Raw genomic sequence first — 72,089 nt, forward strand, 5'->3', positions numbered from 1 at the left:
TGACAATTTTTGTAGCACGACATTACATCACCGCCCGGCCATTATTTGAATCGTTTTCTAGCCCGCCACTCCATGTTTTGAGAGGCGGTTTCATTGGCACGTCTTGTCAAAGGAGAGATCGTGTCCCCTTATTACGAGATTTTCATCAACACGGGCGTGGGTAACCCAACCGTTCTGTTGGCATGATTCCTTGGGAATAGGCATGTCTTAAGGCCGTGGAGGGGACGTTTGATATTCGTCGTCTTTATAAAGGGGCTAAGACCTGTCCCTTCCCTTACACGCTAATCCTTTCCTCCAGCTCCCACCTCTCAAGTCCCAACACTCAAGGGTCAATCAGTTGCTTCGAGCTTCCAGCCATGTCCGGACCCAGCCTTCAAGGCTGGTGGATGGCCTCTTCTGTCACAAAGGTGGATATCACGAAGCTTGGGGAGGCAAGATACTTGACTGCGGAAATCCTCCACAGGCTTCCTGCTCAAGGGCAGGTTATTCCTACTCCTAGATCCAATGAGAGGGTCGTGTTCATCTCTCACTTCCTCCGAGGGCTAGGGTTTTCTCTTCATCCCTTCATTCGAGGGCTCATGTTTTATTATGGGCTAGATTTTCATATCTAGCTCCAGACTCCTTCCTTCACATCTCGGCGTTTATGATCACGTGCGAGGCCTTCCTCCATATTACCCCACACGTGAAACCGAAGGTAATCAATAGGAAACAAGTGGAGTGCTGAGGTGCTTCAATAAGGAAACTTACCAATTCTCCTTGGCCAAAGGGCTCCTTCACAGAATCTTCTGATCTATGGCAATGGGAGTGGTTTTACATCACTAAACCCCATGGTAAAAAGTGGGTAGCTACACATGCGTTTCGATCTGGCCCTCCGTTACAGCTTGTATCATGGATTAACAATGGGCTGGACTGGGGATCTATTGATGAAGTGCACATGTTGCAAAGTTGTATTCGGAGCCTCATTGAAAAGGTCACCGATATTATGAATGTAATCCAAGTAATGCTTATCTGCCGGATCCTACTGTGTCAACGATGTCCTCTCCGTATGTGGGAGTTCAATCCAGAAGGTCCACGGACTCTTCAGCACTTCTCTGGCACGATGCTCAGAGGGATGTGGAAATTATTCTTCGGCACACGAAAACAGTGGCCGGATACTATAGAAGACATCAGTCTTGACTGCAATCATCCAGATACCTCGATAAGCACTTAACTCCCAAAAACGGTTTAGTCAAATTCCTCATAACAATGCACTGATAAAACTCTATCCGGCCAGGGCTGGATAAAGAAGGCGGAGAGAATTAGGTATTCGGCTCCACTTCCCAAAGACTTTGCCGATCCGGTGTTAACAAGGATGCTGGCTTCGGCACCATATCAAGTGCCGACGAGGAAAGATAAGGAGGAGAGCAGGAGGGCCCAGAGCGGCCCCCATTCCAGAGGTGCATCGGACAACATGTCCAGGGAGATTAAAACTCCCTCTTTTGAAGACGAAAGGGAAAGGGAAACTAACATCTCTTCTTCCCATGGGGAGAAGAGGATCGCTTTCAAATACTTGAATACAAAGGCTTCTAAGCGAGGGCAGACATCCCTGTCTGGGGGCTCTGATCCAGGAGGTGATGTTGACACGCAATTTCTCCGTAAAGACGGGCCCTCAGCTGAATCTTAAGTGAACAAGGGTGTGTTAAACATATCCAATTCTTTCTTGGTTGCCCGAGTAATATTTAAAATGTATGTTTGCAGTCCGGTATGCACCCTTCCTCAACAGTCCTCCTCCTCGGGGGATCTCCTTCCAGAGATGATGGAGAGTGAAACTCCTCCACAGATCTTCCTGCCTGATAAGGCAGACGACACCGAGGTGTCTTCCCATAGGATCTCTCCCGATCAACAGATGGTGCGAGGGACAGCGAAGACCGTGCCCGAAGATGACACTCCGGCCACGTAGAATTTGGGGTATGCAGCCCCTACGAGGAACTATAACAAAGGCCCCGGACTATCCGGGTTCTGAGGGACGGTGCATTATGCTCCAGATCTGGAGGCGCTGGAGAATGTGATGGACATGTTGCAGCACGCGTCCGTCTCAGAGGAACATCGTACCTTGATGGGTACGGTGGTTGAAAGGGTTAGGTCCACAAAAAGCGGATTGAATGAAGCCTTTATGAGCCTGCTCAGAGGCTTCGAGGTATGTAATGTAATTTTTTTGTGTGTTATAAATGCAAAATGCACTTGTGTATAGATAGTAGCCCCTGAGACTCTGGTTGACGTCCAAAGGGGGGATCAGAGGATCAAGAAAATATATGCCCAGGAAATGATCTGACTAACTGAAACATAGGCTGTTACATCTGTGGCAACTGCCCAAGCTACAGAGGTAGCACATCTGAAGCAGAAAGTTGATGTAGTAGATAATGACCTCACTCTTATTAACAGGCGGCTCGACGAGGCACAAGGTATGTCTTTGGGGCACTTAGTACATGCCAGTATTATGAAATGAGTGTGACACTGAGAATTTTATATGTATCGCTGCAGATAGTGCCGCCGCAGTTGAGACCCTTCGGGCTGAACTTGCCCGTGCCAAGGAGAAAGCCAGGATGAGTAATGTGGCTGCCGAAAAGGCGGCTGCTGAATTGAAGGCTGAATAGGCTGCCCGGCGCGAGTGCGAGGAGAGAATATCCACTATGGCGCTGGAGCTAAAGGATGCCACTGGCCGATACGAATTGCTCGAAAAAGATAACCAAAACAAAGCGGCTAATCTTAACAAGGCCTTACAAGAGGCGAGAGAAGCACGGTCTAATTCGAGAGCGGCTCGGGAGGAGATCCAACAAGCTGGGGAGATCGCGGCTGGTAAGCCCTTCTTATTGCAAACTAAATTTGGCGCTCCAAAGTATGCCCCGCTTAATTAGGTGTGGAGTTCTCTAGACGCATTTTTGGACTTGCCGAAGAGTGTCTTCAATGCGACACAATTTTTCCAAGTGCAAGAAGGACACGTGATGGAAAAGCTTTTCTAGTCACAATTTAGCATGACAAAGCATATGTTGTTGTTGAACGAACAAATGACCCCGTGGGCCGAGCTCCACAAGCTATCCGGATCTTCCATGAGGGACGTTGTAGTCCGGTTGTGGCCGACTGAGCCAATTTTGAATAGTTATTTCGGTTTGGTGCGGCGACTTGTTGATGCGGTACCACGTATCGGTGATGTAAAGCGATCAACGTGCATAGAAGGTTCACGAATGGCCCTTGCCCGTGTCAAGACATACCGAGCGAAGATGAAGGCCATCGATATTGCAGCAAAAAATCCACCCAAGGGCAAGGACTATCACGCACTAGAACATTATTTTGAAGATGTCCTAGAGGATGCCCGCTTAATAGAGGGTCAGTGCTCGAAAGATATTATGTTCGAGTGAAGTTTGTATTGAAATTGTAAAAACAATATTATGATATATTTAAGGCTATGTTTTTGTACTTTTGCCTAAAAAAATTTTGGAGCCTCATGCGCGGCCGTTTTTATATAATCTGAAAGTTTACCAGTCGTCGGCTTCAGCCCCTCTTGCATATAACGCTGGGGTGTTCGGAAAAGCATTTGATCACTCTTGACCCAACGTCTTGGTCCATTAAGGAGGTGTCAATGCGGCGAACCAGGCAATTGGACTATAGGGCTTTAACACTTTCACTTAGCCATAGGAGTTTGACGGTGGGTCTATGATGTAGCCCCTGGTATGTACGCAGTTATCCGAATACAGTGCCTTTACATACATGACCGGAAAAATGGTCCTTCGTTAATGCGGAAGGAATCGCGAAGATTCCGCTGAGTCATCAAGTGGTTGACCAGCTCTTGCCGCATCATGACAGTCAGTTTTCGGCTTTCTCTATTGAGGTGCTCATCCGGATGAATAGGGACACAATCACAGTAGTTCTCCCTTTACTACCCTAGCCGATAGAGCGGAACATAAGATAGTAAGCACAGGAGTCAGGCAACCCAACTATTGACCAAAGACATGCTTTGGAGATTATGCATATAAGGCCAAACTCGCGACGTCGAATACTCCCTATAGGTGTTTGGACTTTTCAATATATACCGGGCTGAATACAGCCCCTAGTAATAGACCCTGGTATCAAGGCACATGTGGCAATCTGACGTGGGGAAAGAATGCAGGTGGTGAGAGAATAAATCTCCAAACACAATACGAGCAAGCTTCTTCTATAATATCCACTTTTAGTACGGCAAGCCATATATTTACAGATAATGCCGATATCTTCCTTGGACAATTTACATGCCAGGAAAGTATAAAACAAAAAGAGATAAAAAGGTTTACACAAGGTCTTATCTAACAACGAAACCTTAATGCGGGGCCCTGCTGCACGTCTGCGCTGTTTTCTCCGTTGTGAAGTGTCCTTGAAGGGTATAGTGTGGTGGCCATCTGTAAAAAAGGGGGGAAACCAGGTAAAAGAATCCGGTGTGGCCGTAAGTAAAGTTGGTTCCTTTTAATGAACCGTGAAAGATAACTTCTAGAGTTCGAATAAGGTCGAGCCGGACTATGGACTTTTTGTGTGCAGTGTGCCCCCGGCGCCAACCAAGGAATTTTGAGGGTATATTTGTGTACATGTGGCACATGTGCTATCTTCTTATGGGGCAGTCGATGGGGGCGTAACTGCTAATCGAGCTCGGGTTTATCTGAGCTGCCGCACTGAGGTGTGCACCGGACATGTTTAGTTGTGTCTACGGTCTTAATGACCTATGAGCTGCTCGGCTTGAATAGGCCATTTTGTGCTTTGACTGCTAGGGCCACCGTGTACTCTTCTGTACAAAGAGATCACTTCGTATTTCCGCTGACCGTAACGACACCACGTGGTCCAGGCATTTTGAGTTTTAGATAAGCATAATGCGGGACTGCATTGAAATGGGTGAAGGCCGTTCTTCCGATAGTGCATGATAGCCACTTCGGGACGGAGCTATGTCGAAGATTAGTTCTTCGCTTCAAAAGTTATCGGGAGAGCCGAATACAACCTCCAATGTTAAGGAGCCCGTGCAGCGGGTTTCTACGCCCGGTATAACTCCTTTAAAGGTCGTGCTGCTTGGCCTGATTCTTGACGGGTCTATCCCCATTTTGTGGACAGTGTCCTGATATATCAGATTGAGACTGATGCCGCCGTCCATAAGGACTCGAGTGAGGTGGTATCCGTCGATTATTGGATCGAGCACTAGGGTAGCCGAACCCCCGTGACAGATACTAGTCGGATGATCCCTGCGATCAAAGGTGATCGGACAGGCCGACCATGGGTTGAATTTGGGGGCAACGGTCTCGACGGCATAGACATCTTGGAGTGCGCATTTGCACTCCCTCTTTGGGATATGAGTGACATAGATCATGTTCACTGTTTTGATCTCCGGTGGAAATTTCTTCTGTCCCCCCGTGTTCGGCTGGCGAGATTCGTCCTCGTCTTCGCTCTGAGGTCCATTCCCCTTGTGTTCGGCATTGAGTTTGCCGGCTGCTTGAAGACTCAACAACTATGGTTGGTATGGTTTGCAGGTTTAGCGGGGGTGCCGTGGATCTGGCAGGGCCTGTCTAGAATTTTGTCCAGGCTGGATGGACTGTCTTTATTGCCTTTAAATGGCTTCTTTCATTGACCGGGTCTAGGGCCACTGTATCCGGCATTTACGGCTGTATTTTCTGGGCTTTCTTCATTGTTTTGATGTTTGTTTTTGTTGCGTCGTGGCTTTCCATTGCCATTCGTGACCTCAGATGTGCCAGGATCACTGGTGCTGCTACGGGCTAACCAGTTGTCGTCACCCGTGCAAAGACGGGTCATGAGTGTAGTTAAGGTTGCCATTGTCCTTGGCTTTTCCTGGCCGAGGTGTCTGGCTAGCCGTTCGTCCTGGATACTGTGTTTGAAGGCCGCTAAGGCTTCGGTGTCCGGACAATCGACGGTTTGGTTCTTCTTAGTGAGAAACTGGTTCCAAAGCTTTTGGGCTGATTCTCCGGGTTGTTGGATTGTGTGACTTAGATCGTCTGCATCCGGGGGGCGGACATAGGTCCCTTGGAAATTGGCCCGAAAAGCGTCCTCAAGTTCTTCCCAGCTTCCAATGGAGTTTTCAGGGAGGCTTTTCAGCCAGTGCAGAGCTGGTCCTTCTAGCTTGAGGGGTAAGTATTTGATGGTGTGGAGATAATCTCCGCGAGCCATGTGGATGTGAAGAATAAAGTCTTCTATCCAAACCGCAGGGTCCATCGTTCCATCATATGCCTCGATGTTTACGGGTTTAAACCCTTCTGGAAATTCGTGTTCCAGCACTTCATCGGTGAAGCACAGGGGGTGTGCGGCACCCCTGTATTTGGCTCTGTCATGGCGTGGGTCCGACGGTTGTAATGTTTGTTATTGGTTCCGAACTGGTAGATGACCGGCATATTTGGTTTGATAACCATGGTCCCGTGTAGTAGCATGTTCCCTGGATCCATTGATGGACCCGGTTTTGCCGGCCTTTTTGTCCAGGTCCTCACGTAGATCATGTTCCTGGTCCTGAGCCGCGGCCTCCTTTCCTTTACAGGGAAGGGGTGCAGATTTGTGTGCGCCATTGCTGGCCACTCTGTCTCTTCCGCGAGGTGGTCTGTCCGGCTTGTCGGCAGTATTGTTTTTCGGCGGTATAGGTGGAATAACCTCGTCGTCGAATTCGGGCAGTAATTTACCCTTAGGATAGCCCTTTGTTTCGCAATTGCAACCATATTTTTCCTCAGCATCTAGCACTTCGTTCCATCTATCATTGAGTGTATCCTATGCGGCTTTTAGCCGCTGTGTAACATCCCAATTTTCAATTTGGATGTTATATATAGATCATCTTATGCATGTCATATTCATTCTTGCATTTTGGTTGAGATCCTGGAAATCTCAAGCAACTCAAGGACCCACGGAGAGAGTTGGAGGTTTCACAAAATTCATATTTGAATTTATTTCAAATTTGAAGAAAGGATCAATTTGGTTTTATAATTTTTCTCTCCAATTATTTTCAATATTAAAAATAAACGAGAGAAGATAATATGACTTCTTCAAATTCAGAGAAATATTGGAGAAAGAATTTTAAAATCAAATTACGATTTTTCTAGTATTTTATTTGCTATTTTATTTGAATTATAAAAATATGCATTTTTCCAAAATTGCATCTTAGGCCAGAAAAATGTTCACTTTGTTCTAAATATTTCATTTAGACAGTAAAAATTATTTTTGGCATTTTTAGAAAAAAAATATATTTTATTAGGATTTTTCTGTTTATGTGAAATTATTTTAAAAAAATGTTTCCCGGACCGAACTAGGCCAGCGGCCGAGCCGGCCCACAGCGCCGCCGCCCTCCCGCGCGTGGCCGAGTCAGACTCCTGCCGGAGTCCGAGCCGCCGCCGGCCGCCTTGGCCCCTCCGCCAAGTTGGGCAACCCCCCCCCCCTTTATAATGTGCCCCCCACCCCCACCCCCGAAGACCCGTCTTGCCCGCCGCCGCCGCTCGTGCTGCTCCACTGCTGCCGCGCCGCCTGCGCCATCCACCGTCGTCGCGCCGATGCCTCGCGCCCTTGCGGCCGTCGCCCGCCGCCGCCCATGCCGCCTCACCTCGCCGGAATCTCGCCAGAAGCCGCCGCCGTCGCCGCCGGTCTTTTCTTTTCGGTTTAGTTAAAAACCGTCGGTTTTTTAGAAAACCCTAGATCTGTTTTTAATAGATCGGTTCGATTTTTGTCGGTTTAATTATTTAGCGGATGTTCGTCCGTTCATTCGTTTTAGCGAACGTTGTTCGCCGGTTAGGTCGAGACAGTGAACGTTCGTTCGTTAGTCTTTTCTTTTTTTTCCAGGGTTTTATCTGCGATTATTTTTTTATCGCGATTCTGCCCTGATCTTTAATCTAGTATAACTTTTTACCCATTTATCCAAATTAGATGAAACCAGCGCCTAAATCTTTGATTCGGAGCCCTCTTTCCAATTAATCAACTTGAACATGATTTTGGTACTGTAAAATTTGACTTTAGTCCAGATTAGTAAATGATCTTGTTTCTTTCGTTTGTTGAGTTTCGTTGCTCCGTTTGAGTTGAATCTTTTTGCAAATCATTGCTAATCACATGTACTTTCTGCTAAGATCTAATCCACATGTTAATAATGCTGTTAGGTTTTGACTCTTATTACTTTAAGCCGTTGCTTGTTTTGTGTTTGATTTGGATCTTTTCTCGAGTTTTCTCGTGTTCCGTTTGAATGATTGCTTATGTATGCTATTGTTTGTCTACACTAGATTACCCGGAGTGCGAAGCCTGTTACTACGAATCATAGAGTTTGCAGATCTTTAGCCAGGCAAGTTACACTTTGACCATACTCTTTATTACCCGGTTTTACTATGCATTAGTTCTGCCCCACAAATCTTTGCATTGGTAGGATTGGGAACATGTGGTTTTGGTTGTAGTGATTGAGGTAGGAACCTAATACCTTTTGATCACCCCAGGAATATATGTTATGCTTATTATTGCTTAGCCATGCTCGTAGACGGGGATTGTATCGTGATTCACACATGGAAGTTTGGGAGTTATTTAATTATTGGATAACATTAATTTGGCAACTTTAATACAAATCTGGGTGCATTGGTTGAGGCACCTCGAGTACCCAGTGTCGTCTGTTTTGGAAATCCTGGAGTACTCGTGTGATTATCCTATGGAATGCCACCCAGGCTCAAAGGGATCATAAGATTATTCATGCTAGAAACTTCCGTGTGCAGCCATAAGCCATTATGGGCTCTGGCATAGTTGAGTAAGTTGCCTGAGCTCTTGAAGAGGTAGACTAGCAGATGTAGAGGGTTGTAGGTGGTACTGTCTACCCGGAGTAGAGAGTTAATGCTTCAGAAAGGCTATATCTCAATCATCCGATCATGGATGCGGTCGAGTCTTGTGGGGAAAAGTGCGCAAACCTCTGCAGAGTGTATAAACTAATCATGGTTAGTCGTGTCTCTGGTTATGGACGTCTTGAGTATCTAGTACTTGAATCTATTGATGTGATCTCAACATGTTACTTTAATTAATTATGATGATGGGTTAATGATGATACTTTTAATTGGGATTTGAGTTCGAGGAACCTTCTCAAATAATGGGCAACATGGAAGTAGTTAAATAAATTTATTCCATTGCTGTAGGGGAAAACTAGCTTTATGCAAAACCATGAAATTTATAGCCTCCACTAGCCAAATATTGCATGTAGATATAGTTCTTGCATTATCATTGCTTTACAGTGTAACTATGCCAGCATATTCCATGTGCTGACCCATTTTGGGTTGCCACGTCTTATGTTGCAAACTACTCAGGCCACGAATAAGGTGCGATAGGTCGTTGTTTTGCACTCAGCTATGCCATTGGAGTTGATGGACTCATTTACCTTCGAAGCCTTCCACTGTTATCTAGTTTAGATGGCCTTCAGCCATGATTTATTTATGTAATAATACTCTTTATGAGGACTTGATGTAATAAGTGTGTGATTGAAACTCTGTTATAATTCCTTGAATACTGTGTGTGTTAGCATTATCGATCCAGGGATGACATTGATGCACAGAGACTTAACCATTTGAGGTCTGGTTGCTACACGCTGCTTCTGCTTCTTCAGGATCCTCGCGGTGGTGATAAGCCACTGGTGGAGGCGCTCTTATTCTAAAGGTTCTTCCGGGATGATGAATTCGTCATCGTCTAGACTAACCTCCTCTTTAGAGATAGGTTGATAATTGGTATCTTCGGCATCGCTGTGGTCAGACAGCGGCCCCAGACTATGTTTACCGTCCTCTCGTTTGTCCTGCTCCATCGTTGGATCTGCGGGATCCTCAGCTTGGTCCGGATTATCACCGTTGTTAGTGACAATGTTGCTATATTTTCCTTTACCGGATCGAGATCGGCGCTTCTGACGCTGACGCTTGGGAGGTTCATCGACATGCTTATAATTATTGTCGCCGGTCTCCTTTTCTTTAAGTGCGTTCGCCATATATACCTCGTATGAGGATGTAGCCGTCCACCGCCCTGTGAGCGGTGGTTTTTGTGCATGTTCCTCTCCGATATCGTCGTCCATACCGTCGATGTCTTCGGAGTCGTAGTCAAACATGTCGGTTAAGTCTTCGACAGTGGCTACGTAGTGGGTGGTGGGTGGGACGCGAAATTCTTTGTCATCAGCTTCCCATTCAAACCGGATATAGTTCGGCTGAGAGTCTTCTGATAAGGAGAGGGCTTCTAACGAGCTTAGCACATCACAAAAAGGCGGGTGCCGAAAGATGTCCGCAGAGCTGAACTCGAAGACTAGCGTCCGATCAGTTTCAATGGGCGCGGATGTATGTGGTTCAGAACCTATGTCCGGTGGCAAATCCGAGGTTCCGATGACACATGCTCTGCTTGAGGTCGGATCTGTGTTCGGCTCCAACGCCGCTGAATCTGTGGCTTCTATGGTGGGGTTAAGCTTCCCGTCCTCGGACAGCGCAATCTGCTCCGGATCTAGGGTCAGGGTAATTATAGGCGCTATCTCTTGAGCACGGTCCGATGGCAGATTTAAGTCATGTTCATCGTGGTGGCAGGGAGCGACTGTCGCGGGCTTGAACCTATCGAAGATCAAGTCTCCGCGGATATCGGCAACGTAATTCAGGCTTCCAAATCTGACCCGATGGCCAGGGGCGTAGCTATCGATCTGCTCTAGATGGCCAAGCGAGTTGGCCCGTGGTGCGAAGCTGCCGAATACGAAGATCTGTCCAGGGAGGAAGATCTCCCCCTGGACTGCATTGTTGTAGATGATTGATGGAGCCATCAAGCCTTATAGTGACGACGCAGCGGGACTCTCAATGAAAGCACCAATGTCGGTGTCAAAACCGGTGGATCTTGGGTAGGGGGTCCCGAACTATGCGTCTAAGGCTGATGGTAACAGGAGGCAGGGGACACAATGTTTACCCAGGTTCGGGCCCTCTCTATGGAGGCAATACCCTACTTCCTGCTTGATTGATCTTAATGAATATGAGTATTACAAGAGTTGATCTACCACGAGATCGTAATGGCTAAAACCCTAGAAGTCTAGCCTATGATTATGATTGTAGTTGTCTCCACAGACTAAACCCTCCAGTTTATATAGACACCAGAGGGGCCTAGGGTTACACAAAGTCAGTTACAGAGAAAGGAATCTACGTATCTGAATCACCAATCTTGCCATCCACGCAAAGGAGAGTCCCATCCGGACACGGGAAGAAGTCTTCTGTCTCGTATCTTCATAGACCAACAGTCCGACCCGTGCTAATAGTCCGGCTGTCCGAGGACCCCATAATCCAGGACTCCCTCAATAGGATCCTGTTTCGACCGTGGTCGGTCGAACACAAGGCCGTTTCCTCCGTTCTGCGGTACGCCAGGCCTCGTTTCCATCTACTCTTTCATCCAAGCTGATTGGCTCCTGATGAACAGCATGTGTTCCGTTGCCTCCCGATGAACACGACGCATTCTGTTGCCTCCCCATGAACACGACGCCGACACAGTTTCTCTGTTCCGACCCAGCCATGTACACAAGCCCTAGCCGTACGTATGTGCGAGTAGGTGTTTGAGACCCCGCCCGTATGTATGTACGTGGCCGTATTTACTTTCTTGCACCCTGGTCGCTGTACGTACGTGTACATGCTACGTGCGCACCTCTACTACGACACATGCGCGCCTCTACTACGACATGTGCACGCCTCTACATCGATCAGTATGTACGTACACGTTCGCGACCAGAATGAAAATGCTACATACGCTTCAACCACGTGGGTCCCGACTGGTAGGCACTTCCTTGCGTGCGAAGATGTAGCGGTGGGTCCCAGCAGTCAGGGGGCGAATCATTTTTTTGCCCGTAATATGGCTGCACCTCCTTGCGTGCGAAAATGTAGCTGGTGGGTCCCAGCAGTCAGGAGGAGAAAATATTATTTTTCATGGTAAAAAGGATGCAGTTGCATGCATGTGTCCATGGGCGTGGTGCGTCCCCATTGTCAGCCTCTCATGTACAATCATCTTCCGATGACTCTCGGTTGTTGACCACGTTGACCACACCGTGTCGAGCGCACCAAGGCCGGTGGACGACGGCGAGGCCCCTGACTGGAACAATCCGGAGATGGGGAAGACGCGGCAGTGGATTCGCAGATGGAGAGGAGTGGGAAACTTGATTGGTTCAGGTGCGCGGCAGCACTGCCGCGGTGCCGCCCACGGGAGACAGGAGCAAGAATAGAGGTTGAAGAAGGAGCACGGTTGTTGGATTAACATCCAACGGTCCAGCTGCTAGAATCATTTGTTGATTAAGCTGACAAAACCATGCGTACACATCCGCTTAGTAGGCCCACAAGTCAGCCACCAAATCTGACGGGTCCCAGCTGTCAATAGGAGGAATAAATTTTTTTGCCTAACAAGGAGGCACTTCCTTCTGTGCGAAGATACAGCCGGTGGGTCCCAGCTGTCAGGGGGAGGAAACATTTTTTTCAGCTTAATAAGGAGGAACTTTCCTTGCGTGCAATCATGGACCTCGTGGGTCCCAGCCGTCAGGCTCTCCACGTACAGTCCTCTTCCAATGACTCTCGTTTGTTGACCATGCCGCATCGAGCGCAGCGAGGTGGTGGATGACGGTGAGGCCCAGGATGGGAACGACCCAGAGATGGGAAGACGCAGCAGTGGAGTCGCAGATTGAGAGGAGGAGAAGGGTTATAACTGGTTCTAGTGCGGCGTGGGGCTGCAGTCGGTGGAGAATAACTGGAGGTGTGGACAGGTGGAGGGATAGCCTGGCCGGCTGTGGGGTAGCGCTTTGCAGTGATGCATGCTAAGCAGAGCCGCTAGCCGCTGGAGGCCGGACCAGGCGGTCCCGACGACGCTGGAGGAAGAAGACGAGAGATTGAAGGTGCATGTCAGCAGTTGTATATAAATCCAATGGTTGTGGATGTCATAATCATTTGATGACCAAGTTGACAACGCCCTGCGTAGGCCTCGACCTTTTGGCCCACATGTCATCCTGCAAAAATGTGGCATATATTTAACCCATGTTTTGTAGAATGTATAGTCCATTTGCTGGGCTAGGTAAACAAATATCAATGCGGCCCATTTATATTTTCTAAGAGATCCCAGCCCATTTGCACTTTCTTGAAATACACGAATTAGCTGGGCTCGTTCTATATATAATGCTAGGTTAGAAGGAGCAATTAATATCAAAAAATAAACCGGAGAGACACATTTTTTATATATAAAAATAACAAATTAGCGAGTTATTGCTCAAAATAAAAATGAGCGCGTTATTATTACATTGGTCCTTAAAATCTTCGCAAGCTTTTGTACGCAATCACCAGGATTTTCCTTGCCTGTGAGTCAAAGACAACCAGGATTTTCCTTGCCAACTTCTGTTAAACATTTACTTTTATAAGTTAATAACACGTGGGATGTTTTTATAATGTATATATAAGTCTCTATAAATATACAATAATAGTAATAATATAAATATTATAATGTGGTTAGAAGGGAAAACATAAATTGGACACAACATTATTATTCTTATATATAGATAAATAGAGATCTGCGTTCTATTAAAAAAATGCATTGGGCTGTCAATCTTTAACAAAAAGCCCATAGGCCGGTATGGACCTCAAAAAATAAGTTGAAACCACTGTCTCCGAATGTCGTGGGCTACGCATGTTAAAAAACAAAACCTAGGCCTGGCTGATACTTGTTCGCCCTCTAGAAAAAATGATACCAGCTAGATCCCCGAGTGAACTTGATTAAAGAGGGGGCCGGCGGCGCGACTGAAGAAGCACCTCAGGAGCGATTTTTTTTCTTCAGTGGATGGCTCTTGATGGCGTTTTTTTACTTGCCTCTGCACCATACAACTTGTATTTTAGCCTCCTAGTCCATGGTGGACCAGCAACCCATTTGCTGGAGGGGACAACCTACAAAAACCAGCACTCGATTTTTCATCAATCCCCAAAAACAACACAGTACTATGTTTGTTTTGAGGCCGAAAACATTACGGCAGGGGTTGAGCGGGGGAGGGGGGAAGACAGAGCAAAAAGATTAAAAAGAGTTGATGCATCGTTGCTACCCTAACAAAGCAGGTGCAATTCTTCTCGGGAAGAAGGTGTGCCATTGACACCCACACGTTACATATCCCACAGTAGGCATACTAACAAGTTCACACACAAGTACAATAGAAAAGGTAAATATTCGTATCAAACTCAGGTTCATAGGACACATTCATATTCATAGCCAACATTCACAATCAACAACTCAAAAGATTCATATATACACAAGTTTAGCATGTCTATGCATCCAAATGATTGATAGATCACACGACAATATTCATAAATAATTCACAAAAAGATTCAGATATACACATGTTCGGTATGTTTATGCATCCAAATGATTGAGATCACAGCCAATATCATCCATGGACAAACTACAATTACCTAGGGTACAGACTGGTAAATGGTGTTCAGTCAGAGGTACTTCTTGCTAAAATTAATGCTTGTATGAGTAAACTTTCGAGCACATAAGAGGCAACACAGACAATCTGAACTTTTCTTGTACGTTTATCCTCAAATAGTGGCCTCGTGCCGAGGGAGGTTTGAGCAACTTGGCCACTACTTTCATCCAACTAGTTTACTGGCTCATCTTGGTCATGTAGCTCGCCAAAATTCTACATTGCAGACAAAAAAGGAGGCGGTTGAGAAAATGAACCAACCAAATTTTTTGTGCAGTTCAACTGAAATGGAGCATCCCTGGCGTGCAGACTGATTAAGTGCCAGATGAATATATGCGTCAACCAACTTGTCTAGAATCTTTAGACTCCATGACATACAGTTCGCTACCATATCTGCCGATAACCAAAAGGCACAAGTTGGGACCAAAGACTGGACTGTGTTTTTCTGGGCTACACACTAAGCAATATTTTTGGCATTCACTCTCCTAATACTTGGAGTTTGACAACTGGTTGACGCTGGTTGATACTTGAATGAATATTGGCACTTCTTCTTGTCAACATCGATGCTTGTCTGAGTGAACTTTGGAGTACATAGCATCATCATAAGTATCTGTCCATCTGATCTTTTTGTGCAGTTCTACTGAAATCACCCAATGTAACGATTTGCCTGCGAGTTTAGGCTCCAAGTTACTCCTTTATAAAATCTGCAAACAATAGCACAATACCAAATTACCAATACATATGACAAGCATAATAATCAGGATAAAGACCAGTACCAACCTGTGTGAGGTAGCATATCAATTAATATTTCCTTTGACTGGAAGCCGAGATAAGCGAAGCGACTGACAGGAAAGGAAGGAAGCAAGCCTAGAGTAGCGTTTGACAGGAAAGGACGGAAGCTGTTGAGGCAATGAAGCACCCAAAGTTTTTGTGCAGTTCCACCAAAATCGAGCATCCCTGTCAGCACATATATTGAGAGAGTGAGATTACTGTAATAGTGGGACTAGTTGATGAAACATACACTAACAAATAGAAGCACCTCATGATCTTAATGGGTAAAGTTAGGAACATAGTAGTCTTGCTTAAAGAGAGGTATTAGTTTATTTAATCAGTGCCAATTATCTCAACACTCAAAGCATTGCCATGTATCATAGGTTGCAAAACTTTAATGTGCAAAGATAAAGGAGTTTCTCATGGTAGTAGCACGATACAAGTAGAGATGACAGCAAACTAATATGGATGAAGGCCTTAGGCCGGTACCAACCTAAGGAAAAAAGCTTATTCATGTAGTCCCATAAGAGATGATAAAGCACTCACTGGAATCACTCAATAGTATATATTTTTGTGCACTTCAAATGTATGGTTGAAATCACTCTTGTTTACCACTGCTAAGATTATATCAAAAGATTATCAAGAACTTCTAGAAGAGTTAAAGCACTAGCTGGGATACAGTTCATTGTATTGTCTTGTGTAGTTCCACTAAAATGTATGATTGGCACAACATGATCCCTGTTTGCACAAGTAGGAACAAGGTGAAACCTTCATTAGCTTAGTGAGAAAGGATAGAAAGACATTAGCATATTACTCTAACATTAGCATCAAATTCATGATGGACAATACGCAAAACATTGCCTCATTGAACCAATGGCAATAAATTGACATGCAAAACAATAGCACTATTATGTCATGACACTAATAATATTCCCTCCCTGCTCCACCACATGATTCACCTCCATAGACAAACATACACACGTACATGATTCAGCATAGGGTGCTACTAAAGATTTGTTTAACTTCGACATGAAAATTAGGCAGCAATAAATTAGTGGTACTTATGTACTCCTAATTAATTAAGTGACCTTGCAGGAGAGACAGCAGAAGTGGAAGGGCTCCCTGGAGGATCGTCTCACATGTAAGGTAGACGTTGCCGGAGCCCTTGAATGGCCTCGACTGAGGCCTCTGGCTTCAGCAAGATCACCTTGGCACTGTTTATTCTTCTTCTTCCTCCTCTTCATGCTCTGTTTCTCTTTCTCCTCACCAGTTGGTGAAACCAAGTACATGATTGGCCTTCTATTTCAGAATTGGTTTTGTCAGTGAGGGAGTACAAGTGTACTAGTAAAAAATAGCATTATTTTCTCATGGCAGTCGCAAAATAGAGATGAACACATGCATTAAATATCATTCTTACCTAAAGGAAGGTTATGGTGCCAATATGGATGATGAGGATTGGAACACAGATCTCCCTTTGTGCAGTTCCACCAAAATGAACCAACTATTCCATTCTGACATTCCAGTTAAACAACACAAAATTCACTTCTTTTAAGAAGTGTTTTGTGCAGTGCACCAAAAGGTCACAGTAGCAACCAGGTGAAATGGATATCCCTGTTTGCACAAAAAGCTACAGAGGAAACAGTCAAAGTCTCAAACAATTACAGGCAAAAACATTTGGCTAAACTTGTCATGGCTTATAACAGTGGCATGGCTTCATTTTACCAGGGGCATTAGATTAAGAACAACTACATATTTGGTATAAGGGCATGGGACAGTGGGAGCACTAGCAGTCCAGCACCATGTACCTAAACAGGGGCATAAAGTGGTGATTCATAGTTTGTTGCCCCGAGAAACAAACATCCAAGAAACATATCTGGGTTGGTCCCATTTTTGTTCACTCTAGCCACCTGTGTGGATAGCAAATCTAGTCCTGGTCATACCACTGTGTACAGTGTTACCCCTATATTTCCCTTTTCGACCAAGAGACTGGTTGGATGACCAGTCTGTACTACTTTCACCCCCTTTCCTTCTTGTTTGTACCAAGTCCGATGTAAATACTAAATTCCCCCACCCCCACTCTATTTCTTGTTTGAACCAAGTACAAGATTCGACTCCATGAAGTAGCTTTACCTCTAACAATAGAAGAAAAAATAGGTGACGTTGGACCATCCAGTCGAGAGGGGCTGATAGGTAGAAAATGATGCACATGCAGCAACGTAGCGAGCTGGGGAAGTAGAGATAAGGCGGTTTTGAAGGAAGATATACCTGAAGGTTGTCGGGATGTGGATAGGTGGGCGGTAGGAGACCGGATCCGCCCACACTAGGGCAACGACGAAGGGATCGGAGGACCTCCCGCGTTGGCGCTCCGTCAGAGATAATGGTGCGGCCGACAGTGGGTCTCCTCCCTCGCTGTCGACAACGGCCTAAACACTGCCCCTCCTCCCCTTCACGAGCGTAGGGGGATACGTCCGGGTCTGTAAGCAGCGATGAGGATAGAAAGACGGTTTTTTTGGAAGGGAGAAAGACATTGTTACCACCGCTATCTTGTTTAAATCTGGAGAGGATGAGAGTGTGTGAATATAGCAACCCTAGCAAGCAAGCGCGAAGGCTCCGGCCTATATATACGTAGTGGGGTAGTTTTCCTTTTTCACTCTATCAAAACATTGTTTAAAATTGTGTACGTGCCAGGTCGCCTTTTTTTAGTTGTTGATTGTTTCTTGAGATAGCTACCCTCTTATTCCAAGTGGTGTTACGATGTGCCAGGTTGCACTTTGTATCATTCAAGTCTGGTACAAGTCCCTCCATTAAATGAACAACCACCCCTTTGTAAAAATTGTGAACAAGCCCATGGCTAAAATTATCAGAAATGTGGGCTGCCCCAACATGCATTATTATTTATATTTTCTACTCCCTCCGTTCCTAAATATAAGTCTTTTTAGACATTTCAAATGGACTACAATATACGGGTGTATGTAGACATATTTTAAAGTATGGATCCGTTCATCTTGCTCCGTATGCAGTCACTTGTTAGAATCTCTAAAAAGACTTATATTTGGGAACAGAGGGAGTATGTGGGAGTATCCTTATAGAGTACAATATTTATCGGGCCCCTTTGTAATTGGTGCTAAATTTTGACCAAAGATTTAACTGACAAAATGTTAGTGCATGTTAACAAAAATTATATCATTTGATTCGTATTTGAACATAGTTTTCAATGATGCTGGGGCTGTTTGGTTTCCAGCCACATATTGCCACACCTCACCTTAGGAAAATTTGACCAAGTTAGGTGGGTGTTTGGTTCTAGCCACACCTACGACACGATTTTTTTTATTAGCAGTGAACCCCACATGTCATAGACACAAAAAGTGAGGCAAGATTCCCTTAGGCAAGCCAAAGTGTGTCTAACAATTTGAGCAACTCAAGTTAGGCAAGTGTGGCAAAAATAGTGTGCCAACATAAGACAAACATAGTCACAATCCAAACAGCCCCATAATTTTTTGTGACATGCATGAACATTTGGTTAGTTAAATTTTATAGTCAAAATTTGGTAAGGTGCATCAAATCAACACATGCAAGTATCAAAAGGAAAGTCACGGCATGCATGCATGCGTTGTTCTCCCTCCATTTCCAAATATAAGTCTTTTTAGAGATTGCAACAAGTGACTACATACGAAGCAAAATGAGTGAATCTACACTCTAAAATATGTCTACATACATCTGTATGTTGTAGTCCATTTGAAATGTCCAAAAAGACTTATATTTAGGAATGGAGGGAGTAATTAATGCATCAGTAAACACAAATTATTGAAATATATCGAGTAAAGTGCTTTGATGTGTCGCGTCAACTCGTACAAGACCAAGAAGTTTGATTACTACAACACCCTCTCCCTCGCGGACTGAGCTCCGGTGCCATAACTGCACCTGCCTTTGGCTGCATGACAGGTGGGCCACCCACCTGTTGGGCCCACGTGTCATAGATGCAAAGGCAGGAGCAGTAAGTCAATGAACCTGCGTCCCTCCCTCGCGCATGAGTGTGGTGGCTGGCAAGACTAGAAGAAGCTTTCGCTGCACGCTCTCCCTCCCGCACGCGGTGGACATGCATCAGCTCAATCAGTGTCAGAGGGCCAGAAGCATACTTCATAGTTTGACTTCCCGAAGAGACAGGAGCCAAGCGCAGCCCAGACGCTCGTGTGGTAGTTTCATGTGTCGACTAGTCTAGGATAGCGTGTACGTGTCTGTAAGCTTAAAATCATTGGGGTCGGCTCCATGCTATGAGGCCATCTCGAAGCTTTTTTTTATTAAAATAATCTTCAGGCCCTACCTGTCATCCTGGTGATTGTAGTTTGCACGCTCATCTGATCAAGACAGGAATATATATTTTAATTTGTGGTGGGGTAAATGTTAGAGGTTGCAGCAAATATATTGTACACTGCGGGTCTTTCAGCCAAGTTTAGAGGCAAGCATGTGGGGCCAGTGCTATGATGTGTCACGTCAACTTGTACAATGAGGAGAAGCTTGATTTTACTACTACATACCTTCTCCCTCGCCCATGCGCGCGGTGGCTATCCCTCCCGCACGGGGTGGACGAACATGCAGTAGTGGATTCGATACAGTAGAAGTAGTAGTAACATCATTGTTCATCTTCTCGAAGAGGCGAAGAGCCAAGCGTAACCCGAACATGGCAGTTGCGAACACTTGCGTGGCAGTCTTTGTGTAGGGGTGGGGCGTGGTGCGGTGCCTTGGAGCACGCATATAGCCAGGCTCTTGCATAAGACAAAATTGCTATTTGAGCCCACTATTGTAGTACTAGTACTTACTAGTATAGCCATGTAAACCGCAAAGGAGCATTTGCCTTTCTAGAGATTTCAACAAGTGACTAGACTACACCGCGTGCAGTACTCCCTCCCTTCCGGTTTATAGGGCTCAAATCTCATCAACGAAGGAATTTTGTGATTGGAGGAATGTATCTCATACTTTACAAAACTACCATATTTAAACTCATGCATTAATTACGTAGTTGTCTCGTTTTCCTCTCTACCTTGGTCGCGGTGCACAATATTGAGCACTCCTATATGACTAGCTGCTCTATCTACATGCAGGACATCAAAGAATCCGGGCCCGTGTGCCATCCACCAAATCACAGCGAGGTGCTACAGTCGAGACTCACCGGTCACCCCGGTGTGGCCGTCATGACCCGTCATATCAAAAAAACCACACCTTTACTAGCAGTGGTAAAGTGGACTCGAAGTTGGACTGGACGAAGCAACCATCATTTCACTGGAACGCTCGTTCAAGCCCTTTCTGTCAGCCTTCTGGTAACGAGGGTCCCCAGACTTGCCTACCTGCGGCCCGCGGTGTCGCTCCACCAGTGGCCCAGTGTGGCCCATCTTATCAACCAACACTCAAGACCCTCGCGAGGGGCCAAGCCTCGCGGGGCGGACGACACAAGGCTTCCTCAGGAGCGGCCTCGCCAGGCGGCCTCACGAGGGAGGCGAAGAGATCAAGGCAAGGGGTACCTCGCGAGGTTCTCGTGACGCAAGCCATGACGACCAAGGCCGGACGGGCGCCTACGCGCACAGTGTCCTCGTTTCCCCTTTGGTTCTAAGGGGGCAAGCGCAGGCGCGGAGTACCAAGGCATCAGGACAAGGTTTCCATATCGATGCAACAAGACCAAGGCCAGCAGGACGGCAGGACGTAGGTCACCGTGGAGCCCAAGACGGCGTCACCACCAGAGCCTTTGGCAGGCGAAGACCACCTTTAGTCAGTATAGCTTGTACTAGTTGTCCCCTTACGAATTGGCCATTGTTGGATCCCTTCCCGCTCAATATTTGGGGAGAGGACCAAGGCCTCTATAAATAGGACTAGCCACCACCATAGAAGGAGGACGGATCGACCAAGATCAAACCAGAGCACCGCACCAAGCACAAGAACACCTCGCCTCAGGAGGCTGTTCTTCCCCTTGTACTATTCATCATCAGCCCAAGAGGCAATCCACCACACCACACACTGGAGTAGGGTATTACACCACAATGGTGGCCTGAACCAGTATAAATCTTTTGTCCCTTGTGTTGTGAGTTCATCGTGCTAGCTTAGGGGTTGCGGCAAGGCTGAGAGCGAGATTCGGTAGGGGGAAATCTTCTTGCGCACCCTAGTGTTCAAACCTCAAGGGTTTTGCCGGAACCCGAAATCCGACATTTGGCGCGCCAGGTAAGGGTGCGCTGGAGCTTTCCTTCTACCAGTCAGCCCGCCGTCGCTCCGCAAGTCCGATGTCTCATGAACCGATGGCCAACGCCGACCGTAGGGCGGCCTGGCCGACCCGGGCCATGTCGCCTGCCCCAGAAGACCTCAACCCTACACCCCAGGCAGCCCGCGCTCCGCAGAACGATGCAGGGCATGGGCGGCATGGTCACACACCGCCCGTCCTTACTCCATGGCAGGTGCGGGCGGCCACGAGGGCCTCAAGCCACTCCGCGGCCACGGGTCGCACACCCGACAGGAACAAGCAAACATGAGAGCCGCGCTCACCATGGCTCGGGAGCTGCTGCGATGTAGGTTGATGGAGAGCGGTCAGGACGTGTTGATGGAGCGCGTCGCCGAGATCCTGGATGACGTGGCCTCGGGGGCGTCGCCCTTCTGCTTCTAGCTCGCACCCCGGGCCCCGACCGGATCACGCGGCGGGCCTCTCTGTGCCCACGTGCCCCACGCGCGCCACAAGGCTTCATCGACACCAGCTCGACCATCGGCACGGGGCACCAGATCACGCCAGCACCACCTCTGGTGAATCAAGGCATGCGCGTTGCCTATGGCCCGGGCGGGCCGTCGCCGTTCTACCATCCTCAAGGCAGCGCGCTAGGCCAGGCAACATGGAGTGTGGGGCACTACAGCGAAGTCTTCGAGGCGGCGGCTTTGGAAGCTTACGTGCCCCGCATGATGGATCGGGAATACGCGCCAGAAGATGACCCTATCTCGTTCCTCGGTCCAGGCTGGGAGGAAGAGACGCCAGAAGCGGAGCCCTTCCAGGAGCCTCAAGGAAGCCTCGCCGACCATGTCGGCAGCAGTAACTACCGAGTACCACTAATTCCTCAAGAACAAGCTTACGCTAACCTTGGGTCGCAGGAGGTTCAGGTCACAGCGGTGGACGGCTGCCCCGGCTCGGCATGCTCCCTTCCACCAGGAGGAGCGCACTGGGGGATGCAGGAGAGGGTCTAGGAGCAAGGCCCCTCCCCACGGCGCGCGGAGCAAGGCAACCCCCGGAGATAGGCCCTCTGCCGGGGAGGTGCTACAAAGCCTACCCCTGGCAGAGGACCCGTGGTCGCCGAGGGCGCCGTTGGCGTCCCCTTTCCCCCTTTGGTGTCGTCCTGGTCTCCGGTCGCCGCCAATGGTGGTCGAGGGTGGCGCAAGGTGGGGCCCTTGTCTGGCGGTATGAAGCAAGGTCGGTACCTATGAAGAAGGACTAGTGCCTGTGAAGCTCGCCGCCCGTGACACTCTCACGTAATAATGAGTTGGGGATGTACACGCCCTGGAGTCTCAGGAGGCCACCCTTGGGCCTCTTGGGCTCCCTCCCACGCCCAGTGGCAGCACTTAGCTCCGCGCTGGTGAGAAGACTTGAAGACTAGACTTGGCGCCGGACGCGGCCATTTGCCTTTTGACTCCCTTTTCCGTAATCTTGCTTCCTTGCTTCGGATTTAACTTGAAGTTGAATTTTCATTCGTGTGCACGGGGGGGGGGGGTGCCTTTTCTCGTTCGTATGATTTCTTACGTCCTAGTTCCTGCCTTAATTTGGAGTTCGCACCGGCTGCCTCCCCCTCGCGAGCCCCTCGCGAGCGGGGCAGGGTGAAGCGCACGTACGCTACACTCATGCCATACTACAGCCGACACTTGCCCTCGCAAGGCCCTCCCAATCGGGTCGGCAGGTCCCTCAGGAGATCCTGACAAACTCGCAACCTCACGGGCCGGTTCAGGTCTTGTCCTGTCTAAAGGTAAATTACAACAGCCAGCTCGCCACAGGGCCCGTAGGCTCATGGAGGCATGTATTCAGCATTGACCCTGTAAGCATAGAAACGACAATATCTTTACATGAGGGGCATCTCCTCCCAAAATGCTCTTACAACCCTTGGGGCCATGTCCGAGCTTCTGTATGCAGGATAAACGGCAGAAAAGCACGGGATCAGTCAGACATGTCGCTCACATCATCCCCCGAGTCGCTTCTGGATGCGTCGCTGGCGTCGCTATCACTGGCATCACCATCCCCATCACCGGCGCCGCCGTCACCATCGTCGACCACGTCGCCTTCATCCACCACGACTACCACCCCGTCGTAGTCGGAAGCAAAGGCCTGGACAAGCGCATCCACGTTATCCTCCACCCACCACGCCAGGTCGCCCCAGATGGCCTCGGGCACTGGGGCGATCGCGGCGTCAAAGTCAAAGTCGGGGTAGGTGTTCTAAAGATGGCTGAAGATGCGGGAAAACACGCACCTGAGCAGGCCGCAACCCATCTCTTCAACAAGCTGGTGACCTCTCTTAGAGCAGTTCTCCAGGTGCGTCACAACGTCAGTAAAGAAGCAGAGATGACCGGCATAGTCGGTCGCGTGTGGGTGCAGGGCATTCTTGTTGCAGACGTTGCCCAGGGCCGTGTTGGCCATGTTCCTGAGGTCCTGGAGCATGGGAGCGTGCATGCACTCCAACGTCCGCCGTTATAGCACTTCCTCCCTATTCTGCTACGCGACGGACTCGGCGTCGGCAACCCGCTGCTGGAGAGGAAGCAGCTCGGCAAGGGCGGAGGCCAGCTCGGCCTCCACCGAGACCAGGGCAGTTGCGGCGGCCTCCGCACACTGTTCCACTTCAGCTAGCCTAGACCTGAGGGCGGCAGTCCTGCCCACAACTTCGGCTTCAACCAGCTCCAGCTTCAGGTCAAACCTGCTCGCTAGATCTGCGCGAGCCTCGGCCGTGCGGTGGTCGACCTCTTCCTGAACCCGGGCCTCACGAGCGCCGACGGCGTCCTCCGCTTGGGTGACCTGGCACTTCCTCGTCTCCAACCGTTCAAGCTCAAGACTACGCTCGGCACCCTCCAACATCAGCGCCTCCTCATGCTTCAGGATCACCCCCTCCTCGACGGGTGTCCCCCTCAGCAACGCAAGAGCGGCTTGGCGCGACTCCACCTGCTCCTCCAAGGAAGCGCTCTAGGCTTGGAGCTCCCATGCATGGTTCTCAGCAATCTCACGACGACGGTCTGCTTCCCGGGCCTCCTCCAAAGCTCGGGAGCAGGCCTCATGCGAGGTCGCAAGAGACGCCTCGGTCTTGGCATTCTCAAGCTCGCGCTGATGGCGCCCAAGGTTGATGGACACCTTCAGTTTATGCCGCTCCTCGATCAGCCGCATGACCTTGGCTTCAAGGCACGTGTCCACATCCGCAAGCTCTCCGCCAAGCTGGCCCATCGCGTCCATCGCCTTCTAAAAGAGATCATGGTGGACGATGCTTCGTTCGCGCGCAAACTTGAGCGCGTGGATGATGTCGTCCCCCGTCGTGGGTGTCATCGGCGGGACCCAAGGTGGTTCACCCCCTCACGGCAGGGGGCTGGGGGCTGACGCCCCCACGATTGCCCGCCGGGACCTGGACCGGTGAAGACTCACCACCTGAAGAGGAGCCCAGGATTGATGTCAGCCAGCTGTCGTCCACGACCAGAGGAGGAGCCTTGGGTAGGCTGGCCACGCTCCAGGCAAGGTTGCGGAGGAAATGCGGCAAGTGTGCGAGCTCAGGGCGCCTTGCGGGCAGGCTTGCTTCTCTGGCAGACACTGCGTGAGGGGCGGCATGTAGGCTTGGGGCACACAAGGATAGCGGTGAAGACGAGGCCAGAGGAGGGTGCTTCTTGGGAGACACTGCAGGCTTGGCAGGAGGGACCCTGAAAAACCACAGTCGGGAAGGAAAGCAACAGTGGGGAATTACAAGAGTGAGGTGCTTACCCATCTATGGCGATGTACTTCCTATGCTTCAACTGCCGGATGGCGCCACCGCTGCGGTTCGGAGACTCCTTTCTCTTGCGGAGTGCAGCAAAGTCCACGCGGAGCCGGCCAAGGCGTTGGACGTGGAGGCCAGTGCGGGGCGCGGCTGGAGAGGCACCCGGGTGGTCGACCTCAGAACTGCCAAGCTGGGAAGAGCAATCAGGCTCTGCCTCATGCTAGCTTTCCGAGGTCTCCGGAGCCTCGGCCTCAGGAGCTGCAAGCCGCATCTCCCCCTCAACGGCTGCCTCAGGGCGAGCCTCACAGGCTCCTGAGGATGACGCCTTGGGAACCTCGAGCAGCATCGGCACCACGACACCCGCACCTCCGGCCTCCAGTGGTGCTTGCCTCCCTGCATCAACCCTTGGGGCAAGCTCGGTGCTGGCGGCAAGGAGAGGGGCCACGACGGGCCCCGCAAGGCCGATCGGACGCAGCCCCCATTCATCGAAGGAAGGCATCTGCCCCGCGAACTCAGCCCTATTCGAGCAGAGATACAAGAGGCAACCCCCTTGCGACATCTCGTCGGGCGAGGGGTTGCCAGTCAGGTCTTCAAGCACCGTCATGCGCGCTTCAGGCAAGAGCCTCGATTCATGAAGCCTCATGCAATCCTGGTCACCGGCCAGGGCCCACATCGGCCGAGAATGATGTTGGAGAGGGGCAATGCGGCGCCGCAGGAACTCCCTCACCACCTTGGGTGCAGTCATGCCGAGGTCTCTCAACCTCTTCAACCGGAGCCAGACGAAGGAAAGGTGAGAGCTCGCGAGCTTCTCGTGGCCCCAACCGGAGTTGGGGATGGCGGGCAACGATGGAGGAGAGAGCAGGGGGCTAAGCACCCCGACATCCATGTACAACCACCGCGTCCGGAACCCGCTCGTGGATGGCAGAAGATCAAAATCAATACCCGAGGCGGCCGTCTCTGCCACGGCCTCGAAGCTCACAAACCCCGAGCACTGCGAGGGGTCGGTCAGATGCAGTGAGAAGAAATTGTGCAAGAGGGCAATGGAAGGAGCAATGCCCACCATGGCCTCGCAAACAAAGGCAAAGACGGCGAGAAGGGCAACAGATTGGGGATCAAGATGCAACATGTGGATTTGGTAATGGGAAAGCACAACGTTGAAGAAGGCTAAGAAAGGGGGAACTAGACTCGCCCACAGGGCGTCAACAAAGAATCACACCTCGGTGACTGACCTGTCAATGGAGGCTCAGGACGCAGGCCAAGCCACCATCCCTCCCCACTCATTGAAACTGGAAGCAAGCGCCGGTGAACCTTGCCCATGGCCTCTTGGTCGAGCACCCACGACCGGCCAACGGCGGGCTCAATCGTTAGGGGCTGACTGGCCGAGGGCAGAGGCCTCTCCCCTCTCTCCGTGCGAGTCGGTGCCATGGCAATGGAGAGGACTAAGCTCGAGTCAGATTGGGAGCAGAAGTACAAGCTCGAGGAGGAAGGAAGGATGGGAAGTACGCTGCCAACAAGGAGAAAATAATTGTGTAAGGCGTCGTGGCTGCCTAGCCAGGGGGATATTGAGGCAGCGTGGGGAAACGGAGGCGCCCACGTCTAATCGGTCGCCACGCGGCAACCAAGGCCGCAGGCTATGGGGGCCCGCGGCGCTCCGCACTTGCCCTTTAGCTTCACCGCTAAGCCAAGTCCGAGCATGCCTTGGGCCCGGGGGCTACTGTCGGTGTTCTGGGAACGGGGGTCCCCAGACTTACCTGCCTGCGGACCGCGGCGTGGCTCCACCAGTGGCCCAGTGCGGCCTGTCTTCATCAACCAACACTCAAGACTCTCGCGAGGGGCCAAGCCTTGCAAGGCGGATGACACAAGTCTTCCTCAGGAGCGGCCTCGCCAGGCGGGCTCACGAGGGAGGCAAAGAGATCAAGGGAAGGGGTACCTCGCGAGGTTCCCATGACGCAAGCCATGACGACCAAGGCTGGGCGGGTGCCTGCGCGCACAGTGTCCTCGTTTCCCCTTTGGTGCTAAGGGGGCAAGCGCAGGCGCAGAGTACCAAGGCATCAGGCAAAGGTTTCCATATCGGTGCAACAAGACCAAGGCCAGCAGCACGGCAGGACGTAGGTCACCGTGGAGCCCAAGACGGCATCACCACCAGACCCTTTGGCAGGAGAAGACCACCTTTAGTCAGTATAGCTTGTACTAGTCGTCCCCTTACGAATTGGTCGTTGTTGGATCCCTTCCCGCTCAATATTTGGGGAGAGGACCAAGGCCTCTATAAATAGGACTAGCCACCACCATAGAAGGAGGACAGATTGACCAAGCTCGAACCAGAGCACCGCACCAAGCACAAGAACACCTCGCCTTAGGAGGCTGTTCTTCCCCTTGTACTGTTCATCATCAGCCCAAGAGGCAATCCACCACACCACACACTGGAGTAGGGTATTACACCACAATGGTGGCCTGCACCAGTATAAATCTTGTGTCCCTTGTGTTGCGAGTTCATCGTGCTAGCTTAGAGGTTGCGGCGAGGCTGAGAGCAAGATTCGGTAGGGGGAAATCTTCGTGCGCACCCCAGTGTTCGAACCTCAAGGGTTTTGCCGAAACCTGAAATCCGACACTTTCTCCCCTTTCTTGAAGAAAACCTCACTCCAGGCTACTCACTTCTGCCATTTTTCTTCTGTACCGACAAAGGAAAGGTGGGCGAATCAGTGATGCTGCTATATTTTCATTCCAAGAATCTTGTTTTTGCGAAGCAACAGCCGATACTCACAGCCTATTCTTTTGTCGTTTTCATTGTGATTGTGGTTTCCTTTTGATTGCTTTTTGTTTGTCAGTTCATTGATGGATCCTGGAGCACTAGGCAAAGAGTTGTCGGCAGACAACCCACTGGAGACAACGAGCACCGACCAACGAGTTGACCATGTTGGCGGGCCAACCCATGGAGACGAAGAACTCAAAGAAACAAGCACTAGCCAAAGAGTTGACGACGTTAGCGGACGAACTCCTCAAAGAAAGTTGGAAGAATAGCAAGGGCCCCATCGTGCCTACCCCAGAAACTCTAATGGCCACCTATGCGAGGCTCAAGGCCGAGTTTAAGGAGATAGTCGCCATTGAGAAGCAGTATTCCCCTGGCAACGTGATGGCCCCCATCGAGGACGAGGAGATGGCCCCCGGAGGGATGGGATCCCCCGGTGAGATGCACAAGGTAAAAAATAATGGCTTACCATAGTTGTGGTTTTTGATTATTTGCAATGTGCTTGCTAACATGTTAGGGTTGTGTAGGGGCCGGTGGACATCCTTGATGATTCCGATGCCGCGGCCCGTCCAATGGATAATGCCCTAGAGATCATTTTTGCTGTCGCGGTCCATCCTGTTGACATCGCCCCGGAGATCGATTCTGATGCCACTGTCCATCCTGTGGACATCGCCCTAGAGATCGATTCTGATGTCGCGGTTAGGCCTATGGACATCACCCCAGAGATCGATTCCCATGCCATTGTCCGTGTTGTGGTCATTTCCCGAGAGATCGATGACAAGAAATAGTTGGTCGCGCTAATCCTTCAGGGTAGTTTGCATTGCCCTATGTTTAATTACTAGAACGATGCATGTTATGAAACCATCTTAGGGCTAGTGCACTGTCTTGTGTGGGCGGTACTTGCTACTTTTGTTTGATAGTGAATCATGCGAACCCCCTCTCCGAGTTATGGAAACAGATGTATCCTCGCCAGCTTTTGATGTAATATATGGCATGCTTAGATGTAAGTTTGAACTGTTTATAATATCAGCAGGGCTTGTTTGATGATTCTTGGTGTTAGTAGGCTAGCTACTGTGGGAGCTATAGTACTTGCAAAACACTCACCGAAAAGAAACGTTGGGGCTGATGAGCTCATGGTACGCTTATACTTATACGTCATCGATCGGCCAATAGCCCAAGCTCCTAAAATTGTAGGCTTAACAATCGATCAGACAATAGTCGACACGGATACATTCAGGCCTCATTTGGTTCATAGGGTAGGAAATCGTAGCAAAAGTACAGAGGCGTACAACACAAAATCATTGCGGTACAGAGACGTACTCCCTCCGTTCCAAAATAGATGACTCAACTTTGTACTAGTAACTTTGAAACGGAGGGAGTACAAATCCTAGGCGGGCTTATTTGGCCTAGTGGGTTTCAGTGATATGACGTGGTACAGTGCCGTCCAGTCTTCGCGTGTGGTAGCAGTATTGCGGGTATAGTAAGTTTTCTTGAAGAAGCAGAATTCAACAAAGCCATGATGGTTCCTTCATCCGACCAAGTTACAGTGGGAAAGGTTGGGCCTGCGCTACGACCGGGTGGACCAGGATAATTTTGTGCATGGCGGGTGGACCAGGATGGTCGATGTCCCACATGTCGGCGAATGCAAGTATTCTTTCCGATATAGAGGACGAGCAACGAGTATTCATTGTTTATTTTTGATGAAAGCTATTGTCTCCACTGTTACGACGGAGGAATGTGAAACACGGCAGCCCAGTGAACTTGGCATGTGCACCACTCCCTCCTTCCTCATGTAATACTACCATAGTGTTGACTATAAGGTTGGCTATAAGGTTAAAACTTTTTCTCACTTTCTCTCTATCTATTTCCTCTCAAATGTTTTTTATATTTCTTTTTTAGACACAATTGTTTTTTATGCCTCTTTTTTATAGAATTAATTTTTTATACCTAGGAGCACGTGTAGAGACGGGCTCTTGCAGAACCCACTCCTTGACTTTGTCAATGCCTCTCTCTCCTCCACATAAGCGGGCTTATAGCCCAGTATTTTACTGGCACTACTTGTTATGAATGCGGCAGCTAGTGTCTGAGGGGGAGCGTGTGCGGGGAGGTGGGGGGGGGGGTTTGGTGGGCCAGGGCGGTCAGAAGCGGGCTTGGAAGCGGTCCGGGCTCCCGCATGGCCCACCTCACATTATCACCATATATTTCTTGGAGTCCATGCACGGCGGGTGGGCGATGTCTTCTTCCTCCCCCGTCTCTCTCTTCTCAGCCGATGCCCGCCGAGCGATTAGATTTCGGCTATCAACTGTTTATTCAATTGCAGTCCCACATATCAGTGAAATTGCAAGACAACGCATGTCCCCTCTGGTGAGCGGCGTGCGAGCCGGACTGTCCGGGGTGCGACGCGTACGAGTCGTAAGTGTGTCGGCTTTTCCTTTTGAACTTGCAAAGCATAACATTTTCGTGTGATCGATCGATAGAAATCCAGAAAAAAATGACGAGGACGGTGCTTTCCCGTGCGTTAGACGGGCTAGTTTGAGTGATATGACATGCTATAGTGTCATCCACTTGCTCCATTTTTCTATAAGCAAGAGTTTACATTCTTACTTGGGAGGAGTGCAAACACGGCGGATCTGATTTTGATCGAAGGATAACTGTTCACTGCCAAATAATGGATCACTGTTAGTGACTATAGCATGATAGTTAGGGCATCTCCAGCGCTGGCCTGCAAATTTACAACGGCATCTGTCCAAGGACACTGATGGATGCCATCCAATGCTGCCCGCATACCTTTCGAAAACTATATGAACTAACTCGATGAAATTCGTGCAAACAAAGCATATTTCAAATTAACCGGATGAAATTCATTACATTTTGAAAACTTTTCCTACAAACTGGACGAAATTCATTACATATTTCGCACAAACCATACTAAAACCTACTGTAAACCTAATCTAAACGATCGTCGGCGCCCGACCACCATGTCCGGCCATGAATCGGAGAAAGCCGGCCATTGCCTTTGCCTCCTCCTCATCCGCCTCGATAATCTCCTCCTCCGGAGCACAAGGTTCTGAAGATTTCCGCCTCCATGTCGCCGTCAATCGGCTAATTGGTCGCCGATGTTTATCCCACCAAGCTTGGCATCGACTGAGTGGAGTAGCGATGGCCTTCCTGGGACTAGAGCTGCAGCGACCTACCGTGTACTACTCTTCCTCGCTGCCAGCTGCGCCCGCGCACGCGCGGTGGCTTCGTGGTCGTGGTGGGGGAGGGCGGCCGGGGGGAGCCGGCGATCTCCTTCGTATGCTCCTGCGACAGTACGTCGAAGAGACCTTTAGAGCCCGCCCAGAGCGGAGCCGCCGATGTCCTTCGTCTGCTCCTGCGACAGTACGTCCAAGAGAGCTTTGGAGCGCCAGGAGGCCATGGTTGGAGTGGTGCCGATAGAAGGGGCCGGAGGAGAATGAGTGTGGGTCTTTGGCTATGGCTAGGAGCTGGGGCTCAAGTTAATATAGCGGGCGAATGGCAATGAGCCGCGGTAGACGGATGGACGGCTGGCGCCGGAGTAGGTTCGTCGGGCATGAATGCGGACACTGCTTCAGTGACTTAACTGCAGGTGCGTTGGGTCACTGACATGTGGGCCCAGTGGGCATCTGGCCCGCATGTCAGTGACACACCAACTGCACCTGCAGTTAAGTCTGGTGAATGCGGCATTGACGTTTTGGAGAGACGGTGACCGTTTCAGGCATGAAGTGCGCGCTAGCGATGGAAGGGGTTTCAGTAGGCCAGGGCGGTCAGACGCTGGCGTGGTGGTAAAATGTGAAGTCATGGATGACGAGCCTTTGAAGCGTATGCGGCACGTATTGATAACCAGGCGTCCATGCAACCGCTCTTGTTGCCAGCTAGCCTTCGATGACCACCATTAGACACCACACAACCATGCATAACTTACGAATAATGGACGAATCGATCAGACACACACTCGTGTGCAGTGGCACTATGATCGGTCGCTCATGATAGTACATACTCCGTATCATAGTACCCTCTCTAGCTAGGCTATTTTATAGATTGTCGTGGTGATGGACGATATACATGATCAAGGCGCCGAGTCCCAAGCATGACCGTTGGTGTTGAGCCAGGTGAATACATGGTCGGCATTCGCGGAGGCCTCCATCAAACGTCTAAATAGTAATGTCAGGCACCGCCGGGGCGCGCAGGTGACGGGCTCGCCATTTGCATTGTGCCATGAGCAGGACTTTGATTGAGAGGGCGACATGCATGCATTAGCATGGTTTGACAGCATGAGCATGAGTGTCTGCATGCGTACATGCTACTTGCCTCTATGGACGGTGTGCGCTAATGTGTGCATCACGTATAATATGAAAAAATCCGTTTGTGCATTTAACGCAAAGTATTTCATTTTCATTTGGCTGATGAGTGTGCGTTGCAGCGACGAGTCCGTGGTTTGATTCCTCACATACGCATAATTTTGGTTTTTATTTCTTTCTTCACTGACAGGTAGGCCCGCATAGATAGATATATATAAGAACACGAGCTGATGAGGCGCATGTAGACTGTTTGACTGGTCAACCGGACAATACGGAGCTATACGCTGAGCCAGTGACCGTATAATCACCATATCTCGTATACAATGATCAAAGTGATCTATCAAGACAAGTTCGATGACCGCCAATGCATTTTACTCGGTAATAAATGACCAGGATTGAAGGGGAATACAAATTTCCTTCGTCTTCTGTCCTTGAGCTCTTGACAAACCAATGCACTATACGGTTGTCCAGCCATTCCACCCCAGAGCTCTCACCAAGCGTCGTTCATGCCACCGTGCCACACACTAACCGGTAAGGAAGCAATGGCATCCTGCCGCGCCGAGTTTCTCGCCGCCCACGATCGCACACAAAATGGTAGGGAAGCGACGGCATCCCACCGTGCCGAGTTCATCGCCACTCGCGACCTCACACCTATGTGGGTAGAATTTGAAGCTGCCAAGGCCGAATGGGCAGTAGAGAAAGAGGCGGCCAAAGCCGCACACAGGGAGCGGAAAAGTCAGAAAGCACTCAAGAAAAGAGAGGCTCGTCGCCGCAATAAAGAAGAGGACGCACGCGCTGCCGCGGAGAGGTCGGCGGAGATTCAAGCACGGTAGGGTGTCACCGACAAACCCGGGAAGGAGAAGGACGGCGTCTGGCCAGCATGTGAGAAGGAGAAGTACTAGTAGTTAGTGTGTGTGTGTGTGTGTGTCTGTGTCTGAGTACGAGCATGTACCAGTACTACTAGTTACTACTATAGTTTTTAGAGCAAATTACCAGTACATTAGCCTAGACTCAATGGAAAAATTGCTATCCTATGCATCAAATGGCATCTCTTTCTCTATAGGAATTGAGATGCATGTCATCTCACTTCCTATGATTTTCATATTCCTATAAAATCCTATCCTATGAACGAAAGGAGGCCTCTACTGGAGTAACTACTATAGCTAGCAGTATTGCTGGTACAATAGTTTTCTTCAAGAAGCGGAATTCAACGAAGTCATGATGGTTCCTTCGTCCGAGCAACTTCACAGTGGGAAAGGTTGGGCATGTGATTTGACGGCTCATTAGTCATTATTACTACGACATGACGACCGGGGTGACTCTCCCTTGGAGTTATGCATGCATGGCAAGTGGACCAGGATGGTCGACGTCCCACATGTTGGCAAACGAAAGTATTCTTTCCGATATCGAGGAGCAAGGAAACCGCGTGGTATAGTATCGCTGCTGATTTATATTTATTTTTTATTTCTGATGAATGCTAGCGTTTCAACTCTTACGATGAAGGAGTGCCAAACATGGCACGTGCTGGATGTCCCACACGTCAGCGAAAGGAGTGGGACATGAACAGCATGGTAGAACGTCTCCACTTCTTCCACTTCTGGGTCGGAGACCACACGTACTAGTACTAGTGGTATGAACAATACAAAGTGCGACCCGGAGAAAAAGACATGTTTAGTTGGAAGGTCTCGGGGCATACACATAAACAAATATAAAAGCTAATATGTGCCTCCAATTAATATTATAGTAGTAGAGTACTTAGGCACGTACTCCATAACATCACCGTGCATTGCACGTACAACATTTAGTGGTACGTAGTAAGAGACAAATGCATATATGCCACACATGTTCATACTATTTGTGCCTTTCTACTTCACTTACTATGCTACATTACTCAGGTTCGTACGTCCACTCTGGGTACATGTCTGTCTCGTAGTTCCAGTCCCACATGTTCTTCATAGATGGAACGATCCATATCATCGTGGTTAGTGTGGCTCCCCATGATGGAGACTCATCCAAACTATGGCAAGCCTCGACGCGGAGCAGTCGCGTGCACCGGGAAGCGGCGCTCTCTCGGCCGTCGCGCTGCTTCAAAGCCGGCGCTAGTAAGAGGTCGCCTCCGCTGTGGTCAGGCATTAATGCAGCACTAACGCTCCAGGGCGACGCTGACCATTTCACGCGGGAAGTGCGCGCTGGCAAGGGAGTATTGGTTTTGAACCGAATTCAGGTGTAGTACTGGTAGTTTGCAAAACTACTCAATTATTGCACTCAGTTTCCTAAGAAATTGTGGTAAAAAATGTTACTCCACAGCCTGCTTCCCTTCTCCTTCCTCTTCCACTGCCCGCGCACATCCGCGGGAAGCAACCGGTCAACCCTTATATAGGAGTGCTAGCACAAAAAGATGCATGCATGACTAATAAAATTTCCAGATTAAAGCACCGCTCCGGTGGGAGTATGGCGTATGTTGTTACCTTCGGCCGGGTCATGGCTACCGGGCGACGGTGACCAGAGAAGAGGCGGCGGGAGGGGAATGAATGCAGCTACTGTTTGGGTTCGCCATCCGGCTTAAATAAATGCGCACCATCATGTGTACCCGCGGGTGCACCAATTGTAACATACGTGTCTGCTTAAGTGGGCGTCACGTAACTGGTGTGTGTGAGAGATTCCGAGAGATAGAGTGCTTGTGTGCGACTCTACTCTTCGGACATGTACTCAACCTTTTGCATCAGGATATAAGAATAATGGTATTACACTTTAGCTAGTGATTTACGTGGCCATGTTAATGTGGTTGTGTAAAAAAATGTCACTTCCTGCTCGTGATTTGCGTTATATAATTACAAGCAAGATGCTCGTGCATTGCATGGAACATCAATATGCATTTTTTTTACAAAACAACTGTTGTGATTGACCCATGCAGGAGTAATCCAATGTGTGAAAACTAATGATATCTCGATAATTTTATCGGAAAACAGGTATCTCGAGAGTTTCGTCGGAAAAATGAAAGATGAGAGATAAGGTGAGGAGGAGTGGAGCGTGGTGGTGAGTGGTGGTCGGACTGGGCGGAGGCATGGGGATGGACGGCGCCAGCAGTCGGCAACGACCACCATGCTAGATTATTCCAGAGACTTCCTTTTTTAATTGCGCAGCAATGAGGTTGTGGGAGATAAGCATGCGGAGAGAGGTGCGGGTATCTTTTGTAAAATTATCATAGTTTTCTTTCTATCCGTCAGATATAGATCGGACGGTCTATATTACAAGATGGCAGGCACACCGTCATCACCAACTCGGTTTTCTATAAGACTAGAGATGATAAGTTTGCTAACTGCTAAAGTAAAGTGGAATTTGTCCATGTTATACAAGTAAATTAAGGTGATTGTTTATCATACGAGTAAGGTTGGATGAAGGGTGGTAGGAACAAATGCTCCGCCTAGAGCATGTGTGTGTGAGATGGAGTCTTAGTGTGTGGGTGTGTGTGTGTGTGTGTGTGTGTGACGCGGGGTCCTCGATGGCGGGTGTAATTTAAGTGTGCGTGGCTTCATCATAGAGAGGTGATGTATATGGCAGAGGCCACCAACGATGGGGTGCGAGAGAGAAAAGGCCTGTAGAGAGGAAGAGAAGGTGTGTGCACGTGAGAGGAGTCGACATCGAGAGAATGTGTTTGTTCGAGAGACACCGAGGAAGACTACTATATATCTATGGTGCGTGTAGGCGGGAATTAAACGAAGGTATGGTCTTATTGGTTTCAGGGATATAGGGGAAGAGTGAGAGGGGGGTAGCTAGAAGGAGATTGTTAAGTGTGAGTGTGTGTTTTACCCATCCAGGCGAAAGCTATGTGCACACAAGAAGAGAACGATTCCGTGTGGCATTAGGGTTAAGGGTAATTAACTACGTATGGAGATATAGAGATCTTGAATGTGCATGTGAGAGAGGTATACATGTATATGTGGGATGTGTGTGTGTGCGCGCGCATGATTGAGATAAAAGAAAGAAGACATAAGTCATACGATCAACGACATGGGAGAGATGGATCGGTATGACAATATGCATGCATGTGAGAGTGCAAGGAAGAAGGCTCGACAATTGAGCATGTGTTTTTGTCTTTAAGAGATAGTGGCGCGGGCTGGAGCATGCATCTATGGCGAGCAAAGGGAGTGAGACACAACGATTGTGCAAAATAGATCAACCTATAAATGCATGTATGGAGAGACATATATAGTGTGGGTGATAGGAAGCAAGAGTGCATGCGAGAAAGAAATATTGACGGAGAAACTACAGATAGATACAGAGATGGAGATGCTAGCTAGAGGGACATCCGCTAGTTTGAGTGTTGGAGATGACCGCCGGGTGGTTCAGAGGGTGAAGTTATGTGTGTGAGAGAGAAAGATAAAAAGAGGGCACTTGACTGCATGTAGAGAGAAACATATGTAGTGTGCATGATAGGAAGCAAGAGTGAGGGTGAGAAAGAATGTTAATGGCAAAACAGATAAATAGAAAGATAAAGATGCTAGCTAGTGTGCGTTAGAGATAGGAGTCGAGTGGATCAGAAGGCTGAGTTATGTGTGTGGGTGTGAGAGAGATAGAGAGAGGGTGCATGTGAGTCACATACAAACAAATATCAGAGAGAAATGAGATCCCGAGAGATGGAGTTTTGTGTCTGCGAGAGAGAAGGATATTTCACAACGAGAGTGATAGCTAGAGAGACATATGAGGGAACACAAGATACCTCTAGGGAGAGAGAGTGTGTTTGAGCGACATACAAGAGAATGGTGGAGAGATATGAGACCATGGGAGACAGGGTTTGTGTATGTGCGTGAGAAAGAGATATTTAAGAGGAAGAGTCATAGCTTCTCATACCTAAGGAGGAAAAGACGTCTCTGTGTGAGAGGGGGTGTGCGAGTGGCACACAGGGGAATAGTAGAGAGAAATGAGACCCGGGGAGACCAAGTTTGTGTTTGTGTGAGAGAAAGAGATTCCACATGGAGAATCATAGTTAGAGACACATAGCAGGGAGCGAGATATACTTAGAGAGAGATAGAGTGATGAAGGTTGAGGGAGAGAGTACCGTCAGTGTGTTACGAAGATAAAAGATCATTGCCGACATACAGGTAGCAGGAGGGATACCCGAGAGACAATGAACGCGTATAGGTCTAGAGAGATACTCCTGTATAAGCATGAGAGATAGCTATATGAGTCGAATATCTGGATTAAAGGGGATTCAAATATTTAAACTGGAGATCACGACATCCATAATATCATAACGCAAATTGGTGTATCAAACATGCATATTTTGAATTTGGGGACACATGTAATGTTATATAGTTTATCAATATTAGTGATCCATAGATTCTTTAATTAAATACAATGCATGGTTTATATGCAATTAATGTCTAAACGGGATTACACTATATGTTGCGTATGAAACACACATTAATTGGAGACAGTTAGCGAGGAATGCATACATTGGATTTCAACATAAAGTGGTTTCAAATATTTGAAAATCCAAATTAAGATGGATACAGCCTTATGAACCCGAGATGATGCCATTTGTAAACCATATTTATGTATAAAGGGTGTTGTGCTTTTGAAAGTATATATAAAAAATGATGTATATAGAATTTATTCCAATCAAAAATGGATCCTACCCAAACAAAAATAGAATACAAACGTGATTCGAATTGAGTTGGCACGGTAAACGTGCACTCTGCAAAATTTGAACGAAGCAGGGAAAGTTGCAGTAACTACCCGAAACCAAAATCCGTGAGATGGAAATTACTGCCTATCCCTGCCACGCAAAGCCTATCGGCTCGATTTCTATAAGTTTTGATAGGGATAGGTTTGTAATTTCACTCAAACGTGACATAACCGCCTCTCACCCGGATTCATACACAGTGGGCGCCAAAACATAGTGTCTCCTTGGCCGAAATTGACTCCCTCCCCTATTCATACATGGTGGGCGCCACAAACTCTCGTCGGCAAATATTCGGTGTATGCGAGATTACCGTCCTATCCCAACCGACTAATATTGCTGTGATGTACTCCGTTTGAGACAAGCGCGCCCTGAAGACATGGTTCCCCCCTCCTCTCTCCCTCCAATTTCCCATTCGTACTCTGTGGGCGCCAAAACACCCTATCCACCCCAACCTCCTCCGTTCGCCACCCCATCCACCGCCATCCTCCTCCACCATGCCGGAGCTGATACCCCGATGTTGTCATCCATTACAAGAGATCGACCTCTCTCATCCACGGCTTCGGACTGGGATCCTTGCATCCCGTCCTCTTGCTTCATCCCCGTCGTCATCCACCTTGTCGGCGCTGCTCCTACGACCGTCTCGTCCATCGTGCCCTGCCGCCATCATCTACCCTCCTAGATCTGCTTCCACGCCGCCGATAGCCATTGCTACCACAGCACCGTCAAATTCTCAGTAGATGCATACATGGTGTCGTACCAAAGCGGGTACTCTTTCGTATCTTCTCAACTTATTTATCGCAGCAAGAAAATAGATCGCCACTCCTTTACTCTGATTTCTTGTCCATCACTTACTTGCTAGTTGAAAGCAAACATTGGTTGCGAAGTTTCCTTTATCCAGTTTGCACCTTCAGATCCGCCATGGCACGCTCAACACTATACTCGCAATGCTTATGGTTTTCCCCTTTTATATTCCACACTAGTTAAATGACAGTAGACTAAATTTCAAAATTGGGCCAGTCGATTTTTCAGAGCTCGCCGGAGTTCGCCGGTGCGAAGGAAGGGGCTCGGGTGGGAACGGTGGTTGTGGGGGCAGTGGTGGGGCCTCGCCAAATGAAGAAAACTCGACGTGGGTGAGGGCAGGGGAGGGGGTGGGGTGGCAGAGGAACAAAGGCGGTGGGGGCCGGTGGTTCGCCCGTGCTGTGTTCTGTATGGGAAGAATCAGAGACGAGGAAGAAGAAGGATTAGGAGATGTAGGATCTTCATTTAACCGCCTAAAATGGTCGACTGACCCAAATGACAAAAGTCATGCGACTTGCATGCATACATGCCTTTATATTCAGTACCATCATCGTACCTCCTTGGCACCGCTCCTGAATCCATCAAGCTAAACAACGTGCCACTCATAATTCCAAACTTGTTGCTCAAATACGAATCTTATATGATGCAGATATTACTAAAATAGATAACATTTAATTGGTCAGCTAATGTTCCTACTTTCCTTTCGAAAAGCACGTGCACCACATATAGGCCTCATTAGGTTTGGAGGAAACCAAAATGTAGGAATTAGGAGTAGTATAGCAATTTGATAGGATGGCACTTGCCATCCTAAGGAATTGCCTTGCCTCGTTCCTATGCACAAAATGAGCTTTGAGTAGATGTGTATATTCCTCCAAAAACATAGGAAGTGAATAGTATTCCTACAAAATTCCCGTACGCGTTTCCTACAAACCGAATGCATCTATAAGAAAATTTCCTATAGAATCCTTGTTCCTATGTTTTTCCCATAGAAATCCTCCAAATCGAAAGAGGCCTATAGAGATACAGCAGGGAGTTGCATTCTTAATGCGCTCTGGTTCATCATGTGTGGGCACTACGCAACGAACATTTTATTATCCAAAATCTGCTTGCTCTTCTTTAGTATGTTCCTCTTCCGTTCTTCTTTAATAAGTATGCTCTCTAAATACAAGTCTTTGTATAGATTCCACCATGGACTACATATGGAGCAAAATGAGTGAATCGACACTCTAAAATGTATCTGTATACATCTGTATGTGATCCATAGTGGAAATCTCTACAAAGACTTATATTTTGGAACGGAGGGAGTATGATAGTAGTACAATATGTTCCTTGTAGTGAAGATGAGCAGGGACAATTGTAGTGTAGAGGTCTATACGGTCGGTTGTGATGGACACTTTGAACTCTTCGGGCCTCTTTGATTCGTAGGATTTTGAAACATAGGAATAGGATTTCTAGTGGCCTGCCCACTTGAATCCTATAAGAATAGCAAGGAAATGCGGGGAGTTGTGTCGCTTTTGAGAGTTACACTGATATTAACACTACCGCACCTTCAATTGAAGAGAGCTGGTATCCGAAGCCTTTCTAGCCGTACCGGCAATACTAGCACATATATTCCAGCAAGTTCCACTTTGCTGATTTTACTCTGATGCTTACAGTTTTCCCGTTATATCGTGATCTGTGGAGCTGCTTTGTGTCGCACTAGCAGCAGTACACTCTTGAAGCTAAACACACCAATCATAAGTCCAAAGCTTACTTCTTCAAATATGAATTGTGATATGATACTGATATTAGTTAACAGACACACATTTAATTGGTCAGGTAATGATCCCACTTGATTTTCCAAATGCATGTGGCCACATGTGGAGAGACAACATGGAATTGCATTTCTTTGGGTGCTGTGATTCATCATGAGTGGGCAATCAACAGCGTACGCAATGAAGCGGAACCTCAAGAATATGCTTCCTCTTCTATTCTTTAACATGTTCCTCTTTTGTTATTCTATATTTAGTACATACAGTATGTTCCTTGTTAGGAAGGGGAGCAGGGACATCTGCAGTCAACAGCTGATAGAGCTGGCATGTACGTGATTGATAGGCTTTCAATTAGTAGCGGCAATACAACAACGTATTTTCCAGCCAGTTCCACTTTCCCAATTTATATATCGTGGTTATGGTGTACCCCTTTTATGTACACTACGATCTGCCTATTTGTTGTGTGCTCTAGTTATCATGGTTTGGCAATAAACTCTCTATACAGTATATTATGAACCTATCATCTGCCAACTATCCTTACTTCTGGAGCCTATTTTTTTGTGTACTTGTGCCAAATTATATTAATGCACGCACCATATTACAGTACACATGAGCTCTCTCATCAGAATCTAGTGATAGCACATAAGGGTTTACAAGGGCGCCCCTATATTAGAATATCCTCTGCATTACAAAGATAATCTCACTACTATTTATGTTTTCATGGTTCTCAAATATTATATGTAATTACAGTGAATATCAGAATCCGCGCATCAGAAGAATATTGTGGAACACTGCAATGACTTACAAAATTGGCACCAAGGTATTGAGTGCCATTCTGGATGCAATGAAACTCATACGCTCCCCACATGTAGATTCTTGTTCAGAATATGATCCTAATGACTATTCTAACCTCGAGGAGTCAAAGGCAGATGGCCTGTCCTGTTCACCCATCAAGGTGCCTATTCTAATTTGGCAAGGTTTTATTGATTGCGCATATCTTGCATATGTTGTCTTGCATTTCTTCTACTTTGTTGCACCACCATCTTCTTAGTTTACTCATCATATATGTCGAGAGGCTGTGCCCATCCATTATCAATACATATTCCATCTATCATCATACCATGTTTTTCACTCAATGATGTTCTTGTGCATCAGACATCAAAAAGGAAGAGGGTGTTTGCCGAACCTGAAGGAGCACCAGCAAAGTCCTTAAAAAACGTGGTGGTGCCAGAGAAATCAGACAACACCCCACTTATATTGGTTGTACAACCAGTGACACAAAACATAGGACCGACTCCAGCAGACTGTACTCATACTTCACTGGCCACACCACTAGCCCCACCACACAGGACCTACACTCCAGCAAAAGGTATGCCAATTTTAGTTGCCATAGCACCAGCCGTACCATAGAAAAATCCCACTCCAGCAAAAAGTACAGCAAGTCCACCGGCCAAAGACATATCCCAACTGCAGAGACAACCAATTCCTGCAGATTGAAACCCCATTCCAGCTATTCCCAGTTTAAAAGACAATGATTTCAATGTTGTTAGGGACTATGTGCATATATTCCCATCATGGGAAGATTATAGTGAAGACAAACACCATTTTCACATCTTCCTGTCCCACTTACATGTAAGTGTTATTATTCATGGTGATTATTTTCTTGTTTTCTGCTGATTGAACACATCAATGATTTACATTACATTGTTGTAAGTAGGCGAGGGTCAATCTGGATAGTCATGACAAGCAAAGCTTGCTTGCGCTTTTCAAGGAAGCATTGCATCAGTATCGATGTTACCTAAGGAAATCACACTTTGATGGCAAGTCTATAAACGAATTTCCGATGAAGTCTCCTGTGCTAAATTTAGAATACATTGAATGGAAAAACCTTCTTATGCACTGGTCTCGTTCCCAGGATGAGGTGTTGTCTATGATATCACATGACAATTTGAACTTCTACTTTTACGCATGTGCCTTATGGCTCTTTTTTGCAGGAAATCTGTTCGAAGAAGAATTCCAGTTTGAAAAGAACAACAGGATATCACAAATATGCTGCCCACTGCTTTGCTCTTGTTAGTACCTGTTGTCTTGTATCACTGTACTTGCATACATACCTGGTTCATTATGTGACAGCAGTATGCATGATAGCTTGCTTATCAATTGTTCGCTCCAAATTATCTGATCTGTATGAATGGTTACATTAGTGTAGAATATATCCAATGCCAATGAAATTTTTTGGCTCTGCATTGTTCTTGTAAGTACCTGCTATCCTTTATTAGTGTACTTATATTGACAGGTAGTTCTTCATGTACCATCACTCTGCAGCTTATTTTCCTTTGCCCTCCATTTTCTACACATCAGATCTATATTTACTCTTACCTAAAGGTTGGATAACACCGATGGTACTGAAGAAGTTTAGCTCTACATTGCTCTTGGTTGTACCTTTTGCCAGTATCGTTGTACTTACATTTATAGCTACTTGGTTATGTAGCATCACTCTTCATCTTATCTTAAATATTCTCCATTTTTCTTATATTATCACATCTATATTTACTCTAAAAAAATGTAGAACAAAGGCAATGCTTATGAAGAAGATTTTGTGGTAAACTTCTTGAATTTCCCCTCCCCCCATCAGCATGGACAAGGGCTTTATAGAGCCTGTCTTCACCAATAATGTAAGTTTGTCCTTCTCAAGCATTCAAACTTTGTTGTGTATATTTGGTTAGGCATGACTACAACAACTATTTATTTTTGGTGTTTGCATCAAATTGCATGTTTAAAGTTTAATATGTAGTTCATAAACAAAAGTTTGTCCTTCTCAATTTAAGTTTTCAGTTGTACAACTAACTTCCTTCTTCATACCATGTAAATTAAACTATACAGAGCAAGTGATCTTCTTTTGCACTACATGTATGCTTCTGTTCTTGATTCGTAATCTAGTGGTGTGGTGAACCTACCCACTACAGCACAATGTCATATTCTGCAATGTCTTTACTATGAACAATGTCATATCATTCTACTATTATTTAAACCGTCTCTTTATTTGCCAATCTGAAATGGGATAAATTGATAGCACACTAACCATTGATACTTATGAGTTCTTGATCTGTAATCCAGTGGTGTCATGAAGCTGCCAACTCCTTCACAATGTCATTTCCTGCCATGTCTTGACCAGAACAATACCATATTGTGTTAATACTATTTTAAACTGTGTCACTTTACTCGTCGGTAAGAAATGTGATGAATTGTCAGCACTGATACTTATATGTGGAAAACCTGTCATCTGTCTGCTTATTTATCTTTCAGAGTGAGGAGGATATAAGTGTCAAACAAGCGCAGTCTCATCAGCTTGCTCAGCTACTTACGCTGCATCTCCCGAGCAGGGCTAACCTTTCTTAAACTCTATTGAAGTGTTTTCGATTTTGTATATTATTTTTTCAGCGTGTTTATTTGCACTGGTGGCGATCTTTGATGCCCAGTGTATGTAATCTGTTGTTTGCTTGTGCTTTATTATCACAGTGGCGAACTTTGATGCCTAGTGGATGTAATATAACATAATTTCTTTATTGTATAGTCTAGGTTTTTTCTTATTCACGATGTTGCAGTTATTTTACTGTATATATATTCTGTCTTTGCAGTAAACCGGCCAAACGTAAAATTATGGTACATAATCGGGTCATCATGCAAATCACTATGTATGATCCGCATCATGGGCCCAGTCATCTTGGTCCATTAACAGGCCTAAACGTAAACTGGCCCACTAGTAGATTCGGGCCTTTAATAGGCCGAGTAAACCGCCGGCCCTATTTTCGCAAGAAAACTCAATGGGCTGTTAGGAGGCTGAAAAGTAGGTTGGGCCTAAAACATGCCGAACAGCTCACGGGTGGGCAGCAGGGCGAAATAGACCCCGGCCCATGATTGTGCCAATCACATCACAGGTTGTTAACAGGCCAAAATTTTCTCGTTCCTTGTTTGGCCCAATCAGATTATCGGCTGTGAGCAGGCCGGATGCAAACTGGGTCGTAGTTAGGCCCAACTATATGACGGGCTTTTAATAGGCCAAAATAAATATAGGTCCGAAATATTAAACGGACCTTTAACATGCCGAAACTAATATCAGTCCGAATTACTAAATGGGCCTTTAGCAAGTGGGCCCAAAAGCATAGCGTCCAGTTGACGGGCCGAATCTGATATGGGCCATAATTTAGACAAAGCCTCTTAAAGGGCCGGATCTAGTCTGGGCTGTAATTTGGCCCAGAACGTGGTAGGCTTTTAACGGGCCGAATCTCATATGGGCCTTTATTAGGCCCGGAACATGGCAGGTTGTTAGTGGACCAAATCAAATATGGGTCGGCATTTGGCCCAAAACATGGCAGCCTGTTAATGGGCCGGCCCACTGATACGTCTCCATCGTATCTATAATTTTTGATTGTTCCATGCCAATATTATACAACTTTCATATACTTTTGGCAACTTTTTATACTATTTTTGGGACTAACATATTGATCCAGTGCCCAGTGCCAGTTCTTGTTTGTTGCATGTTTTTTGTTTCACAGAAAATCCATATCAAACAGAGTCCAAATGGGATAAAAATTGACGGAGATTTTTTTTGGAATATTTATGAATTTTGGGAAGAAGAATCAACGCGAGAGGATGCCCGAGGGGGCAACGAGGCAGGGATGCGTAGGGGGTCAGGCATGCCCTAGGCCCTCATGGCCACCCCGTAAGGCGGTTGGTGCCCTTCTTTCGCCACAAGAAAGCCAATATCTGGATAGAGATTGTGTTAAAATTTCGGCCCAATCGGAGTTACGGATCTCCGGGAATATAAGAAACGGTGAAAGGCCAGAATCTGGAACGCAGAAACAGAGAGAGAAGGAGAGACAGATCCAATCTCGGAGGGGCTCTCACCCCTCCCACGCCATGGAGGCCATGGACCAGAGGGGAAACCCTTGTCCCATCTAAAGAGAAGGCCAAGGAAGAAGAAGAAGAAGAAAGGGGGCTCTCTCCCCCTCGCTTCCGGTGGCACCGGAACACCGCCGGGGCCATCATCATCACCGTGATCTACACCAACACATCCATCGTCTTCACCAACATATCCATCACCTTCCCCCATCTATCTACAGCGGTCCACTCTCCCGCAACCTGATGTACCCTCTACTTGAACATGGTGCTTTATGCTTCATATTATTATCCAATGATGTGTTGCCATCCTATGATGTCTGAGTAGATTTTCGTTGTCATATCGGTAATTGGTGAACTGCTATGATTGGTTTAACTTGCTTGTGGTTATGTTGTTGTGCTTTGGTGCCCATCATATGAGCGCGTGCGTGGATCACACCATAGGGTTAGTTGTGTGTTGATAGGACTATGTATTGGAGGGTAAGAGTGACAGAAGCTTCAACCTAGCATAGAAATTGAAGCATATGGGATTGAAGGGGGACCAATATATCTTAATGCTATGGTTGGGTTTTACCTTAATGAATGTTATTAGTGTCGGATGCTTGCTAATAGTTCCAATCATAAGTGCGTAGAATTCGAAGTCAGGGATGACATGCTAGCAGTGGCCTCTCCCACATAAAACTTGCTATCGGTCTAGTAAAGTAGTCAATTTCTTAGGGACAATTTCACAACTCCTACCACCACTTTTCCACACTCGCTATATTAACTTTATTCCTTCTTTACCTAAACAGCCCCTAGATTTTATTTTCGTGCTCTTTATATTCTTGTAAACGTATCCAACAACACCTACAAAGTCCTTCTAGTTTCATACTTGTTCTACATAAAGTGAACGTTAAGCGTGCGTAGAGTTGTATCGGTGGTCGATAGAACTTGAGGGAATATTTGTTCTACCTTTAGCTCCTCGTTGGGTTCGACACTCTTACTTATCGAAAGAGGCTACAATTGATCCCCTATACTTGTGGGTTATCAAGACCTTTTTCTGGCGCCGTTGCCGGGGAGCAATAGCATGGGGTGAATATTCTCGTGTGTGCTTGTTCGCTTTATCACTAAGTAATTTTTGTTTGTTGTTCTAAGTTGTTTTCTATCTTTAGGTATGGGTAGGAAACGCAAAATACCAAAAAAAATTAGTTGTACCTACTACACCAATAGTTGAAGAACCACTCAAAATCTATCACACTCATGAAGCTTTTTACTTGGATCATCTTTGATCCCTATGTGCTCGTGCTGAAACCCCAACTAGCTTAGTTGAGGGCAAATCAGCATGCTTGTTATGTGCGACACCGCTTACCTCAAAAAGAGAAACTTTTACTAGATCAAATTCATCGTTTGCAATGCTATGCTTGGAATTTATGTGAAATTTATGATTTTACTTGTTGTTCTGAAGACCCTAAGAAACACCTTCCATATTAATGTTTGTTTAGTGATAATGGAATCGTATCTTCGTATACTAAGGGTGTTTATAATTACTATGATGTTCAAGAAATTGAAGAATTTGTTGCTTTTAAGGGTGCTTGTGAAATTGCTTCTTTGATTAGAAAGTATGATGCTACTCTTTACAAATCTGAAAAAATTGCCATACTTAAATATTGTTATGATAATTATGCTTCTAATGCCTATGTTAAACCATATATTGAGGACTCCTCCGCTGTCCAAGAAGAGACTAATATTTTGCAGGAGTCTATGGAAGAAGGAATTGATGAAACTGTGAGCTCATCGAATGAAAAAGATGAGGAGGAGAGCGAAGAACAAAAGGAGGAAGGGCGTATTGATCACCCGTGCCCACCTTCTAATGAGAGTAACTCTTCAACTCATACATTGTTTAATTTCCCTTCGTGCTTACCGAAGGATGATTGCTATGATGATTGTTATGATCCTGTTGATTCTCTTGAAATACCCCTTTTTGATGATGCTTGCTATGCTTGTGGCCGTGATGGCAATATGAATGATGCTTATGGAGATGAACTTGCTATAGTTCCTTATGTTAAACATGAAATTGTTGCTATTGCACCCACACATAATAGTCCTGTTATCTTTTTGAATTCTCCAAACTACACTATACCGGAGAAGTTTGTGCTTATTAAGGATTATATTGATGGGTTACCTTTTACCGTTGCACATGGTGATTTTGATAGATATAATATGCATGTGATTACTGCTCCTACTTGCAATTATTATGAGAGAGGAACAACATCTCCACCTCTCCATGTTTCGAATATGATAAAATTGCAAAAAACTGTTTATAATATGCATTGGCATTTACTTGGTGTGCATGAATTGTTCTTTTATGACATGCTGATGCATAGGAAGAGAGTTAGACTTTGTTATTGCTTGATATATGTTACTTTGTGCTCACTACTAAATCACAAATCATTGTTAATTAAAATTGGCTTTGATATACCTTGGGATCCGGGTGGATCCATTACTTGAGCACTATATGCCTAGCTTAATGGCTTTAAAGAAAGCGCTGTGAGGGAGACAACCCGGAAGTTTTAGAGAGTCATTTATTTCTGTTGAGTGCTTTCATAAAGTTTAAAAACAAAAAAAAATAAAGAGGGAACCCAAAACTTTTCAAAAAGAAAAGCGAAAGTGAGAAAGACGAGCATTGTTAAAGTGGGAGCTAGCCTTGAACTTTGTTCATGCTCATGGAAACTTTGTGAATCTTGACTACAGAAACTTTTCAACAAAAATAATTATAACCTTGTACAATTCCATTATATAATAAAAATAATGTGCCAAGGTTTGTCTTTAGGATGTTTACAATGCTTGTTGGTCTGTGCGGTGCAGGACAGAAACTTTATTGTAATGCTCGATTTTACATTTTTTACCGGAACGTCAAACGGTTCTGAAACTTTTTGCACTGTCTTTCTATACAAATTTTTTATTTTCCTAACTGTTTCAGAATTTTGGGAGTACTAGAAATATGGTGAATGTTCATATTACTACAAACTGTCCTGTTTAAGACAAATTCTGTTTTTGATGCATAGTTTGCTTGTTTTGATGAAACTATCAATTTCTATCAGTGGATTAAGCCATGGAAAAGTTATATTACAATAGCTACAATGCAAAAACAAAATATGAATTTGTTTGCAACAGTACTTAGAGTAGTGATTTTCTTTATTATACTAACGGATCTTACCGAGGTTTCTGTTGAGTTTTGTGTGGATGAGGTCTCGATATGAGGAAAAGGAGGAGAGGCAAGAGCTCAAGCTTGGGGATTCCCAAGGCACCCCAAGTGAATATTCAAGGAGACTCAAGCGTCTAAGATTGGGGATGCCCCGGAAGGCATCCCATCTTTCTTCAACAAGTATCAGTATGTTTTCGGATTCTGTTTCATTCATGCGATATGTGCAAATGTTGGAGCGTCTTTTGCATTTAGTTTTCACTTTTATTTTATGCACCATGCTGGTATGAGATAGTCCTTGGTTGATTTATAGAATACTCATTGCACTTCACTTATATCTTTTGAGTATGGCTTTATAGCATGCTTCATGTGCTTCACTTATATCATTTGAAGTTTGGATTGCCTGTTTCTCTTCACATAAGAAAACCGCTATTTGTAGAATGCTCTTTTGCTTCACTTATATTTGTTAGAGCATGGGCATATCTTTTGTAGAAAGAACTAAACTCTCTTGATTCACTTATATCTATTTAGAGAGATGACAGGAATTGATCATTCACATGGTTAGTCATAAAATCCTACATAAAACGTGTAGATCACTGAGTATGATATGTTTGATTCCTTGCAATAGTTTTGTGATATAAAGGTGGTGATATTAGAGTCATGCTAGTGGAGTAATTGTTAAATTGAGAAATACTTGTGTTGAGATTTGCAAGTCCCGTAGCATGCACGTATGGTAACCGTTGTGTGGCAAATTTAAAGCATGGGGTGTTCTTTGATTGCCTTCCTTATGAGTGGAGGTCGGGGGCGCATGATGGTTAACTCCTACCAACCTCCCCCCTAGGAGCATGCGTAGTAGTACTTTGCTTCGAGGGCTAATAAACTTTTGCAATAAGTATATAAGTTCTTTATGACTAATGTGAGTCCATGGATTATACGCACTCTTACCCTTTTGCAATTTGCTAGCCTCTACGTACCGTGCATTGGCCTTTCTCACCTCGAGAGTTGGTGCAAACTTCGCCGGTGCATCCAAACCCCGTGATACGATACGCTCTATCACACATAAGCCTCCTTATATCTTCCTCAAAACAGCCACCATACCTACCTATCATGGCATTTCCATAGCCATTCCGAGACATATTGCCATGCAACTTCCATCATCATCATATACATAACTTGAGCATTCATTGTCATATTGCTTTGCATGATCATAAGATAGCTAGCATGATGTTTTCATGGCTTGTCCATTTTTTTGATGTCATTGCTATGCTTGATCATTGGACATCCCAGTACACCGCCGGAGGCATTCATATAGAGTCATATTTTTGTTCTAGTATCGAGTTGTAATATTGAGTTGTAAGTAAATAAAAGTGTGATGATCATCACTTTTAGAGCATTGCCCTAGTGAGGAAAGGATGATCGGGACTATGATTCCCCCACAAGTCAGGATGAGACTCCGGACTTTATGAAAAATAAAAGAGGCCAAAGAAGCCCAAATAAAAAAAAGTCCAAAGAAGCCCACCAAAAAATTTTAAAAAAGGGGAGAAAATAAAAAAATGAGAGAAAAAGAGAGAAGGGGCAATGTTACCATCCTTTTACCACACTTGTGCTTCAGAGTAGCACCATGTTCTTCATATAGAGAGTCTCTTGAGTTATCACTTTCATATACTAGTGGGAATTTTCATTATAGAACTTGGCTTGTATATTCCGATGATGGGCTTCCTCAAATGCCCGAGGTCTTCATGAGCAAGCAAGTTGGATGCACACCAACTTAGTTTCAGTTTGATCTTTCATATACTTAAATCTCATAGTGCATCCGTTGCATGGCAAACCCTACTCCTCACATTGACATCAATTGATGGGCATCTACATAGCCCGTTGATTAACCGCGTCAATGTGAGACTTTCTCCTTTTTTGTCTTCTCCACACAACCTCCACCATCATATTCTATTCCACCTATAGTGCTATATCCATGGCTTACGCTCATGTATTGCGTGAGGGTTGAAAAGGCTGTAGCGCGTTAAAAAGTATGAACCAATTGCTTGGCTGAAACCGGGGTTGTGCATGATGGGACATTTTGTGTGACAAAAATGAAGCATGGCCAAACTATATGATTTTGTAGGGATAAGCTTTCTTTGGCTATATTATTTTGATAAGACGTAATTGCTTTGTTAGTATGCTTGAAGTATTATTGTCTTAATGTCAAATGATAGACTGTTGCTTTGAATCACTCGTGTCTTAATATGCGTGCCATGATTAGATTACATGATCAAGATTATGCTAGGTAGCATTCCACATCAAAAATTATCTTTTTTATCATTTACCTACTCGAGGACGAGCAGGAATTAAGCTTGGGGATGCTGACACGTCTCCGTCGTATCTATAATTTTTTATTATTCCATGCCAATATTATACAACTTTAATATACTTTTGGCGACTTTTTATACTATTTTTGGGACTAACATATTGATCCAGTGCCCAGTGCCAGTTCTTGTTTGTTGCATGTTTTTTGTTTCACAGAAAATCCATATCAAACAGAGCCCAAACGGGAGAAAAACTAATGGAGATTTTTTTTGGAATATTTATGAATTTGGGAAGAAGAATCAATGCGAGACGATGCCCAAGGGGGCCACGAGGCATGGGGGCGCCCCAGGGGGTCAGGCGTGCCCTGGGCCCTCGTGGCCACCGCGTAAGGCAGTTGGTGCCCTTATTTTGCCGCAAGAAAGCCAATATCCGGATAGAGATCGTGTTAAAATTTTATCCCAATCGGAGTTACGGATCTCCGGGAATATAAGAAATGGTGAAAGGCCAGAATCTGGAACGCATAAATAGAGAGAGACAGAGAGACAGATCCAATCTCGGAGGGGCTCTCATCCCTCCCACGCCATGGAGGCCATGGACCAGAGGGGAAACATTTCTCCCATCTAGGGAGAAGGTCAAGGAAGAAGAAGAAGAAGAAGGGGGGCTCTCTCCCCCTCACTTCCGGTGGCGCCGGAACACCGCCGGGGCCATCATCATCACCGTGATCTACACCAACACCTCCGTCATCTTCACCAATATCTCCGTCACCTTCCCCCATCTATCTATAGTGGTCCACTCTCCCGCGACCCGTTGTACCCTCTACTTGAACATGGTGCTTTATGCTTCATATTATTATCCAATGATGTGTTGCCATCCTATGATGTCTGAGTAGATTTTCGTTGTCCTGTTGGTAATTGGTGAATTGCTATGATTGGTTTAACTTGCTTGTAGTTATGTTGTTGTCCTTTGGTGCCCATCATATGAGCGCACGTGTGGATCACACCATAGTGTTAGTTGTGTGTTGATAGGACTATGTATTGGAGGGCAAGAGTGACAGAAGCCTCAACCTAGCATAGAAATTGATGCATACGGGATTGAAGGGGGACCAATATATCTTAATGCTATGGTTGGGTTTTACCTTAATGAACGTTAGTAGTTGCGGATGCTTGCTAATAGTTCCAATCATAAGTTAATAGAATTCCAAGTTAGGGATGACATGCTAGCAGTGGCCTCTCGCACATAAAACTTGATATCGGTCTAGTAAGGTAGTCAATTGCTTAGGGACAATTTCACAACTCCTACCACCACTTTTCCACACTCGCTATACTAACTTTATTGCTTCTTTACCTAAACAGGCCCTAGATTTTATTTTCGTGCTCTTTATATTCTTGCAAACCTATCCAACAACACCTACAAAGTCCTTCTAGTTTCATACTTGTTCTAGGTAAAGCGAACGTTAAGCGTGCGTAGAGTTGTATCGGTGGTCGATAGAACTTGAGGGAATATTTGTTCTACCTTTAGCTCCTCGTTGGGTTCGACACTCTTACTTATCGAAAGAGACTACAATTGATCCCCTATACTTGTGGGTTATCACCCACTAGTGTCCTCAAAATCTTGTGGGCCTTTAGCTGGGCCGACCCATTATGGTCGACAAAATCTCATGGGCCTTTAGCTGGGCCGGCCCATTATGGTCCGCAAAATCTTGGGGCCTTTAGCTGGGCTGGCCCATTATGGTTCGTAAAATCTTGTGGGCCTTTAGCTGGGCCGGCCCATTATGGTCCGCAAAATCTTATGGGCCTTTAGCTGGGCCGGCCCATTTAATCTTTATGGGCCACTTTTGGGCCGGTTCACGTGTCAACATATCATAGGCGCATCTCGCCCATTGGATGAGTGACACCTGTGCCAACGCGGAGCTGACACGTGGTTCCGTCGGCCAATGAGAATTTTACATGTGGAAAATCGGCATTGATCGTGGTTGTTAGCGCGTTATCGGATCCAAAACCGGACCCGATAGCTTAACGGCGTCCTGTTATGGTGGATGCCATGTGTCGGTCACCCTTGACGAAAGCACTTCTATGACGTGCGATTTATCGTCATGGAAGTGGACACTTCCGTGATGATAATTTTGGTAATGTCATGGAACACTTCTACGACAGCACAGGTATGAATATCCTGATTCTATCATAAAATTGTCATGGATGTACATGCATGACAGAAAACATGACCTACTGTGACAAACAAGTATCATCATGTAAGTGTATTTTTTTGTAGTGAGTGTCTCTATTGGCAAGCTTAATAGTAACATCAATACCTTCTATCTCAACAGGTGCAATATCATGCATAATTTCTTTGTATAAGGAATGAGGTATTGCACTCACACTAGCACCCATATCACATAAGCCATGATAACAATGATCTCCTATTTTAATAGAAACAACAGGCATGCCAACAACAGGTCTATGTTTATTTTTAGTATCGGGTCTACCAATTCTAGCAGCTTCATCACAGAAGTAAATAACATGCCCATCAATATTATCGACCAAGAGATCTTTGGCCAAAGCAATACTAGGTTCAACTTTAATTTTTAAGGGGGTGTAGGTGTTCTAGCATTACTCTTACGAACCACAGTTGAAGCTTTAGCATGATCGTTTATTCTAAAAGGGAAAGGTGGTTTCTCAATATAAGCAGTAGGAACAATAGGATCAACTTTATAAGTAATAGTTTTTTCTTCAACTTTAATAGGTTCTACTACTTTCACTTTAATGGGAGGATGATATTTGAACCACTTCTCCTTAGGGAGATCAACATGAGTAGCAAAAGATTCACAGAAAGAAGCTACTATCTCAGAGTCAAGTCCATATTTAGTGCTAAAATCACGAAAAGCATCGGTATCCATAAAAGATTTAACACAATCAAACTTAGGGGTTATACCTGACTCCTTACCTTCGTCGAGTTCCCAATCTTCAGAGTTGTGTATAATTATTTCCAATAAATCCCATTTGAATTCAATAGTCTTCATCATAAAAGAACCAGTACAAGAAGTATCGAGCATGGAGCGTTCATTATGAGAAAGCCGTGCATAAAAATTTTGAATAATAATTTCTCTTGAGAGCTCATGATTGGGGCATAAATATAACATTGACTTAAGCCTCCCCCAAGCTTGAGCGATACTTTCTCCTTCACGAGGAAAAAAATTATATATATAATTCCGATCACGATGAACCAAATTCATAGGATAAAACTTCTGATGAAATTCCAATTTCAATCAGTTGTAGTTCCATGATCCAATATCATCACATAGCCTAAACCATGTCAATGCATTTCCCTTCAAAGATAAAGGGAAGACCTTCTTCTTGACAACATCCTCGGGCATACCTGCAAGCTTAAATAATCCACAAACTTCATCCACATAGATTAGGTGCATATCGAGATGTAATGTTTCATCTCGTGTATAGGGATTAGCTAGCAATTTCTCTATCATACCCGAAGGAATTTCAATGTAAATATTTTTAGTAGGTTCAGTAGGTTGATGAGCAACTCTTTGCACTTCTGGTCGGGGTGAAAATACCCCGAACAAGCCCCTCAAAGGATTATTTTCCATAGTAACAAGTGATAGTAATTTTCAGCAGACTATATAGATGTTTCCTTACCAAATTCCACCTACCAAAGACGCTTCACTTCCCAGAAACGGCGCCAAAAAAGAGTCTTGATGACCCACAAGTATAGGGGGTCTATCGTATCCCTTTAGATAAGTAAGAGTGTCGAACCCAATGAGGCAAAATGACAAGCGGTTTTTAGTAAGGTATTCTCTGCAAGCATTGAAATTATCGGTAACAGATAGTTTTGTGATATAGTAATTCATAACGGGTAACAAGTAACAAAAGTAACTAAGGTGCATCAAGGTGGACCAATCCTTTTTGTAGCAAAGGACAAGCCTGGACAAACTCTTATATAAAGCAAAGCACTGCCGAGAACGCATGGGAATTACTGTCAAGCTAGTTTTCATCATGCTCATATGATCCGCGTTCGTTACTTTGATAATTTGATATGTGGGTGGACCAGTGCTTGGGTACTGCCCTTCCTTGGACAAGCATCCCACTTATGATTAACCCCTCTCGCAAGCATCCACAACTACAAAAGAAGAATTATGGTAAACCTAACCATAGCATGAAACATATGGATCCAAATCAGCCCCTTATGAAGCAACGCATAAACTAGGGTTTACGCTTCTGTCACTCTAGAAACTCATCATCTACTTATTACTTCCCAATGCCTTCCCCTAGGCCCAAACAATGGTGAAGTGTCATGTAGTCGACGTTCACATAACACCACTAGAGGAGAGACAACATACATCTCATCAAAATGTCGAACGAATACCAAATTCACATGATTACTTATAACAAGACTTCTCTGGTGTCCTCAGGAACAAACGTAACTACTCACAAATCATATTCATGTTCACAATCAGAGGGGTATTAATAGGCATTAAGGATCTGAACATATGATTTTCCACCGAATAAACCAACTAGCATCAACTACAAGGAGTAATCAACACTACTAGCAACCCATAGGTACCAATCTAAGGTTTTGAGACAAAGGTCGGATACAAGAGATGAACTAGGGTTTGAGAGGAGATGGTGCTGGTGAAGATGTTGATGGAGATTGACCCCTTCTTGATGAGAGGATCGATGGTGATGATGATGGCAACGATTTCCCCCTCCCGGCGGGATGTTTCCCCGGTAGAACAGCTCTGCTGGAGCCCTAGATTGGTCCTGCCCAGGTTCCGCCTCGAGACTGCGGCTCTTAGTCCTGAAAGCTTCCTTACGATTTTTCCAGGGCAAAAGACACCATATAGCAGAAGATGGACGTCGGGGGCCTGCCAGGTGGCCCACGAGGCAAGGGCGCGCCCAGGGGGTAGGGCGCGCCCTCCACCCTCATGGATGGTGGGTGGCCCCCCTTTGGTGCTTTCTTCGCCCAATATTTTTAATATATTCCAAAACTCACTTTCGTGGAGTTTCAGGACTTTTGGAGTTGTGCAGAATAGGTCTCTAATATTTGGTCCCTTTCTAGCCCAGAATTCCAGCTGCCGGCATTCTCCCTCTTCGTGTAAACCTTATAAAATAAGAGAAAAAATGCATAAGTATTGTGACATAATGTGTAGTAACAGCCCATAATGCAATAAATATTAATATAAAAGCATGATGCAAAATGGATGTATCGCATGCACGTATGGTGAACCGTTATGTAACGAAGTTGGAGCATGAAGTATTTATTGATTGTCTTCCTTATCAGTGGCGGTTGGGGACGAGCGATGGTCTTTTCCTACAAATCTATCCCTCTAGGAGCATGCGCATAGTACTTCGTTTCGATGACTAATAGATTTTTGCAATAAGTATGTGAGTTCTTTATGACTAATGTTGAGTCCATGGATTGTACGCACCCTCACCCTTCCACCATTGCTAGCCTCTCTTGTGCCGCGCAACTTTCACCAGTACCATACACCCGCCATATACCTTCCTCAAAACAACCACCATACCTAGCTATTATGGAATTTCCATAGCCATTCCGAGATATATTGCCATGCAACTTTCCACCGTTCTGTTTATTATGACACACATCATCATTGTCATATTGTGTTGCATGATCATGTAGTTGACATCGTATTTGTGGCGAAGCCACCTTTCATACATGTCACTCTTGATTCATTGCACATACCGGTACATCATCGGAGGCATTCACATTGTCATATTTTGTTCTAAGCATTGAGTTGTAATTTTTTGAGTTGTAAGTAAATAGAAGTATGATGACATCATTATTAGAGCATTGTCCCATGTGAGGAAATAAAAAAAAGAGAGGCCAAAGAAGCCAGAATAAAAAAAGATGCCAAAGGAGCCAAAAAAGAAATAGAAAAAAAGAAAAAAGTGAGAGAAAAAGAGAGAAGGGGCAATGTTACTATCTTTTTTCCACACTTGTGCTTCAAAGTAGCACCATGATCTTCATGATAGAGAGTCTCCTATTTTGTCACTTTCATATACTAGTGGGAATTTTTCATTATAGAACTTGGCTTGTATATTCCAATGATGGGCTTCCTCAAATGCCCTAGGTCTTCATGAGAAAGCAAGTTGGGTGCACACCCACTTAGATTCTTTTTTTTTTGAGCTTTCATAAACTTATAGCTCTAGTGCATCCGTTGCATGGCAATCCCTACATTGATATCTATTGATGGGCATCTCCATAGCCCGTTGATATGCCTAGTTGATGTGAGACTATCTCCCTCTTTTTGTCTTCTCCACAACCACCATATTCTCTTCCACCATAGTGCTATGTCCATGGCTCACGCTCGTGTATTGCATGAAAGTTGAACAAGTTTGAGAATACTAAAGTATGAAACAATTGTTTGGCTTGTCATCGGGGTTGTGCATGATTTGAGTATTTTGTGTGATGAAGATGGAGCATAGAAAGACTATATGATTTTGTAGGGATAAGCTTTCTTTGGCCATGTTATTTTGAGAAGACATGGTTGCCCTATTAGTATGCTTCAAGTATTATTGTTTTTATGTCAATATTAAACTTTTATTTTGAATCTTACGGATCTGAACATTCATGCCACAATAAAGAGAATTACATGGATAAATATGTTAGGTAGCATTCCACATCAAAAATTTTGCTTTTTATCATTTACCTACTTGAAGACGAGCAGGAATTAAGCTTGGGGATGCTTGATACGTCTCCAACATATCTATAATTTTTTATTGTTCCATGCTATTATATTATCTATTTTGGATGTTTTATATGCATTTATATGCTATTTTATAGTATTATTTTTAGGACAAACCTATTGACCTATAGCCCAGTGCCAGTTTCTGTTTTTTTGCGTATTTTAGAGTTTCGCAGAACAGGAATACCAAACGGAGTCCAAACGGAATAAAACTTTTGCGATGATCTTTCTTGGACCAGAAGCAAAACAGGAGACTTGGAGATGAAGTCAGAGAAGCAACAAGGTAGCCATGAGAGTGGAGCATGCCCCCAGGGGGTAGGGTGCGCCCCCCTACCACGTGGGCCCCTCGTAGGTCTCCTGACCTAATTCTTTCGCCAATATATACTCTTATACCCCAAAACCATCAGTGGGAGGCACGAAAACACTTTTCCACCGCCGCACCCTTCTGTACCCGTGAGATACCATCTAGGGGCCTTTTCCGGCGTCCTTACGGAGGGGGATTCGATCACGGTGGGCTTCTACATCAACAACATTGCCCTCCGATGAAGCGTGAGTAGTTTACCACAGACCTATGGGTCCATAGCTAGTATCTAGATGGCTTATTCTCTCTCTTTGATTCTCAATACCATATTCTCCTCAATGTTCTTGGAGATCTAATTTGATGTAATACTCTTTTGCGATGTGTTTGCCGATATCCGATGAATTGTGGATTTATGATCAGATTATCTATGAATATTATTTGAGACTTCTCTGAATTCTTATATGCATGATTTGATATCTTTGCAAGTCTCTTCGGAATATTGGTTTAGTTTGGCCTAATAGATTCATTTCTCTTGCAACGGGAGAAGTGCTTAGCTTTGGGTTCAATCTTGCGGTGTCCTTTCCCAGTGACAGTAGGTGCTGCAAGGCACGTATTTGTATTGTTGCCATCGAGGATAAAAAGATGGGATTTTCATCATATTGCTTGAGTTAATTCCTCTACATCATGTCATCTTACTTAATGCGTTACTTTGTTCTTTATGAACTTAATACTCTAGATGCAAGCAGGAGTCGGTCGATGTGTGGAGTAATAGTAGTAGATGCAAAATCGTTTCAGTCTACTTGACACGGACGTGATGCCTATGTTCATGATCATTGCCTTAGATATCTTCATAATTATGCGCTCTTCTATTAATTCCTCGGCAGTAATTTGTTCACCCGCCGTATTATTTGCTATCTTGAGAGAAGCCACTAGTGAAACCTATGGCCCCCGGGTCTCTTTTCCATCATATAAGTTCTCTTTTCCATCATATTAGTTTCCGATCTACTATTTTTCAATCTCTTACTTTCCGATCTATAAACCGAAAATACCAAAAATATTTACTTTATCGTTTATCTATCTCTATCAGATCTCAATTTTACAAGTAACCGTGAAGGGATTGACAACCCCTTTATCGCGTTAGGTGCAAGTTTTTTGATTGTTTGTGCGGGTATTCGGTGACTCGTGCGTTGTCTCCTACTGGATTGATACCTTGGTTCTCAAACTAAGGGAAATACTTACTCTACTTTGCTGCATCACCCTTTCCTCTTCAAGGGAAAAACCAATGCAAGCTCAAGAAGTAGCAACGTATCAAACATCCCCAAGCTTAATTCATGCTCGTCCTCGAGTCGGTAAATGATAAAATAGAATATTTGATGTGGAATGCTACCTAACATATTTATTCATGTAATTTTTCTTTATTGAGGCAAGAATATTCAGATCCATAAGATTCAAAACAAAAGTTTAATATTGACATAAAAACAATAATACTTCAAGCAAAGTAATAAAGAAATTATGTCTTCTCAAAATAACATGGCCAAATAAAGCTTATCCCTACAAAATCATATAGTCTGGCTATGCTCCATCTTCATCACAAAAAATATTCAAATCATGCACAACCCCGATGACAGGCCAAGCAATTGTTTCATACTTTTGATGTTCTCAAACCTTTTCAACTTTCATGCAATACATGAGCGTGAGCCATGGACATAGCACTATAGGTGGAATAGAAATGGTGGTTGTGGAGAAGACAAAAAGAAGGAGATAGTCTCACATCAACTAGGCGTATCAATGGGCTATGAAGATGCCCATCAATAGATATCAATGTGAGTGAGTAGGGATTGCCATGCAACGGATGCACTAGAGCTATAAGTGTATGAAAGCTCAAAAAGAAACTAAGTGGGTGTGCATCCAACTTGCTTGCTCATGAAGACCTAGGGCATTTGAGGAAGCCCATCATTGGAATATACAAGCCAAGTTCTATAATGAAAAATTCCCACTAGTATATGAAAGTGACATCATAGGAGACTCTCTGTCATGAAGATCATGGTGCTACTTTGAAGCACAAGTGTGGTAAAAGGATAGTAGCATTGCCCCTTCTCTCTTTTTCTCTCATTTTTTTTGGGCTCTCTTTTCTTTTTATTTTTTTGGCCTCTTTTTTTATTTTATTTTTATTTTTCATCTGGAGTCTCATCCAAACTTGTGGGTGAATCATAGTCCCCATCATCCTCTCCTCACTGGGACAATGCTCAAATAGTAAAGATCATCACACTTTTATTTACTTACAACTCAAGAATTACAACTCGATACTTAGAACAAAATATGGCTCTATATGAATGCCTCCGGCAGTGTACCGGGATGTGCAATGAATCAAGAGTGACATGTATGAAAGAATTATGAAAGGTGGATTTTCCACAAATATGATGTCAACTACATGATCATGCAAAGCAATATGACAATGATGAAGTGTGTCATAACAAACGGAACGGTAGAAAGTTGCATGGCAATATATCTCGGAATGGCTATAAAAATGCCATAATAGGTAGGTGTGGTGGCTGTTTTGAGGAAGGTATATGGTGGGTGTATGGTACCGGCGAGAGTTGCGCGGCACAAGAGAGGCTAGCAATGGTGGAAGGGTGAGAGTGCGTATAATCCATGGACTCAACATTAGTCATAAAGAACTCACATACTTATTGCAAAAATCTATTAGTCATCGAAACAAAGTACTACGCGCATGCTCCTAGGGGGTAGATTGGTAGGAAAAGACCATCGCTCGTCCCTGACCGCCACTTACAAGGAAGACAATCAATAAATAAATCATGCTCTGACTTCATCACATAACGGTTCACCATACGTGCATGCTACGGGAATCACAACTTTAACACAAGTATTCCTGCAATCCACAATTACTCACTAGCATGACTCTAATAGCACCATCTTTATATCTCAAAACAATCATAAGGAATCAAACTTCTCATAGTATTCAATGCTCTTTATATGAAAGTTCTTATTATATCCCTCTTGGATGCCCATCATATTAGGACTAAATCCATAACGAAAGAAAATTACCATGTTGTTTAATACTCTCAAAATAATATAAATGAAGCATTAGAGTTCATCGATTTCTTCAAAATGAAACCACCTCCGTGCTCTAAAAAGATATAAGTGAAGCACTAGAGCAAACGACAAACTACTCCAAAAGATATAAGTGAAGATCAATGAGTAGTCGAACAATTATGTAACTACGTGAAGACTCTCTAACATTTAAGAATTTCAGGTCTCGGTATATTATTCAAACGACAAGCAAAATAAAATGACATTGCAAGGATAACACATATCATGTGAAGAAGCAAAAACTTAGGCTCAACCAAAATTGACCGATAGTTGTTGAAGAAGAAAGGTGGGATGCCAACCAGGGCATCCCCAAGCTTAGATGCTTGAGACTTCTTGAAATATTAATTATGGATGCCTTGGGCATCCATAAGCTTGAGCTTTTGTGTCTCCTTAATTCCTTTTATATCAGGTTTCCCTAAATCTTAAAAACTTCATCCACACAAAACTAACCAAGAACTCGTGAGATAAGTTAGTATAAATCAACGCAATAACCTTATCATTCTCTAAAGTAGCTATCGGGGAAGCTGATCCACGAACACCTATGGGGACCGGCGGACCGAGCCCCTTTCGGTTCGGCGGGGGGCGGAGATCGCACGAAGAGCGGATCGAGGCGAAACACACGAGCAGTTTACCCAGCTTCGGAGCTCTCCGGAGAGATAATACTCCTACTGCTGTTTGTCTGATTGTATTGAGTTCTTGCTCGGGAGCGCTGAGTGCTACAGTACACACGAGCTGCTAACGAGACCGAGCGTGAGTGTTTTCTGGCTTTGAACCGAACCCCCCCTCCGTTGCGCATGGGCCTCCTTTTATATGCTCAAGGGGTCTCCGACAGGTGGCAACGTAGACAAGGGCAAAAATGGAAAAGGAGTTGCGGTTGGTACAGCTACCTGTACAGTGTATCGTACCTAACCCTGACGGCAGGGGACAAAGGCATTAAATGCCCGTCTGCGTCGCCCGAATAGTGCAAAAAGGACCGTCAGGGACGCCACCGCTTGCCACGATGGCATCTTGTCAGCGTCGCTCGCCACCTCGCACCGCTGGCTGCACAGCCTCTTGCCACGCGCGCCTGGAAAGGCCCCAGGGCGACACGTTGCTGGATGTGCTGGAGCCTGGGTGCAGAGTGGTAGCCCGCCGCGGCAAGCGCCTTGCCGCGGTCGTTGCCTTGTCGCATCCGGAAGCTTGTCGCCCACCGGGCCTTGCCGGGACGCGCGGCGCGTCGCGGCAAGTTCCTTGAGATGCCTTGGTTGGCCTTCCCGGCAAGCTCCTCTTGCCGGGGCCTTGTCTCCTTGGCTTGAATACTTTGTTCTTGAATGGCTCCAAAGGAACCACGGAGGACCTTGGCGGTCACCCGGCAAGCCTTGCCGCGGGGCGCTGCAACTGCCCGTGCACAAGTTCGGGATACTAGGGTACCCCTACTCTAGTACACCGACAGGAGCCCCCGGGCCTGGGCCACACACGGTGCCGAGCGCTGTTGGGCCAGGCCCAAAACAGGGCACGGGCACGCGCGGCCTGGGTTACGCCGTATCTTACTCCGTATCCACCGCGCCCTCCCCCAACGGCACGCGTCGAATGCGGCGTCGTGGGAGAGATCGTGGGTGGTTTCTTTATTCAGAAGGACGAAATGTCCGCCCCTCCCTCTTTATAAGCAGGGGAAACAGGGGCAGTTCGCCCATCTCGCCGGTTGTTACTCCAATTTCACAAATCTCCGCCGCTCCCCCCTTCTTCCCGAAGCTGAAAGAGAGCAGCGCTCCGCCCCCCATTGCCACCAGCACCATCAACACCGTCGATCTCCCCCACCACCTCCGTCATGGCTCCAAAAGCCGACAAGGGGAAGGGCGTGAAATCGGTCGAGGCGCAGTGGCTCGCGGCGCTGCGAAAGGAGCGGGCCATCTTCCCCCCTCAGCTTGGCGCGAAGGAGCTGAGGGAGTACTACTACCTCTTCTGGTCGACGGAGACGCGAGCGCATCCGCGCACGAAGGTACTCCCGGCTGCCGCTTCGGAACTGGCTCCAAGCGGATACCCCTTCTTCGCGCTGTTCTTCTACTGCGGGCTCTGCCCGCCCTTCTCTGAGTTTTTCTGTGACATCATGAACACCTACGGGTTCCGCCTCCTTGACTTCACCCCCAACGCCGTTCTGACCATGGCAGTTTTCGCACATCTCTGCGAAAACTTTGTCGGAGTCCATCCAAACGTAGCCCTTTTTCGCCACTTCTTTATGCCCCGAGTCGAGAGAGGAGAGCCTTTATCCGGCGGAATCGCCTGGATCTCGAGAGTCGGCAAGAAGGAAGCTTATCTGGAGGGAGAGCTCCGCAGCAAGTGGGAGGAATGGAGAGCAGAGTGGTGCTGGATTGTCGAGGAGAACCCGCAGCCATTTACCGCCCTGCGACAAGCCCCAATAGCGCGCGGCAACGATTGGAGCAACGTGGCCCCGGAAGACGATAGGCTGAAGATCGCCATCACCCGGATCCTTCGCCTCAGGCTTGCCGGGCTCACCGTAGGCGCCGTTGGCGCAGATTTTCTTCGCCGCCGCATCGCCCCCCTGCAGGAGAGGAGGAGACCCGCCTGGGAGTTCCAGAACTCGGCGGATATCATGAGGCTGCGCCCGGGCCTCAACTTCAACTTCACTGTCCTGGAGCTGGACGCGATGCTCCTGGAACTGTTCAAGCGCGATCCTCAACATCCATTCATGTTGCCGAGGGGTGTCGTTCCGTTGTGCAACAACTCCTCGCTCGATCGCATCCGTGCAATGATGCCGCTGTGCGACTCGCATGGGATTGTTCCAACTTGGCAAGAGCCGGCAGATGCCGTCGTGCGGGAGTTCTTTGACGGCTTGGTTGAAGTGCCGGTCCGCTCCGACGAGCAGAAGAGCCTTACTCGCGACACCACCGACGCGGAGATGCAGCGCATCGCCACTAGGCTGGAAGAGGCGGCGGCAGCCACTGCCGCGGGTGAGTTTGGATTCACCGTGGAGGAGGCAGAGGCAGCAGAGGCGGCAAGCCTTGCCGAGCGCGAGGAGTTTGCTAGCGAGGAAGAGCTTGCCGGGCCCGAAGATGAGTCGAGCGAGCCCGGCGAGGGAGAGCTTGTTGGACCCGAACCTTCAGACAGCTTGCCGCAAGTGGAGCCCCCAGCCCCACCAAGGAGGCGTCTCCGCAAGGCCGTGGACGTAGCGGGGCGGCAGACGGGTCAACAGCCGTCGTGCCGCGCGACACGCTCTACCGCGGCAAGCACTGTTGCCGCGGGAGCGCCTCACGCTGCTGCGACAACTGGAGCGGGGTCTTCCCGGTCCACCACTACTGCTCCTGCCAAGCGGACAAGGGAACCTACTCCTCCGCCTCATCGCACCGGAGGCGAGCCGGACTTTGATCTCTCCGCGCTCAGCTCCGACGAGGAAGAAGAAGAGTAAGATTGTTTGCTATACTTGTAGTTCTTCAATCTTTGTTGTTTTGTCTTGTATCTGATTTGCTTTACTCTGAACCCGTTCCTTTTCAGGACTCTGGCCCAGAGAGCGGCGAAGAGAGCCAAGGTCCCGGTGATTGTCATCGAGGACGAACCCTCCGCGACACCAGGGGGCGGGTCTGAGACCACCTTGCTGGACCCGGGAACTTCTCCACAAAGCAACCTCCAGCGCAGCCCCCAGCGTAAGTGTATAGTTTACTTCCTGCTTTCAGGCGCGCATGGGTGCTCTTCCTTTGCTGATATCTGAATGTTGGTTCGTGCAGGAGCAGAGCAGCCTCACCAGGAGAGCCCGGAAGCCGCTCCCGAAATGCCATCTGCTTCGACTACACCGCCAGGGGAGGATTCCTTGGCAAGGGAGCGTTCTCCGGCAAGGGAGAATTCTCCGGCAAGGGACAGTTCTCCGGCAAGGGACGGCACCAGTGACCCTCCGGTGGTTGAGACCACGACTGCAGATCCTAGTACAGGTAATCCTCTTGCTTGAAAACTTCCCTTGGGTTCTTCTTCTTCTGATTTTCTTTTTGAGTATTTGCTTGACTTTTCTCCTTCTTCCATTCGTCAGATCCATCTGCCACGGAGCCAATGGAAACCGAGGTCGCCGGCGAGGAGAACGCGCGCAGCAACACCGACGACGCCGTTGCCACCGAAGGAGAGGCCGGCGCTGATGATCCCGCCGGCAAAGAGGCCGCCGAAGCTGCCGCCGCAGAAGCTGGCGAGGGATCCAGCGATCGCACTGACGGCCCCGAGGCCGCAGGAGCGCCAGGCGCTGCGCCGACCGCCGATCCCTCCGCCGCTGCTGCAGCGCCAGGCTCCGAAGAGCCCCAGCCCGGCGCCTATTTGAAGGCCGGCGACGGTATCTTCATCAAGCTCCCCTGGGCGTCAAGCTCCAGGGCGCCGGTCGAAGGAGAGATTTTGGATGGAGAGGTGCTCGCCTCCGCTGGGCTGACGCTGGTCGACGCGCCAAGCAGCAGTAGCGACGAGCCTGAGAAGGAGCGGCTGCTGCGGAAGTTGTTGTCGCTCTACCGTGCCCGACAAGCCAAGCTGGAATCTCGAGAAGCTCTTGTCGCGAGGGCGGGAGTGGACATTGAGAAACACGCGGAGGAGCTCCGGAGTCTCAGGCAGGAAGCTCTCCGGTCTCTGGCAGAGGAGCGGGAGCAAGTCGCCGAGGAGCAGAAAGCCTTCCTCCTCGCGAAGGCTGAAGTTGAAGAGCAACAGCGGCTTGTCGCCGAAAATCTATTTGCGCAGGAAGTAGAGTTGGCGCAACGCAAGGTCAATCTTGACAGCCATGAGGAGGAGCTTGCCGCGCGCGAGCAAGCAATTGGCGGGGCTCTCAAGGAAGCAAAGGATGCTGCCGCAGCTGCCGAGGCCGCCAAGAAGGAGCTGGAGACAAAGATGGCGCAACTGAAGGCCGATCTCAAGGCGAGCGGCGAGGAGCTTGCCGCGCTCAAGCGTGAGCGCGAGAAGGACGCCGTCGCTCATGGCGAGCTGCAGGGTCTTCTCGCCGAGAGGAGCAAAGAGCTCAGTGCCGCCAAGGACTCCAACGCCGATCTTGAGTTGAAGTTGGCCACTTTGACCAAGACGCTGGACGGCGCCAGGGAGCAGGAAGCGGCCTTGAAGGAGAAGATCAAGGCCGACGAGGTGCTGCTGGCGAGTGCTGCTGCCGCCCAGAATGCTTTTAGGGAGACTGTGGAGCACTGGACTGAGGGTCTCGTGAATGTTGCCGCCGCCATCGACGGGGAGCTGGCGCAGCTGGGGATGGAGGATCTTGGGTATTCTTCCGACGAGCACCTCCAACCCAGCGCCAAGCTCAGCTTGTTCTTCAAAGGCGTGGCGACGGCCCTCCAGCGACTCCGGGAGAAGATCCCAAAGCAGCTGGCCGACGAGTCGCGCAATATCTGTGCAGGAGCTCTTCAGAAGGTGCTGATGAAGGTGGCCTTCCGCAACCCAGGCCTCAACTTCACCAACGTCCTCAAGTCCCTGCCGCCGGATGCTGATCTGGAAGCGCTCAAGGCCCTTGTCGCACCCATTGTGGACAAGGTGAGCGAGATCAAGAGGGTTGAGGGCGATCACGTAGATTAGGCCGCCCATTTTCTCTTTTTCTTGTCGCTGTTGGTCATGTCATGAGAACAATCTGTTAGAGCTGCGACAAGCTATCTTGTAATATAACTCTATTTTGGGTAGAGATTGCTATGTTATTTCCTTTGCTTGATTCCTTCCTTTGTATGTTTTTGCCCTACGCTTTTAGGGAACTTGTCGGCGCAGGCACCTAGCCGCGAGCGCTGAGTGCGGGACATCAGCAGCCTGCTGGCGGTGCCGCTTCCGACAAGAAACCTTGTCGCAACTAGTCGCAGCTCACTTAAGTTGTTGAGCGGACTCGAAACAAAGTAAGGGCGCAACTAGCTACGAGTTGGTTCCTCCGCGCACAGGTTTTCCATACAAAGTACGGTCGTTCGAGGAAGATAACTTAAAAATTTAAAACTGATTGCTCAAACTTTGGCAACTTAGCTTTTCTGTCGTTTGCTTTCCCGGTAAGGCGAAACTTCCTTGAACGATGCCTGGTCCACACCATTATCTTCTCCTTTCCCCCCGGCAAACTTGTGGGCGAGGGAACCTTCCTTTCCTTTTTGAGAAAAAGAAAGAAGAGAAAATAAAGACATGGAGCCTTACGGCTCGTTATTGCTTACCGGGGGTAGGTGCTGCACAAAGTGTCAGATAACGCATGCAAAGATAAGTAGAAGCATGATATTGACAAGATGTGCGGAGCACATGAGCTTTACTTATGCACGGGGTCTGCGCCCGGCTTTGTACAAAGGATTACATGCAACATCGGCAAGACTTGTACAAAAGGTGGTTGCCGGAACAGGTTCCGGCAACCGCGCCCTACGGGTAAAACTTACGAAGATGCTCAATGTTCCAGGAGTTGCTCACCGGAATGCCATCTTCGGTCTCAAGGCGGACAGCGCCAGGCCTAGTGACTCGTTTCACCCGGTAAGGGCCTTCCCACTTCGGCGTCAACTTGTTGGAATTCTTGGCGGACTGAACGCGCCGAAGAACAAGGTCGCCTTCCTCGAGACTTCTGGCATTAACTTTGCGGCTATGGTAGCGGCGCAAAGCTTGCTGGTATCGAGCAGCTCGTACAGCAGCCTGAAGACGGTCCTCCTCAAGGAGCAGCGCGTCATCTTGTCGCAGCTGCTCTTGCTCAAGCTCATCATAAGCGAGCACTCGAGGTGACCCGTATACGAGTTCCGTGGGGAGAACTGCCTCTGCTCCATAGACTAGAGCGAAAGGTGTCTGGCCAGTGGCTCGATTTGGCGTCGTCCTGATCGACCAAAGAACCACCGGCAGCTCCTCAATCCAGTTCCTTCCGCACTTGCGCAGCCTGTCGAAAGTCCTGGTCTTGAGCCCGCGCAGCACTTCAGCATTTGCCCTCTCCGCTTGACCGTTGCTTCTCGGATGAGCAACAGAAGCGAAGCAGACCTTGGCGCCAAGATCTTGGACGTACTGCATGAAGGTGCGGCTCGTGAATTGCGTGCCGTTGTCGGTGATGATCCTGTTAGGGATCCCGAAACGGCAAACAATCGACCTGAAGAACTTGACTGCTGACTGTGCTGTCACCTTCCTCACTGCTTCCACTTCCGGCCACTTTGTGAACTTGTCGATTGCAACGTACAAGTACTCAAAGCCCCCGACAGCTCGGGGAAAGGGGCCGAGGATGTCGAGCCCCCAGACCGAAAATGGCCAGGATAAAGGGATCGTCTGGAGAGCTTGAGCTGGCTGGTGTATCTGCTTGGAATGGAACTGGCACGCTTCACACTTGGTTACTTGTGCAGTTGCATCCTGGAGGGCTGTCGGCCAAAAGAAACCTTGCCGGAACGCTTTGCCGGCAAGTGCTCTTGCGCCAATGTGGTGACCACATATGCCTCCATGTATCTCTGCCAACAGCTTTTGTCCGTCTTCCCGGTGAATACACTTCAATTTCACGCCGTTGAGTCTTCTTCTGTACAGTGTGTTGTCGACAAACTGGTACATACTTGACTGCCGGGCTACTCTTTCCGCTTCTTCTTGCTCTTCGGGAAGTTCTCCTGTCTGAAGGAAACGGACAATCTGCTGTGCCCATGCTGGAGCTTGCGGCTCGACAACAAGGACTAAAGGCACATCTGCTGCTGCGGGAACATCCGCTTCTACGGCAAGAACCTGCGGCTCAGCCGGAGCTTGACGTTCCCCGGCAAGCTTGCCGGAGCAAAACTTGTCGGGAGCGTCTGCTTCAACGGAACAAACCCTAGGGCTTGCCGGAGCAGACTGCTCCTCAGCACCCTTGGTGTTGATTTTGAGGACCTTCTTGGCGGCGGCTTCGGGGAGCTCTGCCGGAAAATAGTCACCAGAAATCAACTTCCTCTTCTTGCTCTGTCCAGTTGATGGTGTTACAGACGGCTGATTCAGCTTGAGCACAAAGATCCCTGGTTCCACAGGTAACTTAAGTGCGGCGCACTTTGACAGGCCATCGGCAATGTCGTTCTGAGCTCTTGGAACATGTTCCATCTGTAGGCCGTCAAAGTGCTCTTCTAGCTTTCTCACTTCATCAACGTAAGCTTCCATCAACGGACTCTGATAATTCTTGTTCACTTGGCGGACGACAAGCTGTGAGTCACCCCTGACAATGAGCTTCTTGATCCCAAGGTCTGCTGCGATCCTGAGACCGGCAAGCAAACCTTCATACTCTGCAGTATTGTTCGTTGCTTGCTCCTTGGGAAAGTGCATCTGGACTACGTACTTGAGGTGCTCTCCGGTGGGTGCAACAAGTAGCACGCCCGCACCGGCGCCTTGCAGCGAGAAGGCACCATCAAAGTACATCAGCCACTCTTTGCTTGCTTCCTTGACGGGGATGCTCGTTTCTGGAATTTCTTCATCTTGTGTTGGCGTCCATTCTGCTATGAACTCTGCCAATGCTCTGCTTTGGATAGTTGAAGTGCTTTCAAACTTGAGGCCAAATCTTGATAGTTCGAGTGCCCACTCAACAATCCTGCCTGTTGCTTCTGGATTTTGCAGTATCCTCTTCAGCGGAAAACGAGTGACGACTGTGATCTCATGTGCTTGGAAGTAATGGCGCAGCTTTCTCGAGGCCATGAGAAGGCCGAAAAGCAATTTCTGCACACCAGAGTACCTTGACCTAGCCCCCTGCAGAAGGGAACTGACAAAATAAACTGGGCGCTGCACCATTCTTTTCTGCATCTTCTCACGCTCCTGCGCAGATCCATCTTTGTCGGGACCAGAGCTTGCCGGTGAAGTCCCCTGCTTGTCGCTGGATGCATCTGCCGTGGTTGCTGGCTCATCATCCGCCTCCCTCTCCGCTACTAACGCAGCACTAACCACTTGATTGGTTGCCGCTATATATAGCAGCAACTTCTCTTGTGGCTTAGGTGCGACAAGTGTTGGAGTGGAGGACAGGTATCTCTTCAAGTCCTGCAGCGCAGCCTCCGCTTCCGGAGTCCATTTCATTGGACCTGCCTTTTTCAATATTTTGAAAAACGGCAGGGCGCGCTCAGCAGACCTAGAGATAAACCTGCTGAGAGCAGCTACGCAACCGGCAAGTCTTCGTACATCCTTGACGCGCTTTGGTGCTTCAATCTGCTCAATGGCCTTGATCTTGTCGGGATTGGCTTCAATTCCCCGCTGAGACACAAAGAACCCGAGAAGCTTGCCGGAGGGGACTCCAAACACACACTTCTCGGGGTTAAGCTTGAGGTTGATCTTGCGCAGATTTGCAAAGGTTTCGTCTAAATCTTGAATCAGAGTTGCCTTGTCCTTGCTCTTGACCACTATGTCATCCATGTAGGCTTCCACATTTCTGTGTATTTGCGGCTCAAAAGCGTCATGGACTACCCTTGCAAATGTTGAACCAGCATTCTTTAAACCGAAAGGCATCCGTACGAAACAGTATGTGCCACATGGGGTGATGAATGCGGTCTTCTCCTCATCCTCTTCTGCCATGAAGATCTGATGGTATCCTGAGTATGCATCAAGAAATGAAAGCAAGTCACATCCGGCCGTGGAGTCAACAATCTGGTCGATGCGCGGCAAGGGAAATGGGTCTTTGGGACAAGCTTTATTAACATCGGTAAAGTCGATACAAAGCCTCCATTTCCCGTTTGCCTTGCGCACGACTACAGGATTGGCCAACCACGTAGGATGGAGCACTCCTCTGACAAGGCCTGCTGCTTCCAATTTCTTGATTTCTTCTGCAATGAATTCTTGGCGCTCCACTGCCTGTTTCCTGACTTTCTGCTTGACGGGCCGCGCATGAGGACAGACGGCAAGATGGTGCTCGATTACTTTCCTGGGAACACCGGGGATGTCAGACGGTTGCCACGCAAACACGTCGACGTTCGCCCGCAGGAAAGCAACGAGCGCGCTTTCCTATTTAGGGTCGAGAGTGGCACTGATGGTGAAGGTACCACCAGTGCCATCCTCCTTGGCGGACACCTTCTTGGTCTCTGGTGGAGCTGCCATTGTCTTCTTACACTTGCCGGTGGAGCTCGATGGTGCGTCCTCGACGGTAGCGCAGCACTCCGAAGAGGTGCGCTTGCCGGAGTGGGCATCAGAACTCTTGCCGGACTTGGCCTTCTTCTTCGCCCCGGGAGCTTCAACGGCAAGTGACTTGCGATCTGTTGCGGCTGCTGCTTCCCGGTAGATCTTGTCGGCGCAGATAAGAGCATCCTTCTTGTCGCCAGGGACAGAGATGACACTTATCGGGCCTGGCATCTTCAGCATGTTGTATGCATAGTGAGAGGCTGCCATGAACTTGGCTAGTGCTGGACGGCCGAGTATCCCATTGTAGGGCAATGGAAAGTCAGCAACGTCAAAAGTGACCCTCTCAGTCCTGAAGTTCAACTCGCTGCCAAATGTCACCGGCAACGTGATCTTTCCCTTCGGCTTGCTCCTTCCCGGATTGATTCCTTGGAATGTGCCGGTCTCTTCGAGCTCACCATCAGGGATCTGGAGTTTCTGGAGTACCGCGGAGGAGATCAGGTTCAAGCCGGCCCCGCCGTCAACTAGCATCTTAGTGACCTTGAGGTTGCGGATAGTTGGTGAAACCAACATCGGCAAGCACCCGACCGCAGTTATGCGATCAGGGTGGTCCTCAATATCAAAGATGATAGGCGTGCTGGACCATTTCAGAGGCTTGCGTGACTCGATGGGTGGTTCTGCCGCATTGACTTCCCGCACCCACTGCTTGAGCTGGCGGTGTGAAGTATGCAGAGAAGCACCGCCGTCAACGCACAGGACCTCTGTGGCTTTCTGGAACTCCTGCTCATCGGTCTCGTCATCATCCATATCTTCATCGTCGTCGTCATCTTCATCCTTGTCGCGGCCGCGGGGAGGTCTGTCTCCTTGCCGCTGCTTGGCCTTGCCGCGGCGTCCTCCTCGGCCGGGACGTTTCTTGCCGGCTCCTCCAGCACCTTCCTGGGCTTTCTCCTTGTCGCGTCGCTCGTATTCAGCTTTTTGCTGCTTGACAAGCTGTTCGACCTTCTTGCAGCTCTTGAGGTCATGGCCCTTGGTGCGGTGGATCTTGCAGTACTGCTTGTTGGTGTCGTCCTGCTTGTCGGCAACCGCCACAGCTTGGTAGTTGGTGCCCACGACAATCTCCTTGCCGGAGCTACCAGCTTTGG

Source organism: Triticum aestivum, chromosome 1B (genome assembly GCF_018294505.1).
Source record: "Triticum aestivum cultivar Chinese Spring chromosome 1B, IWGSC CS RefSeq v2.1, whole genome shotgun sequence".
NCBI lineage: Eukaryota > Viridiplantae > Streptophyta > Magnoliopsida > Poales > Poaceae > Triticum > Triticum aestivum.